The sequence below is a fragment of the Anthonomus grandis genome, chromosome 8, assembly GCF_022605725.1.
Source record: "Anthonomus grandis grandis chromosome 8, icAntGran1.3, whole genome shotgun sequence".
NCBI classification, from domain to species: Eukaryota; Metazoa; Arthropoda; class Insecta; order Coleoptera; family Curculionidae; genus Anthonomus; species Anthonomus grandis.
In genome coordinates this window covers 24,959,115-25,031,203 of record NC_065553.1, presented here as the reverse complement: position 1 = coordinate 25,031,203, position 72,089 = coordinate 24,959,115, and the positions used below count along the sequence as shown (strand labels likewise).

Sequence of the window (72,089 nt, the reverse complement as noted above, 5' to 3'; positions counted from 1 at the left end):
GCTATATTTCGCTGGCTTTTTCTAGTTTTTGTTCACAGTCGATTTGATTTAGGATTAAATATACACATAGTGTTACTGGAAATATATTTAAAGCCATCAGACTTAACACCAGAATCACTGGAGTCACTACTAGGACTTGAAGGAAGTTAAAAGCCATCTTTGTCAGAAATATAGCCATCGTACTTTAATATTTTTTCTAATAAATTAAAAGTAAACAGTAAATTAAGCTATTGGAAAAAATTAAATAAATAATGTAAGTAGCACATACCGCTAAGCAATAAAAAAATGTTGTTTTGCTAGTATACAACTTTATAATACTAATTATTTACATTGAAAATATTTAGATAGAGTCCACACACTGGTCTATTAAAATGAAATAATTAGTCTATTAAGCTATCAGATAATAAAAATATAAAATAAAGAAATTTCGAAATTCAATATATCCAAACTATTTATACAAAATTCAGGTTTTAAAATAATTTCAGATAAAAGGTCTGGAATATTAATATGTTCACCGTAGTCAACTAAGTTATGCACTTAAATATTAATAATTCTTTAAAGGCTCTATACATTATTACGTCCCTTACACCCATATAAAGATAAAAATTATTCCTTTGTCAGTACCATATGAAGCAAGTATAATAAATTAAACTTTTGGGAAAATATTTGCATCCTTCGTCCCTCCTTTTTCTAATATTTTGCATAACCCCAAACTTTTAATTCAAATGTCTAGGCCAGTACACCGAGATATTTCATTAAAGGGTCTCGCGGTTTTATTGTAGATGCCTTCTACAGACTTTGGACATTAGAGAGAGAAAGAGGGTTTTAGTATATTTATTAGTAGAATTATATCATATTTAAAAAACTTAATAATAGCAGATGTCTGATGGCCATTTCCAATGCAAAAGGCATAAAAAAAAGGAAAACAACCAATAGAGAGGACAATAATGGGAGCTAGCAGTACACGATGTCGAACACCGGTATACCACGGTCGGGAAATTGATGTGTGACCGAAAATTCGTGTTCTCTAACTCTCTTGTGCCGTTCTGCTAAATTTCGGGTCTTGTCCGTTATGGTATTGCCCGGCTCCCTGTAGTTTTGCCTTTCCAATTTACAACCAGGTTTATGTTTTGCCAATGATATACGACCGATATGGGTCAATGAAAGCAATGCTTTAATTGCGTTCGATGCATGGGTTAAAAGTGGAGATATTTCATATGTTTTTGTCTTTTTGCGGTTACATTATAGAAATTTAATATTAATATATTTTAAAAACAAAATATAATAAAAAACACTTTAAAATGTTAAAAAATAAATGAAAATCAATAAAAAAAATTAGAAGAGCTTTTTCAGTATTAAAATTACTTTTGCAGATTTATAAATGCATAACCTAATTGGCTAGGGTATACACTTTAATGTTAATATTCTAGAAGGCAATAGTTTTATTAAAATATTGGTGAATATATATAGGATTTTTATTTAAAAATAAAGAATCTATATTTTCTAAAGAATATAATTAACATTTTAATTTATATAAAAAGAAAAATCTATAAAGAAATCCAGGTTCTCTTGAGAAAATTTGCATTATTATTTTAGAAGAAAAAATGTTAATTATCAAAATAAAAGCTCTTAGTACTATTTCATTTTATTAAAATATTTTAAAAAATAACTAAAATTCTCGATAAATGACAATAAATTCGCACGAACAAAGAAACACACAAAGAAGAACCCTCGACAGGTAGAGCACGAGGACGTCATGAGAGACCCATATGGGTCTCTCTTTCTGTCTCGGGTCCGAATATTTACAACCGATTGTTTTCGCTAATTTGATAAGAAAATTAATTGCTTGTCCTCGCCACTACTTACAACAATGCCCACGGTACCTCCGGTGCATGCCTAATATATCAAAGAGTTTTCGCGTTTTATGGAACACATTTGGAGGAGAGGAAAACTTGATATGGTTTATTCTTATCTTTATAATGGTATTCCATTCTATATATTTTAGGTTTTACAAAGTTAGGAAGTCCTTTTTTAGGTCTATTTCTACTGAATTTTTTAAAGCTATTTTATTAGTCGAATTATTATTAAAATTCTTGTCCACTATTCTCTTTAAAATATTATTTTCTTCAAATTCGGCGATTAAGAGATTAATGATTTTTCCAAAAAATTAAAATATGTTCGTATAGGAAAAATGTAGGAAAATTAGTCAATTTTTGAACAATTATTAATTAATATATAAAAATAATATTATGGTAAAAACTCAAAAAAAAACTCATATACATAATATATTAAGTTGTCAAATTGTAGAATTAATTCAAAAACAATTTAAGTTTATTAGAGAAAAAATGGTTCTTATAATAAAAAGGCACGTTTTTAATTTTTGGTGCCTTCACATGAAAAGTGAACCAAAAATTAAAAAGTGCCTTTTTCCATACTAGTATTTTTCTTTTGATCTTTACGTGAAGAAGAAAAACAACTTGAAAATAAATTCACAAAATCTTCTAGTTTTAGGATATATGATAGTAAGCACAGGGAAAAATCTGCGTTTTAATGAAGATATTTTGATAGAAACTTACTAGCTGAAACCTCTTGAAGAAGACTTTAGGTAAACTTATCAACTAAAGATTTGTCAAAAATTATGGAACGAAGGATCACAAAACATACAATATGATCACAAGCATACTTTAGGCCTATGTAGAGGAAGGTTCTATGAACTGCCCAAAGCACTTTAGTCACCATATGATAATATTTTAATAAACTAAAAGAATTGGTCGAAAAACGAAGTAGAAGAATTAATTAAGAATATTTTATAAAAAAATGCATAACTTAAATGGCTATGGTAAATTTTTTATTGCTAAAGTAGTCAAATGGAGGTGAAATTGTTTTATTTTGTATGGCCTTTGTATATTTGTATGGATTTTAAGTTGTATGGCCATAAGCAGATAATACAATTTTTATGTTACCAATGGTATAATGGAGACACTTCTCCATTGGTGAATTCGATTAAAAAATTAAACAAGACAATGAAAATAAATTTGGACAATTAATATACATACGTATGTATTTATTAGAAAAATAATTCTGCGCATAATTTAAAATGACTTGTAAAACAAAAACTTTCAATTCAGATAAGGAGTAAATATTGATTTAATTTAAAATAGCAAAAAAATAAATAAAAATTATTATATATATATAAATATATATATATATATTTATATATATATTATATATTTATATATATATATATATATATATATATATATATATATATATATATATAGAAAACAAATAACACACTTAGCAAAATAGAGATATATGAATAAAAAATGCTTTTAATTTAGGGCCAATATTTATAAGCAACCATTTATTCATTATGCTATAGTATTTATTGATTATTTAATACCAATTATAAAAAGTATTTTCTGGTGTAAACATTGCCTATACGAATCTACTTATTCATGATTTAAATAGCTATGATACACAATTTATTATAAACATATTATTCATTAAGCATAAAATATTCCAAATACGTGTGCAAGTGCTGGGGCATTTTTGTTTCATTAAATAAGGGACAAAATAACATTTTAAAACAGTGTTTAATTAAAACTCTAGCAAACTTATAATCTGCAAGTAGTTATTGACAGCAAATAGTGGTACCCCTAAATTTATTTACAAATTTTTTTTTAATTAACAAAGCTATTTTTTGGTAATATTTTTATAAACATCAATAGAAGTAGACAAACTTATAGCAAAATTCTTTTAGTCTTAAGCATATTTATATTGATATTACTTGCCTATGTTTGCCCCCTATGCCCTAAAGTGGAAGCTATACTATACCAAAACTCTTCGACTATAAGAACATGCCATAAAACCAGAGTCTCCCAGATTATCTTCGACATATTTTCACACCAAATTTGCCTGGAATTTTTTTGGGGCTTTTGTCTTATGTTAATATTTTGCCATTCTCTTCTAACAGATTCGGCTTTAAGATAAAAAAGAAGCGACGTTAGAGTCTAATTCTTTTAATTCTGGTTTGTTTTTTTTTCTGGTTTGTTGAATTTACACATAGTTAAGTCAAACATTGTTGGATTAATGTTAAGTGTGTGGTTTTAAGAAATGCAAGGAATACTTCAATGGCCATGATTCACGTTGCATGACTATGGCTGGAGTTGTAGATCTACGAAGACAAAAATATTTCATTGAATAAGGGACAATAATGTAAACTTAAATATACCACATTTAAAAATGCATAAATTCTTAAACACAAAAACAATTAAATATTTTTGACGTTTTTCTAATCCTTAGATTTTTTTTTGGCGCATCCATACAAGATATAATAATTTTTGTATTATCCATTCCGACTTTTATAATGTTACTTTTTTATATATTTTTTTGCTTCAATCTGCATAGTCTATGTGCATTCTTTGACTAAAATTTAATGTGCTTAAGTGTTTATTTTTTTTTTGTTTCCTTTGCTAAACATAAAGGACAGGATCACTCTTTTCACGCTCCTGCGGTCTATTAGGGCGACTTTTAAATTGACAAAAAAACAACGTTGACCATGGATTAGACATATAGAGATGGTTGAGGAATACTTTAATAAAAAATTAAAATTTTAAATGTTTTTTTAGTATTAAAAACTAACTTTGAGTCCTGATTGATTTAGAAAGATAATTAGAGCAGTAAATAATTTTACATTTTAAAGCGCTAGTAAGTGCAAAACATTAAAGGGACATGCAACTATACATTTTGTTCTGTTTTAATATTAATGCTTTCATTTCTTAAATATATTTTTTCCAGTTCAGGAATAATAATAGTCATTTAAGTCACGTGTAGTATTGCAGATTATATATCTGAATCCTATAAAAGCTAAAAGGGAAGTTAAAAGCTCAATATCTTTTTAAGTTTCTTTATATACATAGAGCATGTCATCAAGCATCTAATTTTGAACAATTCAATCTGGAAAACCATCTTAGTGTAAAGTTATTTGAAATTAATATTTTTTTTGTCGGGTTTTGAAATTAACAAACGCATTTGTCGGTTTTTGAAACTAACCATAGTGAATTTGTCGTATTTTGTAAAAAAAAACTTTTGTTTTTGAAATACGTATTTAATTACGGAAAAATTTAACAAACATAGATAGTTATACCGACATTATTTAAAAAATAGTTTATACTAATAAGTCACTTAAATAAGGCATGTTTTCACACAAATTCTCTTCATTTTCTGGAATTGATATGTTCTCCAGATTTTCCAATTCGTATTTTTCAAGAATATTCTTATAGTATTCCAGTTCATTCAGTTCTTTCGATTTATTTCCATAATGTTTAATGAGGAGTGTTTGGACATCCTTTAGCTTTTTAGGGTTTGGCTGTTTACCCTTTTGAACTAATACTGGTGTTATGTTGGTTGGTGGCTTGCCCTTTTTTAAGACTGATTTGAAAACACCCAGTATGTACCTCTTACATGCATTAAATGAGAAGTGCCATTGTCCAGTAGGTTTTACTGTTTTCTTACAAGCTTTCTTCAAATGTGCACTTCAAAATCAGATCCAAATCGATAAACTTTACCATGATCAGCAAAAATATTTAGGTACTGTTCTACGGAGACTAAGACTTCTTTTTTTTATATTTTTTTCAATTCGAGCGAACACACGATCTGAAGGGAGAAAAGAATGCCCAACAACTGGAAAGATAATTTCTAATTTTGAGACTGACTGAGGAGCCTTCTGACTAAGCCACATGGTACACATTGTAATTAAAGTAGAGTTTTTATTTTGACCTGCACATCCGTTAGCAACAAGTCTTACTTTATTTTTATTCCTAAGGTCTAATTGACAAAGTTTGTAAAATACAGCACTTGCTATTTCATTTGATCCCTTATGGTATTCGTCTTCAGTCCAAGCATAAATTGACACATTATTTTTAGTGAGGGGTGAGTGTGAACTGCCAGTAACAATGGTAAAATTGTCAGTATAAAGCTGGCGGCTATAATAAACTGATTGGTCAGGAATCTTTGGTAGGACTTAATACTTCTGGCAATCAAATGATATTGTAATTAGTTCAGGTTTTTCTTCTTTTAAATGGTCAAAGAGAGCCTTGGCGCGTAATTTCTGTACATGTCTTTCCGTCATTAGTTTATTTTTTTTATTTTCGTCTTTCTCATTTTTTATTTTTTCTGTTAATTGGAGACACACGGAACACACATCAGTGCGGGGTGAACCAAAGCCAATGTTGTAATTGGTATTAAATATAATTGCCAAATAACTTTTTTTAAGAAGGAGGGTTGGTATTTCGTTCATTTTTTGACAGTATAGTCTCCACATCTTTGAAATACTAAGTGTTCAGGGTAAATATTTGCGGTTAGTTCTGTTTCGGAAATAATGATACTCGATTACCTTAAAACTTTCAATGAATTTTATTACTGACTCTTTTTTCGTACTATATTTTCCAGAAATTCTGTCGCCACCCCTTGTTTCAAACGCCATTTTTCCGGATTCTTTAAACTTCTTTAAAACCCCATTAATCCGATCTTTACCAACTGCCAAAATTTTAGTAAATGCATTCCTGCAAACTGGAACCAGTATTGGCCTTGGGAATATTATAAACAACTGAAAAACTTCTTTTAGACGAGCCCTTTTCATTTTGGGTCCTTTTGCGTTTAATATCTCTAATCACGCAGTGCTTTAAAATTAGGTTGTCTTGCTCAATTTTAGTTTTGTGAAGATAAAAAGTTTTATGAAAATTTAAAACATCGTACATTGACAATGAACTGCAACGATACGATTTTGTCGCGTGTTTTCATTTTGGATACTCCGGCAAACTTTTATTCTTGTATCTAGAATATTAAATATTATGCAAAACACTGTCAATAAGTTTAAAAAAAAAACTTACCTCTCATTTTGCTCTCGTTTTCTCTTCCAAGTTTCTGGTTTAGCCACTCTTTTCTTTGCTAGGAGAGGCGTCGTAGGTTTTATTGACTCTGTCAATTCCATTTCATAGAGTTTTAGACACTTAAAACTTATTATTTAATAAAAAATTGGCAATGATTAAATAAAAGTACAAAATACTACTGTAACATCGTAAAAAATTTGCGCGTCAAATTATTATTGTTATGTGAACACCGGGAGCGCCGTGATTGGTCGAAATGGATTTGTCGGTTTTTGTTACGACGCGTTGGATTTGACATTAGGATTTGGCGGATTTTGAAACTATAGCCAATATTCTACTTTAAATTTCAACATATTTTGACAGTTTTTGATACCACAAACCTATTTAAATCTGCAGATTTTTATTATGTACTCGTAAACAGTTCAAAACAATAACCTCGTTTTTGACCAAAAGTGGATTTGTCGAGTTTTGCTTCTCTAGAATTCATCTATCGGATGATAGGTAAACTTGAATTTTATTAAGATGGACTGAAGAACTAGCACGTCCAAATTTTATTCCGATAATTGTTGTAAGAAAATGTCTGGACTGGATTAAGATTTTCATGCCAGTATTTGAATGAGAGGTATTTCTGTAATTAAGTTACAGTATTTTGTTGGCGATTCCTTTCACGTTTTTCTTAAGATATATTCCGTTTAATAACTATAGTGTTTTTTAATAATACCGTAATATCATTGACAACAAGGAGAGCTTAATAAGGGTTCTCCTTGACTTACTCGATTTTTGGCTAGCGTATCTACAATTTAGGACCATTTTTTCAAAACTCGCTTTGTCCAAATTTCTAATTTTACAGGAAACATTATTTTTTTATTATTAAGCCTTTTTGATTATGTTTGATTATGAAACATACAATTTTTTTTTTAAATAATTAAACATGCCAAGACTTACTTTATCCAATTTTATTCAAACAAATAATCATATTTTAATCCTTAATTCATAACTGAAAATATTTATTATTAAAAAAATTTTTCTTATTCATTCTGGATTTCGTCTTGATTTTCACACTCTAGTAAGTGGTCATCCTCCGTAAGGTTTTCATTAGTTGTCCCGGGAAGCTCCTTGTAAAAATCGTCTTCAGTATTTTCAACATACTTTATTATTTTACGTATATCTGCTATCTTTACCTCTTTAACATGATTTATCTTTAGACTCCCCAATGCTTTGTCTAATAACTTTAAGGTCCTTACCCCTTTTTTAAATATTTCTACTTCTGTAGCACATCCAGTATATGTGGATTTAACGTTCACATTTACCTTTCCTCCTTCTTGCAGTATTCTATTATTCTACAATGTGTCATATTAAATGGAAGTTTGAGTTTTATTAGCTTTTTAGACTCAGTTTTATAATCATAAGTTTTCCAATGCTACCCCCACTTCTTTACGTGTCCATATTTACTTAGTACGTCATAATATTGAGCAGGTGTTTCTATGCTTTCGAGCTTACGAAATTCTCTTTCTATTCTCCCAAAAACCTTATCTGGGGGCATGTAGCTGTGACCGCGAATGGGATAAATTTGCTGTATTTTGAAAAAAACTTTCGATTTTTCAAGAAATCTATATAAAGCTGCTATCAGTATGGAGTTCTTATTTTGCGCCGCACAAGAATCAGAGAAAAGACGAAGTGCCTTAGGCTCCCATTCTCTTTCCTCTTTAATTATTTTTTGTTCCAAAATTTGCAGATAATTTAAAAACGCAGAAGCTACTTCGTTAGCTCCTTTTCCAGCTTGTGTCTCTAGCCATATGTGTACAGCGATACTTTATTTTTATCTATTGGAGTGTTATTAGTCATAATGCAGAGATTATAAAGCCACACTTGCCTTAAGTAAAAAACCTCTCCTATGGATTGTTTTGTTATGGGTTGGTTTTGCTGCATATCAAAAGTGATGTCAATTTCATTTTCATTTTTTTTGTTTCATTTACTCAAAGAATCTTTTTGCACGCAGTTTGTGGATTCTTAACTTGGTTCTAATATTATTTCTCTTTTCCAAATCTTTTTCCACTTTCACTTTAATCAATAGTTCCTTGCAAGTTGAACAAGTGTCACTGGGACGAAAGCCAAATCCAAGATTAAATTGCCCATAGAAAACTTTTTTAAATTTACTCATGGAGCAAATTTTTTTTTTAGTATATTGCACCTTACAGAAACGTTCGTATATTTTGGACAAATTTAACTCAGGTGGCAGGTAAACTCGGGTGCACTATAATGACTATCCCTACACTTATATTTTTTTATGTGATTAATCACATCTGCAGTCACCTTCCTATCATCTTCTTTAGTTGTGTTACCCCCTCTTTGTTCTTTGGGTGTTTGGCCAGTTTCCAAAAACAGACGAGCTATTCGTGCAAGCCGGTCCCCCGATACACCTAAATGAAATAAAACGTTAATAAATACAGTTATTATTGCATGGATAGAAAGGATAGTACCTGTAATCGACTGAAACGATTTTGCATAAATCTGCAGGGGTTCATTACTACTCGTTTTTCTGATTTCGTAGCTAACGGATACATTTTTGGGACATCGTACGGTATCAGGATCAACACGGTGCCGCTTTGGTGCACTAACCTTCAAATAGTTGAGCAAAAATGCATCCTGCGATTCTTTGGTACTATTTAGATACAAAAGCTTTCGAAAATATATAGAATAAAAACAAAGTACCTTCCAAATCTTCGAGTGTCAGCATTGCTACTGAACTGTAGTGCTTCTTATTTAACTGCTCAGCATGTGAGCACACAATATCCAATACTCCTGCGTTCGCTTCCATGTATCAAGTTGATTTTCTCCGCGGAATTTTTTGTTTGCGTCCTCCGGGCACTTCTACGACATTCGTTAAATATTCAGACATTTTTAAACTGCGAAACACATGTGCATCGACTTGCTACTTATACCAAACTAAGCTCAAAATAAACGATTATTAAACGAACTACGAAATGTAAATATACATAATGCATCAAGTTCTATTTATGTATATATTTACCAATATGTACCGGATAAAGCGAGTTTTGATATATCCTATGGTTGGGATTAAGCGAGTTTTGCAAAACTTATAAAAATCTAACGTTGTTCTGCATGAAACAAAGCGAGTTTTGAAAAAACGGTCCTGAATTTTGTTGCTTCTTAGTCCTTATATATTCCTTAACCCATATAAATGTTAAATTTTTATTCTGATAAGTAATATGTCTAATCAATTTTTTTAATTTCTCATATTATTTTATGTAACCGTGTGTATCTATTTTCAATTGCTTGAAGTACAGACATGGAATCTGGCAAAATAACGAAATTAGTGGATTTGTATTTTAAACATTAAGTGCTTCCGTAATAGCAATAGCTACAAATATAAATATATTGTTTATTGATATGAAATTAGTATCTAATATCTCAGGGAGATAGCCTGCTCTATTAGCTCCAGCATTTATTGAAGCATTAGTATATATTTGTATGCTATCAGAGTGATTTCTTGATTCTGGTTTAAGCAGGTTTTTATTAATCATAGTATTGTCACTAAATCGATAACATTTAATCATCGTAGTTTGTAGTAACAGTCAAAAAATATGTTTAGAAAAATATAATATCTTCATATTTGCGTACGATCATCTAGAAAAGCCTGACATCAAAGTTTCAATTTAAGTCCATTACCCCAAGCTGCCGAGTTGATGTTTTATGGGACATTATTTCTTTTATTTTATTTATAAATTAGGAAATGTATAACTTAAATGACTCTCATACATGATATGTGTCTTAGTCTAAGGTTGTGTTTCCATGAATTGGAAAAATATTTCATTGAATATTGGATAATCTGCCTAAGATATAAAAAAAGAAGCCAAGAAATATCGGGTGACTCGGCAAACAGGAAACACTTAATATCTTTTTTAGTTTTTAAGATAAACAAATAAATTTGAGAATGTTAATAGAAAAATTATGAGAGCATTTTCTGATATATTCATTTAATTTCTGTCATTTTTGGTTTAACCGGAAGTGACACTAGCTCTCTTATTTAAATAGGACTTACTATATTATTTGACATTTTGGTAGAAAATAATATTCTGACAATAGTGTTGCATTTGCTACCTTTTATTTTATAATTAGGCTTATTAGGAACAAATACTTTTTAAATGCTGATATAATAATTTTTCAAATTGGTTGTACAATAGGCCCATAAAAAGGAAAAAAATTAAGCCACGTAACCAAATGCATTTTATTAACAAATTAAAGTAAAATGAAATAGTATAAAAAGCTTTGATTAATTTAATAGCAGGAGATTTTGTAATAACATAACTTTTTAATTGATCTCATACATCATATTTTGTCAAACAACATACTTCTATTTAAGAATAAAACAACTAAAAAAATTTATAGTATTTACCCGGTAGCAAATGTAGATTAAATATGGTTTTAAAATCGTAATTATTTTTTAAGCCTCACCCTTATTTAGGCTAAGAAATTACCATTTTCAAATTCTTTCTGATGTTTTGGCACCGTGTTGAAATACATTTTATAAATTAACGTATGCATAACTTAAATAAATGTGTTACATATTTAACTATTTAAGTGTTATTTAAAATACCACTTGAAAGAATATAAAAATATCATAGTCTAGATTTGTATGGCCATGAACGGAAGAATAATTCATTAAATATTGGACAATTAGAATGGAACATAGAAAAAAAAGACATGGAACCGTTAATTCCAGATTAAGAATAGGTTTAAAATTGCACATTTTTATTGTCATCAGTGTTATTTAAATAATTTCAATTAACTTCATAACTAAAGAAATGTAACTTAAATGAATGTAAAATATATTTTAATATTTAGGCCCTAAATAATCTTAAAACTACTCAAAAGGTTATAGACGTTTCTTAGTCTGAAGCTGTATGACCATAAACCAAAAATTATTTCAATAAATAAAAAATAATTTAGATAAGATCTGACAAAAGAAACCAGCAAATATAAAATCCACAAAAAAAAAATTTGGTTCTAAAATTTTTCTTCTCGTTTACCCTTATTTAGACTAAAAATTTAATTGAATTTGTCACTTGTTTGCTGTAATTGACTATCGGGAAAGTTAAAATAAAACAAACCACGTCAGAAAGTTTTTTACTTTTAACCCAGTTACCTTTCAAACGAGTTAGAGTGAAAAACTATTATGAATAGCAGCAGCTTTGACACACTTAAATATTTTTTTTTACGCTGCATCCCTGATTTGTTTTAGTTTAATTTTTTTGATAAAAAATTACGAATTCCTATTTATTTTTTAGGTTTTGACACTGTGTTAAAATTAAGATATTGTAATAATAAATCTTAAGTTAACAAATGCATAACCTAAATGGATCCTATGTATTATCTAATAAAAGATTTTTTGTTTTCTGACATTCTTACTGTAAGCGGAAAAATTTTGCATTTTTTTACATTAAGATAGTAAAGTGAACTAAGGATTAGGTTGGTAGTACTACTGGGAATCTGTAAGTTTTTTTCAACATTAAACCTGGTAGAGTAAGAGTAACTAACATCAGATCGAATCGCAACTATTAGTTCACTATAAAACTAACATGTTGCAAACACTTTATCCTTTCTATAATTTATTTTTAAAATGTAATTTTAAATCGTTTATAAAGGTTTTAATGCATAAAGAGCTTTGTAAACACATGTCAAAAGTTGTTCATTCAGAAATTACTTAATCATAATTTTCGAATACATTTTTGTATAATATTAGTTAATCTTAATACATATTGTTTCCATTTTAGGTTCTGATCAATGATTACTCCTAAATACTTCTTAATAAATCCATTTATCTAAATACTATTAAATATAGAACAAATCAACACATTTGTTAGAGAGAATGTTATGTAGTGTGTTATGTCAATATTAGTTTAAAAGAGTCTAGTCAGTTTTTGATTTGAAGCTTTCAGCTTAAGCCTAAATTGTTTGCTGATACACCTCTTATCAATTTTCATAAAAAAAAACTACCAGATTATCCTCAACATAGAAAACTTTTTAGGCATGTCTGAAAATTTGGGCAAAATTTGTAATCACACTGGTTAGACGAAAATTTATAATTTTTAATTTTTTACCAGCCTTAGAGATAAGAGCAACAACATTAAAACCTCTGTTTAGAGACAGCTCTTGATTAAAATATAAAATTGACTATATACATATATTAACGAATCAATCCTGTACTATTGATAAAAAATTATGAATTCCTATTTATTTTTTAGGTTTTGCCACTGTGTTAAAATTAAGATATTGTAATAATAAATCTTAAGTTAACAAATGCATAACCTAAATGAATCCTATATATTCTCTAATAAAAGATTTTTTGTTTTCCGACATTCTTACTGTAAGCGGAAAAATTTTGCATTTTTTTACATTAAGATAGTGAAATGAACTAAGGATTAGGTTGGTAGTACTACTGGAAATCTGTAAGTTTCTTTCAACATTAAACCTGGTAGAGTAAGAGTAACTAACATCAGATCGAATCGCAACTATTAGTTCACTATAAAATTAACATGTTGCAAACACTTTATCCTTTCTATAATTTATTTTTAAAATGTAATTTTAAATAGTTTTTAAAGGTTTTAATGCATAAAGAGCTTTGTAAACACATATTTCAAGTTGTTCATTTAGAAATTCTCTAATCATAATTTTCGGATTAATTTTTGTATGTTAATCTTAATATATAATGTTTCCATTTAAGGTTCTGATCAATGATTACTCCTAATTACTTCCTATTAAATCCATTTATCTAAATACTATTAAATATAGAACGAATCAACATATTTGTTAGAGAGAATGTTATGTAGTGTGTTATGTAAATATTAATTGTAAATTTAAAAGATTTTAGCCAGCTTTTGATTTCAAGCTTTAAGCTTAAGCCTAAAATTATTTGCTCATACACCTCATCAATTTTCATCAAAAAAAAACTACCAAAGTATCCTCGGCATAAAAAACTTCTTTTAGGCATTTCTGAAAATTTGGGCAAAATTTGTAATCACACTGGTTAGACGAAAATTTATAATTTTTAATTTTTTACCAGCTTTAGAGATGAGAGCAACAACATTAAAACCTCTGTTTAGAGACAGCTCTTGATTAAAATATAAAATTGACTATATACATATATTAACGAATCAATCCTGTACTAGGTAATTTTTTTGCGTACAAATTCACATGCAATAAACATTTAGTTATTAAAGCTTTAAATAAATATAAAACCAGCAAAAGGATGTGGAAATTTTGTCTAGAGTTGTATGATTACGAATAGCAAAATATTTCATTGAAGTTCATATCAACATTGAATAATTTGGATAAGATATGAAAAAAGAAACCAGAACATATTAGATCTACTGTAAAAATGGTTTCAAAATCGTAATATTATCTTTTCTTTTACCCTTATTCAGGCTAAAAAATAATAACTGTTTAATTATTTTTTGGGTTCTTTTACTGTACTGAAATTAATTTTATAAATTAACAAATCCATTACTTAAATTAGAAAGCTCATAAATATCATCATTCACAATCATATTTGCGAAATAGGGAGGAGCAAAACTACTAATGCAGAGCTATTTGTTTATTAGAAATAAAATTGTAACGTAAACGGAGTACAAAGCGATAGTCATATAGTTACTTTTGGGATCTTCTTCTTAATAAGAAATATCTCTAAAAGTCTAACGTTGTATAGCCACATGGAAAAAAGCTTATTTGATTTAAAAGTGTTTTTTTCGTCACCCTTATTTTGGCTACAATTTTAGAACTTTTCAGTTACTTAAAGTTGGATCGTTGTATTGAATTGAAGTTTATTTAAAAATGCATAATCTAAGATAACATGATACATACTTTATTATTAAAGTACGTTCATTAATTTATAAGTAATCCTAATTCTTGAGAGTTAAAGTTAGGACAACTAAGATCTATCCAAGTGCCTAAAAATTTCTATGTAATATTAAAATGCAGAAATTTTGTAAGTTTATAAATAAGGAATATGCAAGGTCCAGAAGAGTTTTGGTCTATTCGAAAATTTTATATCTTTTTCAAGATTCCTCTAATGTCTTACCTAAGTTACATTCAATATTGTAAAGTCTAGCATTTTGAATACTTACTATCATCAACAACGAGCAATTAAATCAAAATTTTTTAACATTATTTCAGATAAAATATGCAAGATAGACAAAGTTTTGACTTTCGAAACAATGCAATGAGAATTAAACAGCAGTTTTTTCATTGTATAAGAAATTTTCGGCAGTTTCGTATGTCCAATTCAATTATACAATTGATTACCCGTCTTAATTGTATGCTAATTAGCCAAAAAAATTTGTTAACATCCTGGCATAAAGAAACAACGAAATTAGGTAGGACCCCGGTGTTACCGTATTGTTATACATGAATACCATTAGAATAATCTACTTTTTAGTTGTAATCATTAGATTAAATATATGTTTTATATTTAGTCACTTTTATTTTCCAAATATCGAAGTATATACGGATATAAAATTGAAAATTCATCTCGTGTACTGCGAGTATGCCTACTCCTAAAATAATTCGTGGATTGCGTCGAATTGGGTTTTGCCTTCGCCCCGATGGAATTTATATTATTTCAGATATTCGTGAGATTAAATTTCTCGGAGCCAACCGGGGAGAGATGATTAATATTGGACATCACGTATACTTAAATTTTCCTTCGCACCTTTTCATTGTCTGGACAAAATTGCGGCCGGATCGCACAAAAGAAGACCGAGCCAACGAGAATTTAATATTGCAGTATGATATTTAATAAAAACAAAAAAGAAATTGAAAATAAGTTGATTATTTTAAGCGTAATGAGTGTATTAACTTAGTGTTAGTTTTTGACTTGAGTCTTTTGTTTATTGGGGCCTGAAATACATACCATAGCCATAATTAGTTTGTTGGATATAGCTCAAATCTTAAATAATTGTTTACTAGATTCCCTTTAAGGTAGCTTGATTATATGAATATTCAACTTTATTAATTTTTTATTAGGTATTCCTTTTTTGGATGTAAGTTACTTTTTCCTGCAAGATACAGGATTGACTAATTTTGATAGATTAAAAAAAGGCCAAAGAAATAAAATTCAGAATAAAAAAAAATTAATCAATATATTTCTCTTGTCTGTAGGTTTTTCCAGAGACTAAAGTATTAAACATCTAAGTTTTTTGAATTTTGCTAAATCGTAGTAAGAAAAGCGGTTGAAAAAAAAACAGATTTTTGTGATTCTTATAGTATAGTTAATTAAAAAAATATGGAATAATTGATTAACCTGAGAATTTTATTTTTATCAAAAGTGTCACTTTCCTTAAGACAAGAGCCTTGGAGAGCACAAATCCATCTAATAGATATCCAAAGTTTTTTTTTGGAATGTGGATCATTGTCCAGTGGACATCCATTAAACTTTCCAATAAAACTAATGAATGTTTATAACTATACAAATATCAAAACTTTACCTACTGAAAAATTTGTCTACTGGACAGATAGTTTGTTGATGTAAAGGGATTTATAAACTAGAAAGTGCAATTGGTAGTAACTTTTCCTCATCCCCAATATATCCAAACAAGTACGAAACAAAAAATGAATACAGGTAAAATAATATTTAAATTTTGGTGGAAATAGTCTATTGGACGTCCATACAGTTGCAAAATAGGTTTATTAAACAGCACTACCTCGGTTCTCATTTTAAACACATCTTTTTTTTATTTTTTTTTTATGGTAAACACAAGCACAAGAGGAAAGTCCTATGTCACTCTTGGAGTAATGCTTGCGCGAAGATAATTGTGGGCATTTGTCTTGAATTGCTGTATGTTGTATGCGTCGGGAAGTATGTGAGGTGGAAGCCCGTTCCATAAAGAAGATGTTCTCCAGATGAATGAGTCCCGATACAGCGACGTCCTTGGGGTACGCAGGTGGAATCGATGTTGATGAGCCGCAACTGCTAGACGCGTCTTTCTTGCCGGAACAGCCCTGGGTGGAATCAGGCCTGCCAGCTCAGAGGAGCACTTACCGTGATAATAGCGGTAGAATAAACAGAGATCAGCCACCTTTCTCCTGTGCTCCAGACTATTCAGATTTCTTGTCAGTTCTGGTTTGTCGATAAGACGAATAGCTCTCTTCTGTATAGAATCCAGCAGGTTTAAATTATGCTTGTTTATACAAAATGAAAAAATTATACAGTTTTTTCGTTTTGAAAAGCACTCCGAGTTTTTTGGAAGCCGCCCTGGCGACCTCGGCAACATGGTCATGCCAGGACACACTGTTGGTGACCTCGACTCCTAGAAGATGTAAAGATGATTTCATTGGAATGTTTTCCCTGCCATAACCAGCTCCGGGCCACCAAGGTTAGTCTTCATCGTAAATATTACAGCCTGCGTTTTTTTAGCGTTAAAATTGACCAGATTGTTACCGCCCCACTCCAAGATTGCTCTAATATCGTTGTTGGTTGAAGCTACTTGTTGCTGCCTAAGATTCTGAGAACTTGCGACTGTCGTTGGTTTGGCGGACTTAAATGTGGAAATAAGTGTGCTATCGTCCGCAAAACTGTAGATTGGATTGACAGTGGTTCTTAGCAAATCATTGATATATATCAAGAAAAGGGTGGGGGATAGAATGCACCCTTGAGAGACTCCAGTGTTAATGTTAAATTTGCCGGAAAGGTATCCATTGACGGCTTAGATTGTTCGTTGTTCAAGAATACTTTTGATCCAATTCAATAATGAGTTTTGTATGCCGATTGAGGAGAACTTGGTTAGTAGTCCCTCATGCCACACTCTGTCAAATGCCTTGGAAATGTCAAGAGCGACTGAGTGGGACTCGCCGTGCTTCTCCATGGCCTCTGTCCATAAGTGTGTGACGTAAGATCGCCGGTGGATCTAAGCTTTCGGAAGCCGTATTGATGATCGCTGATTAGTCCAGATGATTCCAGATATCTTAACAGTTGTTGGTTGACTGCTTTCTCCATAATCTTCAATATTACTGGAACTAGTGCAATAGGGCGGTAATTGGAGGGCATCGTCTTCTTACCCTTTTTGGGTACAGCTTGCACTCGAGCAGTTTTCCATCTTGTTGGAAATTGCTCTGCTTATACGATGCCGTGAACAGTCTACATAAGGGAGGAGTCAATTCATCTGCACAACGTTTTAGTATTAGGGCTGGAATTCCATCGGGTCCAGAAGCTTTGTTGGTGTCTACGCTTTTAAGAATTTTATTTATTCGTATAATTCGTTGGGAAAACAAAATTTCTCCCATCAATAAATTCACCCTTGGCAAATATGGCGGTGTTTTGCCTTGCGAATCTATTGGAATTGTCCAATGTCCAGTGGCTTTTTATTGCAGTTTGACCAATGACTTCTTATTTTATTAAAGCAATAATATTAAGAATTTCATAAATCCCTATAACGTCCAATATAGTCATCAAAATGAAGATATAGTTTTTGGAGAGAGGTGGACGTCTAATGTATCTAAAAAAATAGGAGTCCAGTGCCCTTTGATTTCTGTTCATTGAATGGCTTTTAATTTTTTTTCAAATTAGGGGCTTAAGTTCATAGCATGTCCTAAACGTTTTTTAAGAAAAGTTAAACCTATGAAATATGACTTTTATGGCTTCTTAAAAAAATCTATCTAGTGAACTGAGGTAATCATCTTACTATACTTTAAAAATAAGTATAGTAGAGAAAAAAAAAACCCAATGAAACTCCATTAAATAAAGGTAATAGAAAGTCAATTGCCTCGTATAAAGTTATTATTCAGAGGATATTTAGATCTGGTTGGACCAATACGGTACTGTTTAGGCTGATACATATCTATTGTCTTTTACTAAATCTTAAAATACCCTTTTAACGACATCCTTTTCATTACAATCAAGTTTCTTAAGAGTAGTCTTGACGACAGTCAAAAAATCTAATCAAGAATTCATTAATTCTACTCTCAATAATCAATCAAATTAATAAAATATTGATGATAAGGATAAAAGAAACCCTATTAAGTAATATTGTTCCATTATAACCAATTCTGAATGAAAACACTTTTGATTCCATTTGGATCCTGACATCATTCATTTTTGTTCCTAAGCTGTGAATAAATGGCAAACAAGAATAACATACCCCAAATGAAAACATAAAAACAGAACACATAAGCATAAATCGAAAATATGTCCAAGGTGATTTCCTTTCTCCTCTTCTGTACAAGCCTAATACCGCTCATTCAACTGCTCAATAACACGAAAACAGAATACGAATCTATGTCTTGAAAATGCTCAAGTAGTAATGCTCTGATTTTTGCAATATAAAACGGATATCCATTTTCTATTACTACCTACTAATAAATTGCAAGTAAGAGTTCAAAATACATATGGCTTAAAGTACATCTAGGCTTATTAAGACTAATATTGTTAATATTTCAGTTATTGATACCAATACTAAGACTAAAATACTTCTACATCCTTATACTTCTCATGAAATCATTAGTAGTTTATTAGAGATAATTTTCCCTGGAATTATCGTCTATTATCACGGATTCTGTAAATTTGTCTTGTTGATGGTCAACTACTCTTGGTTTTGGTATCAATATTAAACATTAATCTACTAATCAATAACAATTATTAAACTAATAATAATACTTGGATTCTTGATCGTTTCAAAAAAAAACTTTTATTAAATCTAAATATTCCAGTAATTAATACCAAATTGAAGACTATTAATTATACATATATTTTATTCTTTTTTAGTAGTGATGGATTACTAAACATAATCAATAGCAAGCCATAACTATTTGGTAACCAACTCTAAGGAATTCTGCCTCATTATAACTAAGTTTGATAAGAATAGTCTTGATTTTAGTTTAGTCGTTCATAGTAAGACCTCTTCGACTAGTGAAATTAAAAAAAATATTGATAATGATAGGAATAGAATCTTTTATTATCAATTAATAGCAGCTAATACCCGTTAATAAATTAATAAATTGATTACTAAATAAATAACGCATTGATTTTTACTTCTTCAAGGGGCAGCATAATAGATTCGACAAATACATTACAAAATGATATAGTGCATCGCCTAGTTTTTCTTTAGAATATTTATATACATTATATACATTATATTATTATTATACATATTTTTCCTGAGGTGTATAATATAATAGAGTTTATAGAATCAAATAGCAAGTACTATTTTGTTGAACATAAAGCTTCAAGATATTCTTTGAAAGAAACCTCTCCATCTATAACTATCCCTTGTAATATTGTATGATGATTAACTAGTTAACTAGTACTGGCCTATGAATTGCTGATATATTTGCTGTCTTCTATTAGTCTATCAATAGCAACTATGAGTCCCTAGTATTACTATTTCTTTTTTATTGGCATCAAGTAAAAAAAAATGTTATAATATTGATAGTAATAATAATAATAATTAGATTAACTTATGGTGAAAGAAGCTATGAAATATAAGATCCATGATAAAAATGGCATTAAAGTCGTAAAATTCTCTTTTTCTTTTATTTTACTTATGCTAAAAAACATTTTTTTATTATTATTAAGGTTTTGTCTTGTGTTAAAATTAATTTTATAAATTTATGAATGCATAACTTAAATGGGTGTGATATAGATTTTAATATATAAGTGTTAATTAGTTATAAAAATACTCAAAAGTAGGTGGAACTACCTTAGTCTAAAGTTGTATGGCCACACATAGGAAAATCCCTAATAAGTCACTATTTATGATGACAATATTTACAATAAAGAATAAAAAAATAAAAACTTGATATTGATTTATTATTTATATTCAATTAGTAAAAATAATAATAATAGTAATAAAAAGAATAATATTACTAATAAATTTTAAAAAGAAGTTTAGGAAACTAAAACTACTCGACGAAGAATTTACCTGCAACCCAAAGTGCTCTCTCTCAACATTGAAACTAAAATGGAAAGAGAAAGAATTCCATAGCCGATATCTAATTATTCTAAATAGTGCTCACCTGGATAAACCTACCCCCAGTAGATGGATAAATCGGAGAAACACCTTCCCAGACACCTAGAGATTCTAATGAGAATCCAGGATTTATTCGTTGCTACTCGATCATATTTAAAATATATTGTAAAAAATCAAAGCACAACATCCCCACAATGTAGAATGTGTCGAAAAAATACGAAAATAATTAACACTTAACAAGCGGCTACAAAATACTCATTTTTCCAGAAAACATAAACAGAAACAATAATTTACTACCTAAAATATTACATAGTGAGCTATGTCATACAGAAGAATGATTTTTTTTAATTGAAAAAGTTCATTTTGGAAGTGTAGTGAAAGATTAAGAAAGATAGTTTCTTAGCAGGAAGTCTTTTCTCCGCAAAATAAAATATTTTATAATGATGCAGCAGTGGCGGCTCCCTGCACATGAAAAAGAAACACACAAAAAAAAAATTAAAAAAACTTACCTGTTACCAAAGATCTAAGAAACACCTGGCGGGCCACTAAAATCCATACTATCCCAATGTAAATTGGAGGCATTAGATAGGTGCTAAAAGAGCTGAAGAAAAATCTGGAAAGCCATGGACTTCAGAAGAGCCTCTTCTTTGCATTGCAAAAACTCGTCGCCTTGAGTACCTGCAGCATAATGAGAAAAGTGTTGGACATAAGGAAGATATTATAAACGCTGATAACCTTGAATGAACTTACGTTACCGGCTGCAGCATTTACTAACTGGCGTAAACCTTTTCCTTAAGACTGCAAGTCGACCTTATCTCGAACTTCTTGAATATGTCATTTATAAACTTGGGAGCTTAATATAAAAAAGGAAGTTTGAAACAGAACAGTGCATAAGTGCATTTTCTATATTGCCTTTAAGACATTATATGACAAGCTTTTTTCTGATCTTCGCTGACGTACCACTTACACAAACAACTTTTGAAAGAAACAAGCAAAACAGTGTTCATACCTGAATTCAACCTTTAACAAGAAGTTTTTTTAATAAAATAGCAAGATAATTTTAAATAAAAAAACTACCTTATACAACAGTTTTAAGCTTTTAGCAGTTTATACTACGTGGACTAGCTTTAGCCTTAATACCGCTTACTGGAGAATTAACGAGACTAGTTTTATTTAGTTATTTGAAATGTGTGATAATTCTTTGAAAGGACTTTTTGGATCATTCAGGTTTGTAATGAAGTTACACAGAACCCAATACCAAAAAGTATTTTGCTTAGGATAAAATTCTATTTCTTTTCAATTGTAACTAACTTTTCTATGACTTTATAACTGTTAACTAGTCCTGTCCTACTAAATTTTCTACTAATTTTTCTACTATCTTCTATTAGTATACTCAATAGTAATGTTATGCTAAGTGTTACATGCAAATACAAAGGCTGGAACCAAAAAATACATGTAAATACTTAGAAATAGTAGAAAAGGGTCAAATAGAATGTACAAAAGAGTTTTTTGCAAGAAAATAGTTCAGAAAAAATAGGAAAATTCTCCAAATTAAACTAACAGGTAAAAACAAATTAAGTGCATTTTGAATACTTGCGGTTACTCTTTTAAAGTACAACTTCGGAAGTCAGTAGACGAAATCTAGAAGAAAGACACCAAAACACCAAAAATATTAACAGCAAATTAGTTACTATATCGTAGAACTGATTTTGGTCGAATATATGTACATAAGTCAGGAAGAGGAAGAGGAATAATACGAATAGAATCTAATTACAATATGGCTTATAAAGGGTGTTTTTTTTAGAGTTTTGGAAGTTGTCAAAACTATTTCTGGTGATTGTTAATTTGACAGTTGGTGGTGTATTCATGGTCAGTACAGTTTCCCATTTTACAATGAATAGACTTACTCCAGAACAACGCTTTTAAATTGCGCAAATATATTTGAAAATCAATTCGCGAAACTTACCGTGCGCTGCGTCCATTTTACGGTCGACATAATCGGCCATCCGAGCAACTTATTCCAAAAAACCATGGATCGTTTTCATACCACGCATACTCTATTTGATAATACGCATCCACAAAGTCGCCATACAGTGCGCACAGAAGAAGTTATTGCTGCTGTGGAGCATAGTGTTGAAGAGGACCCGAATGAGTCGATTCGCCATCTTGCACAACAATTGGGGCTGTGCCCATCCACTTTGTGGAAGATTTTGCGGCAAGATCTTGGCTTGCGAGCTTACAAGATCCAACTTGTGCAAGAACTGAAACCGTGTGACCATTATGCGCGCCGAACCTTCGGTGAATGGGCGGAAAACAGTATTCAGCTTGACCCATTTTTTCAATCCAAAATTTTGTTCAGCGATAAGGCTTATTTTTGGTTGAACGGCTTTGTCAATAAGCAAAATTGCCGAATTTGGAGTGGAGAAAATCCAGAAGCTTTTGTTGAGACGCCCTTACATCCATTAAAAGTCACAGTTTGGTGCGCTTTATGGTCAGGAGGAATCATTGGCCCATATTTTTTTAAAGATGATAACGACCAGAATGTTACAGTCAATGGAGAACGTTATAGAGCCATGATTGCTGACTTTTTTGTTCCTCAGTTGAACCGACTTGATGTGGCAGAGCTTTGGTTTCAACAAGATGGTGCAACATGCCACACAGCGCGTGACACTATCAATTTATTGCGGGAAACATTTCATGATCGCATCATTTCACGCAATGGACCTGTGAACTGGCCTTCACGATCGTGTGATCACACCCCTGGATTACTTTCTTTGGGGATATGTAAAGTCACATATCTTCAAAGATAAACCACAGACGTTGGATCACTTGGAAGCAAACATTCGCCGCATTATTGCCGAGATACGGCCCCAGATGCTTGAAAAAGTGGTCGAAAATTGGACTTCCCGATTACGCTACATTCGAACCAGGCGTGACGCTCATATGCCCGAAATCATTTTTAAGCACTAATGGCATAACAATATCTTTTAAATAAAACCAATACCATGTCAATAATTTTTTTTTATAGTTTTATTTTACCTCAAATTTGTATACCTCTCAAAAAAACACCCTTTATTATAACAGTGCAATCATATATTTCCCAGGGAACCAACAAACTCGCTACAATGACCCATACAAAAACAATTGCAATAGACGAAAGTGCTACAAGAAAATTTCAAAAACAAAATCTAATAAGCTGCTGAAGATAACTGGACTAACAAACCATTAGATGGACAATATTCAAATCCCTTAAAAAGCCAAATGAAGATAACCAATATACTCTATCATAGTCTATAGAAGACCAAACTGAAGCACTTATTACAGACGCTCAGGATCTAGTGGACACCAAATACCGACTCTCTAATGAAGAAAAGGAGCACATATGCCATATTAAATTATGATGCACTGAGTTAGCAAAACATGAATATTTGGAACGACATATTAAAGTATTAATATAGTACTATAGTACTATATTAATACTTTGTATAGTGCTAAGTATAATAAAGTATAACATTAAGAGTCTGAAGTAAAAACTGTAATAAACTAAGAAATATATGAGAGAAAAATTGGTAAAGGCACTAACCACCAGACATGACCACAACCAACAACATCACTATCTTATACGACCAACAGATACAGACTGATGGGATAATACCGGCCAACAAACCTAACATAATAACAAGAACAAGAACAAAACATGCAGCATAATTGCTGTAACCATACCATGCGATAACAATATTAAAAAATAAAGAAGCAGAAGAGATGCTAGTTGGCTGTAGAAATAGCAAGGATGTGGTATGTTAAAGTAGATGCGGTACCAATAGTGTCGCGGCGTAAATAATAACGCGGTAATAGAGGCCCTGACAACAGCATCTAGAAACCATATTAAAAAAGTTCCTAAAACCCTGAATCCAGATATTCTCCAACAAATTGCATTAAATGGTATAGCACACATTATACGGAAGGTATTGTAATGAACGAAATGACCCTAGGTAAGCTCTCAGTCAGTCTTCTAGTGCAGTGTTCAGTAATCGCATTAGCATTACTTGCAGTAATTGTTTAAATACTTGTATTAATCTCACTTCTCTAAGTAAATTTTAAATGACTCCTATATCTAAAAATATGTCTGCTCGCTAACACCAAAATTCTAGTTTTGGATTACGAAAATGGGCCAGTAACCATCCCGATCTTCTCTCGCACTTACCTTCCTGTTCCAGGCTATTCGATCCTCTTTCATTAAACTCAAGTGATGATTCTACTTTAAAAATTTTGGGACTCTCATGGAATTTCAACTTTGATTGTTTTACATTTAAAATTGCTCAAAGGGATATAGCTTGCACTAAGAGACATTTACTATCAGAACTTGCAAGAATATTTGATCCTCTAGGTTTTTTGTCCCCAGTGACAATATCTCTAAAGATTTTAATTCAAAGGCTTTGAGAGCAAGTAAGGCAAAGGCGGGTGTGATTGGGATTCCCAGCCTCCAAGAAATATTATCGATACCTGGACTAAAATAAGAATGCAACTTAATAATTTAGCTCAATTAAAAATTCCTCGGCGAATCATTGAAAATGATTTAGTCTCATCTCAATTGCATGGATTTTGCGATTCTAGTCAGGACGTATATTGTGCAGTAGTATACTTACGAAATTTACATAAAGATGGCTCAATACAAACCAATTTTTTCATTTCAAAATCAAAGGTATGCCCTTTAAGAAGGATTTCTATTCCCCGCTTAGAATTATGCGCGGCCGTATTACTCTCAAAATTGGTAACTTATGTTTTGGGAGTTTTCTCTAATAAAATTAAAATTAATGAGATTTTTGCTTGGACAGAATCAACAATTGTTTTGTGTTGGATAAAAAATGAGCCACGAAAATGGACAACCTTTGTCGCAAATAGAGTTGCTCATATCCAAAAATTAATTTTTCCCTCTAAATGGCATCGTGTTATTTCAGAGGATAACCCGGCTGACCCAGGTTTCAGAGGTCTTTTTCCCTTAGATTTACTTACCTATAACTTATAGCGGGCGGGGCCCTCTTGGCTTACTCAACCTCATTCTAATTGGCCAACAAGCAATTTTGAACTTTTCGAACCCTCCGAAGAATGTCGCATTCAATTCTTATCGGCATTTGAGACTTCTTCTTTCTTTGCACTAATAATTAATCGATTTTCTTTACTGACAAAGATTCAAAACACTGTTTGTTACTTAAAGAGATTTATTGATAATTGTAAAACTCAACCCTCAAATCGCAAATATGGAATGTTTTCAATTTTTGAATTGGAAGAATCCTTGCTCCTCCTCATAAAGTTTGTTTAACATGAATGTTTTTTAGTCGAAATAATCTTATAAATCACGCTCTTAAATCTAATAAATTTTTAACAAAAGTATTTCGCAAACTCACCCCATTTCTCGATAAAAGAGATATTTTACGCGTTGGCGGCCGTATTAAATGTAGCCAAATTGATTTTGATGAAAAAGATCCAATTCTCTTACCTTCCAATAATCGTTTAACGGATTTAATTATAGAATATACTCATAAAATTATGTAGCACCCTGGCTTACAAACTCTTGCAAAAATACTGGATTATGGCTCCAAAACGTACCATTCGTCGAATAATTTCTAAATGTCATAATTGTTTTCGCTCTAACCCTACGCCAGTTCAACCACTCAGGGGTGACTTACCCCCTAGTCGTCTAACAGCAGTATAGGCCTTTGCTCATGTTGGTGTTGATTAAGCCGGATCCTTCTCTATAACCTCAAGCCGTGTTAGAGGTACTAAGATTTTAAAAGCATATGTCTGTCTTTTTATATGTATGGCAACTAAGGCTCTGCACATAGAACTTGCTTCAGACATGTCAAGTGCTGTATTTTTGGCGGCCTCGCACCGTTTTTTTGCTCGGAGAGGTAGGGTGAACCACATTTATAGCGATCAGGGAAGAAACTTTACCGGTGCATGGAAAGAAGTTAGTTCTTTTATGCATCTCGCTTCACAAGAAAAAAAAATTGAATTGCATTTTAATGGCTGGTGTCAAATCAGTAAAAACACACCTTGTTCGTGTAATTGGTTTGCAAACACTCACATTTGAAGAACTTAATACCGTCCTCATTCAAATAGAAAGTGTTCTTAACTCTCGCCCCTTATGCCCTCAAAGCGCGGACCCAAATGATTTTAAGGTTTTAACTTCAGGACATTTCCTAACACTCGCCCCTTGGAATTCTTTTCCCGAACCTGACTTGGGTGCTATCAATATTGGTCGTCTTTCATGCTGGCAATTATGGCAACAACTTCAACAAAGTTTTTGTGCCAGATGGCACACAGAATATTTACATACTCTAATTCAACGCAGTAAATGGACAAAAAATACAGTACATATAATACCAAACACTTTAGTCTTAATTAAAAAAGATTATTTACCTCCCTATCAATGGTCTTTGGGTCGAGTTACTCACGCATATCCCGGTCGCGATGGCATCACAAGAGTTGTCACATTAAAAACTAATAAGGGAACTTTTATTCGCCCAGTGAATAAACTATGTCCTGTACCAGTCAATTAATTTTTCTTATTACACTCTTATTAAATTTTTATTATTATTTTTATGATATTTTAATTAATGTTTTTATTTCGAAATAAGTGATAAATTTATTTTTGTTTTGTTTTGGGGTTTGTATATTGATTGTAAAATGCGTATGTTCAGTAATGGCATTAGCATTACTTGCAGTAATTGTTTAAATACTTATATTAATCTCACTTCTCTAAGTAAATTTTAAATGACCTCTATATCTAAAAATATGACTGCTCGCTAACACCAAAATTCATTATTCCCCTCCTAAAAATGAACGAGGAACCAGACGTGAGAGGAGTGAACAAGCACTTAAAAGGGAACCATTTTCATACATTCGAAGCACTTTTGAATTCATACTTCACTAGTACTCAAATTAAGTAACTAATCCCGTAAAACCTTGCCGATTATCGAAAATACCGGCCGGTAGCGGGAGTGACGGGCAGCTTAAGTATATAGAAGAAAGGAATCAACAGTCTATGGTAAGTTCATTTTTATTATCCTTTTTCTCTCATAAATTTATTGCTCTCACCCCCACATGCACATAATACAATAAATAATTATGGCCACGACAGTGACCAATGCGAAAAAAATATATCAAGTTTTAAATTGAAAATTTAAAGAGAAAATAAAAAAGGGAGGACGAGATGGCAAGAAAGAGAGAAGAGAAAAAAACAGAAAAGAGATCAAAAAGAAATGATATAACGTAGTAAGATAATGTGCAATTTAATAGATTGAAACTAACTTGAGGAAAAGTCCATTTATATGTGTTTAATAATTACACGGACGATTAACAAAAAATAAAAAGCCTAAAATGGAATTTATTAAAATCTAAACATATATTAAACATTAATAGTTCCTAGTAATCAAGAACATGACATATGATATAATTTGTATTATTAAAAATATCAAATTATATTAAAAATATAAAAGCCTTATTATTGTAGATATTACAGATATTATAAATGAGTGAAAATTTCAGTAAGCTTGGGGTAGAAAGATTAAAAAAAAGATGATAACTATCTTATGAACTGGCTTCAAATTGTAATTGTGAATATCATTGCCTGGCTAATCTTTTGTATACATATGAAAAGTACAATGTTTTCATAGCTTCTATATTCTGAAAAACTTTAGCGTTTCTTATAATAAAACCGTATGACTTTGAATATTGAGATATTATAGTATTTTTACGTATGTAGAGTAAAGGAAAGTCTTTAATCGAAGGATTGCTTAAAGAACTCACTCCTATTAGGATTTCGATTTGTATTAAAATTGAAAGCCATTGGTTTACTTTATTAATGAAAGTCATAACGATTACATTTTTCTAAATTTAGCTATAAACTATTATCAATACACTTATTTCTAATAAAATTAAAATTCAAAGTCAACCTCATCGCTAATATAATTAATAAAATAATTATTACAATAATGGCCCAGTTTGGGAATGACCCTTTGGGAACTCCGGAAACAACTAGTTATTTTGTTGGGTATAACGTCACTATTTCAGTAAATATAAATTTAGAAAATGCTATTTCATATGCTCAATTATTGAAAAGAAGAAGAAAATAGATTTATTCACGTATACAAAAGTAATATAAACTTAAATCTTTAACGATATATTTATTATTAATATAATATTAAATTAAATTTCTTAAGTAGTTAGTTAAAGGGGGTAATCCTAACTCTTTAGCAAGGAAATCCATGCATCATTGAAATCAGCCAAACAAGTAGCTATTCATTTATCTTCATTTATTTATATAAATACATTTGCCTTTAAATTGTATAATTTTCAAATTGTCCCTTTAATTTTTGATTTTTGAAAATCAGGTGTACAGATTTCACCCATGTAAAGTTTGCAAGGAACAATTGCAAGGAATTTTATATATTGACTTTTTATTCAATTTATTTTCATGGTGTAACGTTTTTTGTTATTTAAAAACAGTTTTCATCTTTAACCCATTAATACCTAGCGTCCCTTATAAGGGACCAGCAAATTCCTTGCGATAAAGTGGGGATACATCGAGCACTTAGAGTTGCAAAGCGTATTTAGCAGACTTGATTCGACGTGTCAGGTGTTTTTGTTTTCTATTTCTCGCGAAATTATTTATGTGTTATTGAAAATGGATTCCTTCATGTACTCTACTAGGGGTCAAGGGTAAGCTTTATTTTATGTATGTGTAAATAAACATTTTCCGGGTTTAATACTAATTGAATCTTTATAAATAATGTTTAAAGAAAATAGTAAAAGTCATCGAACCCCTGATTTTGTAACCGCGTGTAAAATACGTTACTACATATGTTGTGTCCCTTATAAGGAACTTTATCTGTCCTTCAGAAAAACCTAAAAGGCAAACCAAGCAACAAACAGAGTACGCGTACCAAAAATCAAGATGGCGGGAGCCTGATCCTGATACTGGCCGAGTAAATAATAGTGACCTTGTGATTGTCTGTAGCTCTAGTGAACCCTCACAGGATGCAAAAAATGCAACTACCCCGGTTGATTTTTCCAATGAAGAACTTTTGACGTTGATTATTACGGAAAGTAATAGGTATGCACGGCAGAAAAATGTAGAACTAAATTTTACTCTGGACGAACTACATGTGGTACTAGGAACGTTTCTTTTATGGGAATATGGAAAATATTCAAACAGAAGATTCTATTGGTCGAATGAATAAGATATCCCAAAAATATAACAAAACAGCATGCGTCGAAATCGGTTTGAGACTCTACTAAAGTATATTCACTTTAATGACAATTCAAAATTACCCCAAGACGACAGGCTTTATAAATTGAGACCCTTGATAGATCATCTAAACCTGAATTTTAGAACACACAATAGCTTTGATGAGCATTTATCCATTGACGAGAGCATGGTGCCATATTATGGAAAACAATATGCCAAGCAATGCATTCGGGGTAAGCCCATAAGATTTGGCTACAAAAATTGGGCTATTTGTTCGAGTAGCACATACATGTATGGTTTTGAGATTTATACCGGAAAAAATCAAAACAAAGAAAGAGAAAAGAAATTTGGTTTGGGTGAAGATGTAATACTATCTTTACTAGAGCAAGTCGAATAACCTTCAGGTAAGGGTTATAAAATTTTTATGGATAATTACTTTACAAGCCTTGCTCTCTTTGACTATTTATCGAAAAACAATTATTGTGCCACAGGCACAAGAAGAGATAATCGTTTAGAGAAATGTCCGGTACAAACTAAGAAGGAATGGAATAATCAACAAAGGAGAAGCTATGGGTATTATCGAAATGACACCAGCATGCTCGTACAATGGAAAGATTATAAAGTTGTTTCTGTTGGATCCAATTTTGAAACCACTGAAGTAACTAACACACTTCGTTGGGACAGGGTCACCCGATCTAAGAAGACCGTTCCTCAGCCGAAGATAGTAGCCAACTATAATAAATATATGGGTGGTGTGGACAAATTAGATGGTGTTGTTGCGGCTTATAGATCAAGAGTTTGACAAAGGAAATGGTATTGGCCACTAGTCTTATATTTATTAGATGTATCTGTTGTGAATGCTTGGTTACTTATTGTTGTTGTTACTTATTACTGTTGCGAAAATTGAAAACAAATCATCCTGACTCTGTTAGTTTATTGGCGTTTCGATGATACATATCGCTAAGTTTTTTGAAAAGTTTTGGTACTAAACCCTTGCAAGGAAAAACCAGAGTGCCTCGACCATTACATGACGTACGATTCGATAATATTGGGCATCTGATAGTCTACAATGAAACCGACCGCCGATGTGCCCTAAGTGGAAAAAAAAGTCAATTCATCTGCGAAAAGTGTAACATTTGTTTTAAACTTTACCATGATAACTTAAATATAATGTAATTATATACAAAACATAATAAACATGTTATCTTACTTTAATTTTTTTTTCCTTTTGCCCAGCGTCCCTCTAAAGGGACGCCCTAAAACAAAGGCTCTAGTGAATTAAAACTTTTATGTTAATTAAAATTTTTATTTTTATTAGACCCATAATAAGGTATTTTTTCTAATTATAATTTAAAATAAAACAAAAACTAACTTTGGGCACTAATGGGTTAATTTTATTGCCAATCTTTTAATTTTATCATAAAAATCAGGAATAAATGGTATAACAAGATTTGTGGTAAAAAATTATTAGTTAAATACATAAGTCTAGAAACTTGACGACTAAATGTTAGTCTTTAAAGTTTAAATGGCCAACAATTGTATAGAGGTCAATTGCTGTGCAGTTTACTCTACAAGGGATTTAAATAGAATCCCTAAAAAGATCTAAACGATGATTTAAGTCCATTTACAATTTGTAGTCATATAGCGAATACATTAATATTATGTTCTTGGCAGTAGAAATATATCATATCTTTTTGATAAATATTTAATTGTTAAAACTTAATATTGAGTTAAATGTCTTTTTTTTATTACGTGCTTACGTTAGTTTTAAAAATATATTTTTAAGCATAATCAACTAATATTTCAATGTTAACAAACTTCTAAGTAATTAAATCATTAACAAGCCGTAATAACATAAACCCACTTTAAATGTGGTCAGCAGACAGTTATGCAGAGGTTTTTTTTTGGTCTGTATAGCCATTAACATACAATGAACCATCTAAATTCGAAGTGTAATGGCTTGGGCCACCGAATTGCTAGTTAGGATATAGATATGTGACTTCCTGCCTTGTTAAAGTTCAAAGTTGTAGTCAGATAAATACACGAAAAATCCCCTAAATTTTATTTTCACATCTAATTAGCTTGCTTTAATGATATTCTTCAGACTATGTTTTGTATTATGTTATTAAATATTAACATATCGTAAAAGGTGTTTTATAAATAAAGATGAGATCTTAGATACACGTTTTTATGTTAATGGGACGTTTGTAGTTTGTTATGTAAACGTGCAAAATTGCTCATAAATATTTTTATTAAAGAAAAACAGTAAAATAATTTTTTTTTATAATCCCATCTTAGTCTTTACGTGACAGAAAATTTAAAAAATTACAAAATTTTAACGTTCAGACACAAGACGTCCAGGATAGGATTACTAAGAAATTATCTCCTAAATTAATGTAATGTTTTGACTAAATCAACCCTGAATTAATAAAATAAAAGATTTGACCTAACCTTAATGTCATACCGTTAATAATACACCCCAGATTACCCATATATCCCGACAACTCACAACAGAAATAATCAGATTTTTCACAATGTAAGCCCCTCGTCACAATCGTACCTTATTTACCGAGTCTTTGTAAAAGTACCGAAAAATGTCGATCAACCCCGTATTGAAAGTGTTTAAGTCCTGTTTACATAAGTGCGCGTATAACAAAAAGGCCACAGCTGCGTACACGTATCCCCGCATAAGAGACAGACTGAAAATCTGCGGTGTGAACTAAACTGCACGTTATATAAACACTGCCCTAAATGGTCTGTGAAATTTTGCGGTTTTTCTGTCTTTTTTGTTAAACACGCCAATGATGTTTGTAATGGGATTTAAGTGCGGTATTGATTATTCGAGGGAGAGACACTATTTTTTTTTGTAAGGTGTATTTGCTCAGGGATGCATTACTGACAGTCGTCACTTTCAAACCGCTTTAAGTATAGACTAGCTTTTATGATTTTGACGAAATGATCCATATAAAATGTCTTTAATGTCTCCACCACGAATTTAAATATTACACTAATGTTTTTAACATTATAATAGAAAAATAATATCTTTTAACACTAGTATGCATCGCGTAAAAATTGTGGCTTAATCTTTGGACTACGTGATCTACCAAGGAGCAGGGTTTGGACTTGGACTTGCTAGCTTAATGGCTCTGCTACGAGGCAATCTGCCAGCACGATTTGCAAAAACGGTCGGGCCTGTACCTGTACCTGTTGCCCGAATCAGTAATTTTCACAATTGTTAATACTAAAATGCACGGTGACGCTTCCCCCACGATACATCTGGCATGATTGATTCTATTCTCGGCAGTCGTACGAGTTGGTTGTGTTAGCTCGATATTGTGTTTGTGCTTTATATTCGATTGTTTTTGATCTGATTTGTTTTGACCTTGTATCGGCACGTAGTTGATACTTGAACTTGAACTGCTGTACGTGTGCGTCCTGTATACTACGAGTAAGTAGTTTCCGCTAGTGTTTCTATATCAAAATAGTTCTGTTTATAAAAACATTATTTTTTCAACAATCGCCGCGCGTGTGTTTCTTACAAAAAAATGTTCCGGATTCCTCTTTACAAATAGTTTCCATGTATTAGAGACGGTCTTATTTTTAATATCATAGACTTTTTAAACCTTTTTCCAAAATTAATCTAAATATGGTCGAGTCTAAGTGCTATGGATGTCAAAGGACTTTTTTGGAAAAAGATAAATCCAAAATTCGTTGCAGTGGCGAGTGTCGCCATTATTTTTGTATGTCCTGTACGGGACTAGATAAAACCACTACAAAGGTACTCCATCAACAAAAGTACAACAACTTAAGTTTCTTCTGCAAGGTCTGTGACTCTCCAACGATGAAATACCTCCACGACAAAGTGTCACAGTTACAGAAATCACAGATCCCTTTGGAAATAGTTGAAGCTCTAGGAACATGTCTAAAGGGGAACAACGATCTTTTTCCGGTCATAAATGAGATATATGAGATCTTGACTCACCATGACTCTAAGTGGAAGACACTGCATGAGGAAATTGATGTCATACATACTGTCATTAACAGCAAATAGCTCTATTTCTACTTAAACGGAAGACACCGAACCCACTTCAACTCCCAAAGAAAATACTGCCAAAAAAACTCCATCGCAAAACTTCATGGCCAGAGCAGAATGGAACTACTTTGTAGTATCCAATGTTCCTGAAAATTGTACAGCAAATAAGCTTGCCTACTATATAAAAGAGAGACTCGGGACTACTGAATACATTCGTTGCTCTTACATGCAAAAAAATGGGGTCAGCTCGAGTTTTAAGATTGGGGTACAAAATAATGATCACCTTGCACAACTAAAGGAGATTGGCATGTGGCCTCCAGGCACCGTAACAGATGGTGACAAAGCGAATCCCTTACAGCCTTTACCTTTGGTGCAGCCAATAACATTGACCACAGGCTGCTTCTGCTAATGTTTCCAGGCAGAAAAAATTATTAAAGATCGGTTCGGATAAGGAAGCCATAGCTGTATGCAAGTTCCTTACTCAAGATGACGTCAGCATTGCAGTGGTGGATAATGTTAAAAACAAATATATGCCGCTGCCGAATTTGGACCCGATGACTCCACCTATAGTGCGGCTCTCCCAAAATTCTGATTTTGAAAGTGGTCGCTACCTCTTGTCGAGACTAAGGGATCCCTCCATCCTGAGAGCCCTTAGGCTGTACCTGTCATACCTTCACGACCAACCCTCCAATGTGTGGTCTATTGTTAACGAATTGAGAAATAAATCTTCCTCGCCTAGCACTATCACTACTTCACCGGAGGACCTTAACAATTACTTTGTAAATGTGGCTAAGAACCTAATGACCACCATATCACCTTCTCACGATCCACTTTCGTATCTTTTTAATGGTAATCTGCACAGTTTCATTTTCACCCCTGTATCATTCACTGACCTTCAAAGTACAATTAACGAAATAAGAAATAAATCATTGTCTGGTACAGATGGCCTAACTCTCAAAATGTTTGCAAACCTACCTGATTGCACCTTAAGTCACTTGGTGAACCTAATTAACATGTCATTTCAGAGGGGAATCTTTCCAAGCTGCCTTAAGACTGCAATTATTATTCCACTGCATAAAGGAGGGGATAAAGATCAAGCCTCAAATTATCGCCTAATAGCACTTCTCCCAACTTTATCTAAGATTGTTGAAAGACTGGTTAAAGAAAAGGTTTTATTATTTTTGCTTAAATATAGAATTCTAACACCGAATCAATTTGGATTTTTGAGTAATAAATGCACCAGTGATGCTATGTTTTTGCTCCTAAATAGTGTTTATTCTAGCCTAAACAATCAACACTCCACAGCTACAGTTTTCTGCGATTTCTCAAAGGCATTTGATTGTGTTAATCATAATATTTTAAATAACAAACTGCAACACTATGGGTTTAGAGGATCTTTTATCACATGGTTTAAGTCATAAGTATCTTAGTTTCAGAAGTCAACTCGTGAAGGTTGATACGACAACATCTTCATGCCAACCAATTGAATGTGGTGTGCCGCAAGGTTCAGTTTTGGGCCCTATTTTGTTTCTCCTATTTACTAATTACATGGCCAATCTGGATATCAGCGGCAAAATTTGTCTGTTCGCCGACGATACCAGCTTTACTTGGAGCACTCCAGATAACACGTCTCTGCATGCAACTATATCTAACGACTTAGTTACTATTAAGTCCTGGTGCGATTCCAATCTTCTATGCCTTAATATCTCTAAAACCACTGTTGTATCATATAAAAGTACCATTCAACCTTTTACTCTACAAAATACCAGTTTGGATATTGTTGAATCTGTCAAGTTCTTGGGACTAATTTTAGACATTCTCTAAAATGGGAATCCCATATCGACACCTTATCCACAAAGTTAATCTCAGCATGTTTTGCCATAAGATCTATTTCCAAAGAATTAGGCTTTTTAACATCTAACTCAGTTTATTTTGCCCTTTTTGAGTCACATCTTCGATACGCCATTCCATTCTGGGGCTCATGCTGTTCCACTCAATTTGAGCGCGTATTCAAGTTGCAAAAGAGAGCGATACGCTATTTACTGGGACTTGACAGTACAGCTCCCTGCCAAGAATACTTTAAAAAACATAGAATATTAACTCTTCCTTCACTATTTATATTTGAATCTGTTTGCTTAATCCGAAAGCATGTGTCAGAATTTCCAAAGAGGCCTTTTCATAACTATCCACTTAGAAAAGTAGAGCATGATATTTATTTGCGAACCCCACGGTCGGATTTAGTAAAAACTTCTATACTCTATAGAGCAAAAAAAATGCACTTCATCTTCTTCAAAAAATCATCTTCCTTTTACGATTAAATCTATGACGTTTTCCCGTTTTCGCCATGCCTTAAAAGCTTTACTATTGGAAAAGGCTTTATACACAGTAGAAGACTTTTTGAATCTTTCCTTTTAAATACCACATACACACTGGCCCTATTTACTTTATAGTCTCCATCCCTAGAATTAGTTATACCTATATTGTGATAATAGTCGTAATTTACATTTAACTTATTTTGTATACTTCTTTTACCTAATTTACATTTTTGTATTGTTTTATATTCTTTTTAATATTAGGTTCTGACTTTATAAACATTTAGTTGTATAAATAATTTGACCATGTACAATAGGTTACCTATTTTGTATAAAATCTAAATGTCTTGTATTTTTGTTTTTTGTGTTCTCATGTGTTTACTTGTATGTGTTTATTTATTTATTTATATTAGCTTTGTCTACAAAATTCATAATTTTTTGACAATAAAGCGATTGTATTATCCGGCCTGGCTACCTGCGTGAAGAGGTTCAGCTACCGGCAACTGGCAAAAGGTAGGAAAGGGTCTAGGAAGGGTTCCAAAGGATAGGAAAAGAAAGAACGACCACGTGTTAACTGAGTGAAGGATGTCGTGGAAGTGGGCCCAATTAGCAATTTTTCGACGCGATAACGTTGCAAATCGCAACACAACGTTGCACTGTTACGATGTCTTAATCGCAGAGACAACCCCGTTTTACACCAATTTGAAAGAGATTTTTTTGGTTGTCTCAACGTTACCCGTTAACTTTTTTAACGCTTTTGGATGGACGCCATACGACAGAAAAATTAATTACTTTTTTAACAATAAACTAATAGATCAAGCAGCTACTCCAAAAATACAACCTTTTTAATCCATCTTTTGAACAGTCCTTATTATTATTTGTTTGGTATGTAGTTTAATATAGTGAATTATACGGGTAAAATACCCGTTTTGAAAGGTTTACAAGCACTTAATTTATAAATGGAACATAGTTTACTGTAAAAAGATGTTATTTGAGTCCTAAATAACACGCGCTCCCTGAATTTATAGCGGATTTAAAAATAAGTAATTTTTTTTATTGGTAGGAACCCGTTGTCGTTGTCCCTAATTGGCCTGAAGCAAGAAAGAACGGATGGACCTAACCTAATATTTTAATATTTCAATTATTGTTTGCAGTTTGTTGCGCATAGCACGTTTTTTTACAAACTTTAACTTTTACAGAAAAACTCTTAAGCTTTTCGAAAAATATAAACTCCGAGAGAATGAAAGGAAATTTTAAAGTAGTCCGCATGTAAAATTAATACAAACCTTTTCACTGCTATCTTCCTCCACTTGATTCTACATAATCCATGAGAAGTGTCTTTTCAAATGGGGATATCTGCATCTTATCTTTTTTTCAAGGAAATTAAAAAAACTGTTAGAACAAATACGAAAATATTTACGGATAAGTGGTTTTACTGTTTAGAAAGTACATAAACCCAATATTAAAATATAATGTTTAGAAAAGAATCATGCCTTTTAATTTTTTTATACTACTGTAGTTCTTCCAAATGAAATCACTCATTACCAAACTGTTTGTTCAGCAAGTTTCTTATGTCCTTTTTTTTGTTCTCGCTTAATGAACGTAACCCCAAATTCAAATTATCCCATGACAAAGGGTGCCTCTTTCCCTTTTTAAGAATTGGTACAGGTTTTTTCAACGGATTCTCAAATCTATAGTTTTCATATCATTTTAAATCAACGGTGTAATGACCTCGAACCTTTTTTTTTAATAAAAATCTCTCGTTTAAATTTCTGGATACCATCCACTTTTTTATAATATTCCTCCAAGCTTTTTACATTTTTTAGAATCCAATCGTGCCCCAATAATCTTAGTGTGCCAAATTTTTTAAAAATGTCATTATATTCCTCTTTGGTGGTTATTACAACATGCTTTCTAATTTCTTTCTCCAGTCGACCGAAAACCCGGTCTGTTGGTAGAAAACTGTGGCCCCGTACTGGAAAAAATAATGTTATGTCCTTAAGATGTCTCGGGGAGTCATTCAAAAAGTAGAACAGGAGCATGTGTGTTCTTGTTTTGCCTTCCGCAACCATCGCAAAACAGTCTTAGGTGAAATACATCAGCTTCTAGTGTTAATTTCTTTAAATAGTCATACACAGCAGATCCCACTTCGGTAGAACCTCTTGCTGATTGTGACTCATCCCATGAGTAAAAAACAGGATCTTTTGAATCTAAAAGGTACAAAACAAAAATTGTATAAACTGAACTGTCTGGCATAAAAGGCATCTTGTATGGGGGTCCTAGGCAAACATTGAATCTGTTGTAGGTCAAAACATGCAGAATGACTGTTGTCCTCTTTTTTCTCAGATAGTCGTAAAACGCATTTGCACGGAGTTTATGTATCCTCTGTTCTGTTATTAACTATTGTTTTTTGGCCTTATCTTTCTCATTTTTTATTTTATTACGCCATAAGACGCAGACATTGCAAGCATCCGTAGCTGGAGATGCAAATCCGATATTGAATTCTCCTATAAAAATTTTATAAAACATTGTTTTTTTAACTTTCAAATCATCCGTCACAGAAATATTATGAAGTTGCCATAATTTTTTTGCATTTAATTGTAATGACAAGTAAATCCTTTTTGACTTTTGTTGGCCATAATGACTTTCTTGTGCAGGCATTTTATTTAAAAATAAACGAAGGCTTTGTTTTTTGTTTTCGTTGCGATTACCATACCTATTTCCACCTCGGTTTTCTGCCGGCGTTTTTCCTTTATGTAATGTTTTACACAGGTTTCTCTAATCTTCTTTTTGTAATTCCAAAAGCAATAATAAAAAATTGTTTACACACTACAATCACACGTTTTTTATTTGAAATTAAGTGATACTGGCAGCTCATATCCCTATTCTTGACATTGGATTTTGCCGCATAGTTTCCCTTTCTTTGTGCATCATAAGGCGTTATTAATCAGGATAAAAATATATCTTGCTCTACCTTCGTTTCCCGTTCGTAAAGCTTTTTTTTATTTTTCATCACCAATGAGAAAGGAATAATAGCACACTTAAATTTAGTTTTACCAAAACGATGTAAACAAGTTTTCTTGAAATCCGTACACAGAGGATCTTTATCAACATATCTACAAAAAAAAATATCTCTAGTACTATAAACAAAACAGACAAAAAAACAAATCAAAACGCGAACTATTTTATACACTTACAATTTCCTTTTTCGAAGTTTCTTTATACTCCTCTGCTTTCTACCACCACTATTTAAAGCCTCTACCGTTCTATCTCCCATTTTCTATCAATATTTTGTCTTCAATATTATTGATTTTATAAGCAACCTAACCAAAAAATAATGAAAACATTATCACATTAACTATAACTTCACATTCTCACTTTATTATTAATTTACAGAGTGGCTAAGAGCACAGTATCGTACCTCTGACTGCAACATTATAGATACGTAAATGACAGTTGGAATGCAAGACCGCACTGCCTAGAACGTAGGACAAATTCAGCTAGTTGTAGGCATTTTTGCTTCCATTGCAAGTCTTTTTTTGTGTCTGTAGTAAGTTGCAGAATATTTAAAGTCCCTATATCTCATTTTTTAAAGCAAAATGAAAATCATAAATCCCAATTGTTCCAAGCAACAAATGAATTATAACAATAAAAATTTACATTAAGTAGGTTATGTTGAATTGAATATTTTTTCTTCCTCTTATTCTCTCCACCATTGTTTTTTATCTTCATCCTAAAACTTTTAACATGTCAAAAAGCGCCCTCTACAGCGAAAAATGCTCAACACAGACGATCAGGCAATGTAATACCCATTCGCTAACGATGAGGTAATGTTGTTCTTACTGAGTTTTTGATTCGAAAAATTGTACACGACTGCACATCGTTGTTTTAAATGTAAAATACTGCTGCTACCATCTATAGTAAAAAAATAAAAACAGCAGAGTTTTACAACAGTTACGATACAGGTGCAGTACGTCGAAAATAAACGTCGTTGCAAAACCAACTAAATTTTGCACTAAAAACAACGTTGCAACTAGTGAAAATAAGAGTAATCTCAACTCAGGTGAATGCAATTTGCTACTTGGGGGCTTGATACTTTCACTAAATTTAATTCTTAAAGGCACGTTATATCCAACGGCAAGGGGTAAGAAAGGGCTTAGGAAAGGAATCCGAAGGATAGGAAAGGAAAAGAACGACCACGTGTTGACTGGGTGAAGAATGACGCGGAAATGAGGAGCAAGGTTTAATCAGACGATTAGATAAATTTCTAACCCAACTTTGTTTTGTTTGATAGGTGTTGAAGGTCAAGCAGGTGTTTGGTGTTCTGCATAAAAAGCTTATTTTTTAAGTAATTTTAAAGAAAAAATAAGTGTGATCTATTAAATGTGGCTGATTCCTGTTTCTTGAGCATCATCCATTGAAGACTTCATTGAAATCGAGGTATTTAACCCATTAGCGCCGGAGTTTTTTCTTATGCTACTTTTTTATGCTCTTTTAAGATTACTAAAAATACGTTCAGGAAGCTGTAAAAATGTAGTTTTTTAATTTTAGCAACTTACATTTTGAGATATTAGCCGTTACCATATGGCAACGCTAGGACTTTAAGACTACCTAAAATTGAAACAATCTTTTTAATTAGAAAATATTAAAATTTTATTATAGAACGTTATACTAAGTAATATAAAATAAGTAAACAGGTTTAAGTTAACGGGAATGATAAGGTGCAAAGGAAGAAATACATAAAACTACATCACATTTTGAATACATGGTTCTTACTGTGGAGTTGCATGTTTTAAGTGCACATCGTCTTCGTTTGTTTTGTGTTGTTTGTTGAACTAAATGGTCAAAACAATCAAACCGGATATTATCCGAAACACGCGAATCTGAAGATTCCAATGCAGAAGCTCGTTGCCCAGATCCTTTCGGCAAAACTTGAAATTTTTTCAAGTATACGGTCGCCACTTCTCTTTTACACTCTAACTGTGAAACCTTTTGTTTTCAAGATTGATTGTATAGTATTGAGAGCAACATCGAGTTTTGAAGAGCAACATCGAAAATCCAGGTTAGCAAAGGCCAATATCATTTCTTACCTCGAATACCGATGCGATAGCAGCCAAGGTTCTGGTCCATTTGATCAGTTCCTCCCATGTGGGCATTATATTTTGCAATAACTTTTGGTCGTGTAACCATTATATATTTCTTTTGTTGTTGTGAGTACCTTTTAACTTGTCCAATTTCTTGAGCTCCATGCGAAGTAGACATCATAGTTACCACTGAATTATCCATCCATCTCACATACAAATAGCCATCGGATTTCTCCATGGCTGTTTCGAAATATTCACGGTCTTTTTTGACAAACATTTTTTATTCGTGAGGGGGCATTGTTTGGGCATTCGGTTTTCACGAATTGTTCCAGTTGCAGAATAACCACGAAATTGCAAATATGAGTAAAGCGCTGGGTTTGAAAACAAATTATCCATGTAAAGTTTATATCGCAAATCCCTTTTTTCTGGCGGCAATTTATCTAACATTACTATTAAAGGGCTTGCAGCTTTGCCAAACAACAAATCGTAGTACGCATTAGATTTGAGACTTTTACCTTAATAAACATCAAAATTTACCAAATAGCCATCTGTAGTATTTAGACTCCAAATTTTATACCCAAATCTAATGGGTTTTCCACGAATAAATTGCTTGCAGCTATGTCGCCCGAAATATCGAACCATACTCTTATCATAAGCCAAATTTTGTTCCGGAACGAAATTTTTCAAATAGTTTTTTTTTAACATTTCTATGACAGGCCGAATCTTGTAGAACTTATCATTTTTGTCTAGTTTTGTATTATCAAAGCAATGAAGAAACCGAGTGATCTGTAAAAATCGATCACGGCGCATTGCTTGAGACACATCTAAATTTTTAAGATCTTCACCACTGCTCCAATATTGCCTTTTAATTGGCAAATTATTATAGCCGCTTACAAATAATATTGCTATAAAGCAACGAATTTCATCTGGTGTAATATTAGGGTCTGGACAGTTCAAAAATAATGCATACCTGCGAGTTTCTGCCACCAAATATTTTATAAATTCATCATCTATAAACTCTTCGAAAATTTGAATTACGGACATTTGCTCAAATCTGAAATAATGTGGTGGCGGAAAATATTTTGGCGGTACAACTGCATAGTCTGCTCCTTTTTCCCACTGAGGTATAAATGATTTAGACTGGTTTCGCCTCTCTTTTAGCCAAGTTGTGGATTCCTGCACAAGAACCGGAGTAGGCACAGTATTTGTTTCCTGATCTGCTATATTTGCATCACATTCAACCTCATATTGGGTGCCCAATCTCTCGTTATTGTATAATCTTATTTCGGCCGGGGCTCGCAACTGTCGAGCTGTCAAATTGTCAACTAGCCTACGAAAAAAAAATAATCAAAAAATAACAAATTACGATAAAAAGTTGGTTTATTACCCGCCATCGTCCTCGTTATTTGAAATCACTTAGTGCAAACGCCTAGTGTTGCCATATGGTAACATACAAGTTTACGCCCTTGTAACTCACTAACTTACCAATGGATTTTATTCCAAATTTGGCCAACGATAAGCCATAGTATTCTGAGCATCACAGTGTAATAAAATATCCCCCACTATTACATATAAAAAATAAATTATACTTAATCGAATTGTATATCCATATTTTCACGATGTTTCAATAACTATCAAATTTAACCGCACTAAACACACACAGTTCGGCGTTTTTACGAAAATTAAGCGAACGCGTAGTTTTTGCACACTGTGATTGGTGATATGACACGCTCGCAACAAATTTGCTAGCGCATGGCCAATGCCATCGCACTTTGAGTACTCACGTGTTTGCTGTAGCCATGTGGTAACGCTAGGTGTTAATGGGTTAATCCGAACATTGGGAACACACCTCACATTTGAATGTGAGGTTATAGAATTGTTTGTTTTTATCTGGACATGTCACATGTCAATTTTCAGTGGGAGTGTCTACAGTCAATGTGATGCCTATTGTAGAGCTGAGTTCGAATATCAGTTTTGACATTGGCGGAATTTTATGACGTCAACATGACTTCTGAACCCGAGGATGCCGAAGATATAAACTCTGACAAACCGTACATTAAATGTGAGAAAGGCATAACTAAGGAAGACCGGACTTATCAAGATGATGTCTGTAGAGTTATCACCTTCTGAGGTGAAATGTAAGCCATTACAAAAAAGGTTTCTATTATTTTTATGTGGCAGTTGCCTGGCTGTAGTTAGGAAGATACCCACTATGGTTAAGATGTTGGAGGCAATTAAGAAGAAATTAAATGATTTGAAAGGCAACCAAAAGCAAATTCTGCTGTCTCCTCTTCTACAAATATAGATGGCCTTAAATACGCAGATGTATTATTATACAAAACAAATCACAAGCGGTTATAATTGTAAAACCAAATAAGGAGCAAGCGACTTTAAAAACAAAACAGAAAATCAAGAAAAAAGTTTATCCAACATCCCTGAATCTTTTAAAATATTCAAAAAAAAAAACGCAGAAGCGCTGTTTTGCTAGGGTGTAATAATACAAATAATATAAAAACACTGCATTCACAGTTGAGGGTAAGTCTTGGTAGCAATTACTCAGTGGAAATACCGAAATTAAAAAGACCCAAATTATAAATGTAAATCCAAATGATATTGGTTTAAAAGACTCTGATGAATCAGTTGTAAATAAGATCACGCAAGGTAACAATATTTATGTCACTAATGGCATGAAGGTACTTAAAAAGTATACAAATCCAAACAAAAACACATGTATTATTTCAAAATTAGAACCTAAAACACACTGTATGTTTCTTAAACTAGAGAAAGTCGAAGTAAGATGGTCCATATGCTCTGTGTTCAATTATGTTAGTGTTCTTCAGTGCTTTAAATGTATGAGTTTCTCTCGAGGTGAGGACCAACTAATGCACAGTAAAGAAGCTTAATAGCCATTAGCACAAATGTTGTGACATGAAGAGAAAAATTTTAATGGAAGTTTAAAGTTATATCAAGGTCTTTTACGCTAGACAGAGGAGTACCATTAAAAGTATAAACATAATTATGCTGGCCAATACCTAGAGTGAAAAGTATAGAATGACATTTACTGGTATTCAAGACCATATTATTAATGGTGCACGAAGTCTATTTAAGGCAAATGGAGGTTTGAGGCAATCATCCAAGCTTGAGACTCTACGGTAAACCTTAAGGCCATCCGCAAATTTCGAAACAACCTCCGATATAATTAATAAAGATATTAAAAAGCAACGGCCCCAAGTGGGATCTTGGGAATACCAGATGGAGTCTGTCCATTTGATTTAAAATTGCACAGTTTAACAATCTGCCTACGGTTAGACAAGTAGCTTTTCAGACATATACAGTGCATTTTTTTTATCTCGGGTCATACGGTTTTACCTGTAATATTTTCAACCCTATGTCAGAACCTGTTCTATTTAATTGATAGGATTGAAACTTGGAACAAGTGAAGTTTAAGTTAACACTTTAAGACTTTAAAAAATCCCATTATTTTGCAAAAAAAATTGCGAGAAACCTATTTAAAATACGTTTTTCTGATGAAAAAGTTTGCTTTTTCTGCACCTCGTAACCTTTATTACCTTTACACTTCAAAGCAGGTAGACAAATATCTGACAGTGACACAAAATAATTTTCTCAAAAAATAGGTTTTTCGCAAATTTTTTTGCAAAATAATGGGATTTTTTAGTCTGTTAACTTAAACTTCACTTGTTCCAAGTTTCAATCCTATCGATTAAATAGAACAGGTTCTAACATGGGGTTGAAAATATTAGACGTAAAACCCTATGACCCGAGATAAAAAAAATGCACTGTATATAGGGGACCGGTAAGGCTGTACTTGCTTAATTTACTTAACAAAATCGCATGATTGACGTGGTCAAAAGCTTTACTGAAGTCCGTATATACTGAATGTACATGACCCCTCCTCAGAAGACTGGATAACAAAGTCAGTAAAAGTGAGAACATTCAGCTCAGTAGACCACCCTGAAAACCAATTTGTCTGTCATTAATTACAACACCAAGATGACGCACCAAAGAACCATAAACAATCCTCTCAAAAAGCTTTGGGATAGAGCTAAGGATAATTTACCAGACTTTAAAATGGGCGTCACAAAGCTTAATTTCCAAAAATTAGGGAAAACACCTGTCTTTAGAAATAAAATAAATAATATAAATAAAGATTTCGAGATAATAAAGCTGTAATGCTTTAAGAAGATAGGCGGCAACTCCTCGGGGTCAGGACCCTTGCAAGCATCCAATGTACTCAGCTTAGAATAAATTTTAGAGATTGTTATGCTAAACTTAGAAACCTTCAAATTATTTGTAATTTGATTTACAGATACTGAATCGTTACATTGCTATACATTTCAGAAAAATATTTAGTGTTGGAGGGGTTTGAATCACTGGGTTTCGAAGGACCACCTGTCCTCACACAACTTAAAAATGATGCTGATTGTTAAAATATAGATATTGATTTGTTTTGATAGTTTTATTAATGCTACTAAACGTAAACTTTAATCGATTATTTTACTACTTTGCTTGCTAACAGACATGTTCTAATGATAATAATGTACGTCTTCCTCTACCACTCACCGTCTTGGAGCTCTCCTCGCATCGGTACAATATTATCACGCGGTACAAAAAAAGTAAAATTTAAATGAATTTTTATACAGGGCTTAACACTTAGAGAATAGATTGACTATAGCAATACTAGAAGAGCATTTAACGTTTTCGTAAAATATCTCTTGAGGGACTGCACTGTTACCTTTTAGGATTTTCTTTAAAGGAACAAAGCAGTCAATACATAAATACATAATTTTATAGAAAGCATTGAACATCGCTTAAAGCTAAATTCGTTAACAGTGTATCTCAGTCAAACTGCGTTAGGAAATCCAAAATAGCATCCCAGTCGACCGAATGAAAGACCCTATAGGAACCACAGCCAGTCAGTTCACTTGAATTACTGCTAAAACCACACTTCACACAACAATACACTGGAGGGTGATGATTGTCTGTTGGAAGTAATGCAAAATATATCATGGAAACAGTTACATCTGAGGAAGGTGCCAATACCAAGTCCAGAATTGAGCCAGTATTATTGGAAACATGGTTGACCTAAAATAAAGTATGTAGGGAATAAAGGCCAGACACCATCTGAGACTCGACTTCACCAGGTGATGCTGTGGCCAGAGAAACAGAAGTTAATTCGAGCTTCTTATTCAACCGACGGCAGTGAGGTAGATTAAAATCGCCTAGAACCATTAATTTACAGTGAGCGAAACCGTCCACAAAAATAGTATACTTGTTAGTTTAATACGAAAGGGATTTTTTATAATTAATATCTATTTATACAATTCTATTCTAGCTTTTTGTCTTTCTTTAAGAATAGATTTTCTTCTTATAATTTGATTTTTCTAATTTTTTGCTTATATCCTTCTTGAGCAAAACTTTTGACCATCTCAATGGTATGCTCTAATTGTCGCTCTGCTAATACTAGCCTCTCATCCAATAATTTGTATTTTCTCCAATATCTGATGATATAAGACCACGCAACCCTCCAAATGGCCTTCGTCTGTCTGATGAAAGTTTTTTTTGCTGGTTTTTACCTCTTGGTGCGTTCCCAATAGTACTTATAGACAGTGATTCAATGTTATTCAGTTAACAGTTTTGGCATACAGTTTTTTTATAGGCTTTTATAGATTTGGTGGGCATTGGTCATTTACATTCTTGGACAAATGACAATTTTTGTAATGCGTTGATGTATTTTTAAGGTATTCCTGCTATTTGGGGTATTTCTAAATAAAATGACTTTTTTTTGTGAATAAAAATTCATTATAGCTACATGTCAGGAGAAATGTACTAACTTTTCACAATTTTAATGATGAACCTCATTTTTTTAAATAAATGTATATTTTTTTAAATTTTTAAACATATAAGAGAAACCTAGTTTTGGGCATTGTTTACATATTTAATTATCCATAATTTTAACACTACACATTAAAAAAAATATATTTACAATAGATGCTTGAGTATTTTTGAAGAATATTCTTGGTATGTATTTGGGGTATTATTTTTTATAGAAATACTGGTATATCTAGTTAAAATGCTTTTCAAATGATCCATTATTATTTTTACATACTAATAATATTTTTTTTTATAAATAAATGATTCGAGCTAAAAGTCAGGAAGAATATATATTTGTTTTTGCAATTTTCATCATTGTACAAAATTTAAAAAAATATTGTTGTAAATGAGTTTAGAAGTTGTTTGTTTTTAAACATTTAAGAGATCCTTTATTCAGAATGAATTCTTTAACTAAAAGTATTTTTCAGAAATACTTCTGATGTGTATTTAAGGGGAAAAATTTACCCTAAAGAGAATTTTATCGTTATGTTTAAGCTTCTTTCTATTTATTATTTTTACTTTTCTAGTTAATTTTTTAATTAATTTTAAATTTAAATATTCACAAATAATTTTTTTTTACATAAAATTACTTTATTTAATTTAAAAAAATACTTATTTATTTTTGTTGGAGGGTCCCATTGGGCCAGGGTGATCACGGCCAAATCGACGGCAGCTCTTTATAAAACAGGGATTGATTGTTTCCTTAATATTATTTTTAATTAAGAGAATCACCATCTTATTGGTCAAAAAATTTCCGTATTTTCAAACCAGTGCCATTATAAACATGGTCCAAAGATACTCAAAGATTTCGGTATCTTCAGCGTCTCCGTTTTATCAAGTAATTTCCCGATTTTATTGATATTAGTCACACATGTTGAGCAATTCAGCCAGTCGTTTCTAGCCAGGACCATTACCTCAGCGAGCGCATAAAAGAATCTTCTATCTCTTCGATCTCCATAAGTTTTAAGGTATACCTTAAGATTTTAATAAGCAAACAATTATTTAAGATAAAGATCTCGGCTACCAGTTGATAGTCGATACGAGAAACGAATCTTAAAGGCTTGAAAGGATGAGATTAAAATTACCATAATGTTTCAAAATCACGCCATGCGGAGGCACAACAGCTTGCATGGTCGGTTTGCTTGTTTGTTTTTTTTTTTTGTTTTTTAATTTACCTTGGAATCAAGATTTTATTTTGTTTTTATTTATTGTATTAAAAGAGGGAAAATTTTACCAAAAAAAGAGTAGAGCTCATTTTATATTTAAGTTTAGACATTAACTAAATGTAATAATTTGTTTCTTAATTAAGTGTTTAGGTTTACTTAGGGAAAAAATTGAACATTTTAATTAAATTTTTGGGATATTTATTACGATATTTTTTTAAATATTATATTTAATGTTATTTCACTAATTAAATTCGCTATTTTAGTTATTTATTATTAAAATTATTAATTGAGAATATGATGTAGCACTGATGATCGAATAAATTTAAATTAATAAAACATTTTTTTATTGTTATTAAATCATTTTTAAATATTTATTAGTTTTCTTCTAGATTTTAAAACCGCATTTATTTAAGAAGAATTTTTAAAATTTAATTCTAGAAAACAATTTTTAATTAAGAAAAAAAATGTTTAATTAAAAATAGTTACAAATACAAAGGAGAAAACTTACAGGTAATAATAGACTTTAATAAAAATAAAAAATAATATTTTTAAATGTAACAGTTTAATTATAGAAATGTAGTTTTAAAGCTATTTTATTTAACTTAAAGTGTCCTAATACATTGGTAACTAATTTAATTTATTTAATTACTTAACAATATAAAAACATTACAGAAGTAATATATAAAAAATTAAAAATAGCTGTTGGTTAATAATTCACTATGAATATTTTTATTTTTTTTAAATTAGGATTATTTATAAAATTATAATAAGGATAAAACAAAATGATCAATTTCTTAATAATTTACATATTTTTTTAAGATTTAAATTTTTTTAATTTTATTTAAGAAAATATTTCTTAACTAATAAAAGTCTACATCTCAGTATTTATAAATAAAAAAATAATTTAATAAAATAAGACTATTAAAGTTATAAAAAAAAAAATAAAAAATTTAAAATTATTGTACTTGTTATTTCACAAGTTTTTCGAGAGTCAAAAAAAAAGGCAAAATTAGATATAAATTGGGTTTATATGCCTAAATATAAGAAGGCAATAAATATGAGCTTTTTTGCATTTTCAATTATATTTGATTTCTGCTGTATTATGGCTTGTGTGTTATTTAAAAATTGTATTTATAATATTTAATTAAACCATTTTTTTTATTTATTTATTACTGACTGTATAAGGGTGTGTATTGTGCTGACTGTATTGCTGTATTGGGGTGTAAAAACTAACGTTTTTAGTTACTTAAAAAATATGAAATTCAACTTTTAATATTCTTATAAAACAAATAAAAATATTAGTACAATTAATTCCAATCATGACACTGCAATTCCCATTATGATTTTCAGGGTATTTACGATCCTTTTTTTATATTATATTTAGTGCTATTTTATTTTTCTTGTCTGTCACTATTTCTTACCACCAATTAGTTTTTCATTTTTATTGTATTGATAAACTGAGTAATTTATAATACCATGTAGCCCTGATGCTAAATTAAAAACATTTTTATTTTATATTTTTTTATTTCTTCAAATTATAAACCTGCATTTATTCAAAATGAGTTTTTTAATTTAATATAAGACAACAGTGTTAAACAAAGTAGATAATATTTTATTCTTTTAACAGAATAAGAGAAATTAAAATAAATATTTAAATAAGAGGTTGGTTCAAAACTTAATGATAATAATTATATGCATTGTTAATATAATAAACAGTAGGTCAAGCAAAGAAACTTGTATTTATTACTTTAAAAGCTCTTCAAAAAATTGTTAAATTAAAAAATGTATGTATAATAAATACGTATATACAAAATATAGTATACAAAAATTTATATATGCGAAAAATATGCTTAAAACTAAAAATAATTCTTCAAGTCTTATTTTAATTGTGTAATTTAAATTACTTATTTTACTTTAAAAAAATAAGAATTAACATAAATACATTATTCTCATAAAACAAATAAAAATTTTAGTATAATTTTTTTACATCATTCACTATTATTCTTGCATAATTTTTTTTAATTTGCTAATTGAATCTCTTTAGAGTTTCAGCCATCAAAATATTTTGGGGTATTTAATCAAACTTCCAAGTTCTAGACTAAGACTAGCAGATAACACAAATGCTGTTTCGTCAGCAAATTTATTTTATAGCGAAATATTTTAGTCAATATCAACTGTATCAAATGCTTTTTCAAGGTCAGTGAAGATTACAATGACATATTTATATTGATCTATTTTCGTCAGTGCATGTTTTAGGATATTCGATATTGCTTACAAAGAAGTTCTATGCACCTGGAAGCTATATTGTTGGTCAAAACTAATCATCGGTAATCAAAACCAAATCAGCTCTATATAAAATTTATAATCTTTTTTTTTATAGGCTTGTAATTTGTCTTTATCAGTTCCTTTTTTGTACAAAGGTATACAAGAATAACACATAACTGCCTTATATATTTAAATTCTTCTGGAAATATTGCACTTTTTTGAAAAATGTTATTTGTACAATTATAAATCTTGTTTACCGTTAAATTTTTATATTTTTACAATGTCTTCTATTTCCTATATATTATATATTAATAGGAATAAAGTAATCTGCTGATATTTTTATGCTTTCCTAATGCTTTGTGCCACTTTTTCTCCTATTTGTGACAAATATAGATTTAATTCCATGATGATCTTGCATCTAGTCCTTTATTTTTTCTCTATATATATTTATATATTTAATAGCATTTCCGTAGTTTGTTTTTATTTTTTTTGCCATTTTTGCAAATGTATAAAATACCATTACAATGATTTGTTATAGTTTTAAGTGTACTTATTGCCTTTATATTTCAATGTCAATTTCTTCGTTTTGATTACCCCTTTTTTATTAATTTTTAATTGTTTGCTTACTTCAATGTACATTATATTGTGAGGGTGGAATGCATTAAAAGTAGTATATGCTAATGCTTTAAGTATGTACTACATTTCTAAAGTTTATACTACACTATTAAAGCATTTACTACTCTCTGTAGCATATACTACTATGTACGCGATACATAGAAGAAGGTGCTATGCTTTGGAAGTACTTACTTATAGTAGTATTTACTACAGTTTAAATGAAGTTGGTGTTTGACAAACTTCGGCCCCAGCAATCAGAGTGTTTTAGTAAAAAATGGCAGTTTTTATGGATGTGCCTCGTCAAAAAGCATACAAACAAAGAAGAGAATACAATAATGACGATTTATATCGAAAATTATTTAGGTAATTACCATAAATTTGATAGATTTTTCTATCCCAATCATCTAATCACGCTTTGGTATTTTAGATTTAACAGAGAAAATGTAGAGTGGCTTGGACATTATTTTCTCCAAGATGATAATGAACCAGTGGAAACAAGGGCTGGAGCCCTGTCACCGACTCGGAAAATAGAGTTTTTTTTGAGAAGTTTAGGTGTTTCTAGTAAATTAACTTTGTAATTTGAAAAACCTAAATAACTTTTCTTACAGGAGATCCTAGATTTCAGCAAGGAGTTGGTGTTGATCTAGACGTCGATCAAAGCACTGTTTCCAGAACCTTAGCCACGGTATCTAAAGCAATTTATTTAAAAAGAAACAATTGGATAAAGTTCCCCAACACTAACGAATTGCTTAGAGTTGCTATTAATCAGGGAGCACGTGGTGAGCGAATGCCCAGGGTTATAATAGGTGTTATTGACGGTACCCATGTAAGAATAACAAAACCATCTATTCACGCTGATAAATACGTGAACAGAAAATGGGTATACTCAATAAATGTTCAAGCTACTTGTAATTCCCGAGAAATGTTTACAAGTGTAGATGCATCTTGGCCAGGCTCCGTACACGATAGTCGAATTTGGCGAAACTCCATAGTGCATGAAATTATGTATAATAATGTGCACGAAGCAGCTTTATTAGGTGATGAAGGATATGGTGTTGCCCCGTGGTTATTGACACCATATAAAAATCCAACTACACCAATGCAAGAAAATTATGATTTAATCCATGCAAAGGAACGATGAGTCATAGAGCGCTGCTTTGGTCAGTTAAAACGGCGTTTTCCAAGGCTCCAATAGGGAAAACTGTCCAACAGTGAACCATTCTTATTTTTTACTCGTTTTTTAAAGAGAATAGAGAAGGTAAAAATTTGCAAACTTCAGTTTATATTAGTTATTATAATGACGTATTAAATACAGGCACCATTTAACAAAAAATAATATAGAGTTAATCCTTATAATTTTTTTTTTAAACCTGTTTTGTGGTTTACTGTGTACCACCTTGTGGGTACAATGAACCATCTACACTGTTCACGGTGAACCAAAAACAAAAAAAAACGAATGAAGTATGATTATGTATTTTTCAATAATTACAACCAGTTTTAAAGTTTTAAATTCTAAAAATAAGTTAACAAAAATAAGAACTTCTTTTAAAAAACTAAGAACAAAAAACAAAACAAAAAAAACTTAACTTTTACAAAAAAATAGGAATTTTAACGAACATCTAATAAACCTAAATTAACATTAAATTTAAAATAGGAATTTTGCCTTGAGGTACTTCCATTAATATGAGGCTTTGGTAAAATAGTTTTTACATCCGCTAGATCTATATCTGCCATATCTGTAACAAGAGGCATATAAAACATATTACCTATAACTTTTCTACGCAAGTACGTTACAGAAAAACTATTTTTATTTTCTTTTAAAATTTTCCCCACATAATAAATAATATTTTTCTTTAATTGAAATTCTACAAGCACAAAGTCATCAGGAAGTGGGGCTCTCTCAAGAGCAAACTTAATACCTGGCAACGCTTCATCTTCTGATGTCTCATTATCACTGTCTAAAACCAACGATGTGTCTCAGCTTGACGATGAACTTTCCATTAGGACTCTCTTTGTCTTCTTCGGAACTATTCGTCTTTTACCTTGTTGCTCCATTTCCAAGAGGTTCTTTTCAGGAGTGTCAGTTGCAATTAGACTCCTTCCCGCTTTGCGTCTTTTCCTTGTATTTTTTCTGGCGGCTGCACGGAGTGGTGGTTGAAATTCTTTGGGAGATATAAAAATATTTTCGTTGTTTTGTTGATACAAAGTGGATGGAATAGGAGACTCGATATTTAGGTTTTTCTCGATACCATCTGGTTGATTGGAGATAGTAGCTTTTTCTTTTGACATGTCACGTTGTGAAGAGTTTGTGTTTTCTTCAATATCATCTCTGTCATCTGGGTTTCCATTTTCCACCTCTTGGTCCAAAATATATAGGTTTCGATCCCCAGGGTCAGGTCTATCGGTGACGGAGCTAGGCATAAAGTCAACTTCTGAAAAAATGTTACGATCAAACGGGAATATGCCTGTTTTCCTAAATGCATTTGTAATTGTAGATGGTGTCATAGCTTTCTGATAAGCTATTCCAATAAAAGATGCTAATTCATAAATAGTAACGGGAATCCCAGGCTTTCTCAGCATCCAAGAATCAATAGAGGCATTATAATATTCTTTAAACGGCTTCATTATACCAACATCTAATGGTTGGGTTTTCTGCGTTGTATGGGGTGGAAGGGTTAAAATATTAACACCGTTTTCCTTTGCAATTTCAATAGCTCTGATTGTCAGGTGCGATTCGTGGTTGTCCATAATCAATATGGATAGATTCTCTTTTGAAAATGAACTATGCTTGACAAAATGAAGCATCACCTCGCTAAAGAGATCTGAGTTCATCCAGCCACTGGAAGTTGCCAAGCCCAAAGAGCCTGGTGGAGCTCCATTAAGCATATGCGGTTTAAAATACACTCTGGGAAATATTAAAGCTGGCGGTAGACTTTGCCCACTTGCACTTACGATACAACATGTAGTAACTAATGTTCCCTTTTCTCCACTGGTTACTTTGGACAAGCATCTTATACTCTTGGGTGCCAAGACTCTTTGAGGTTTTTGCACAGTAGTAGTGGAAGTTTCGTCCAAATTAAAGATTCGCGTCCCATCGGCAAACCGTGGATCTCTTTGCAAAATATTATAAAGATTATCAAAAAATTGTCCCACATTTGATCGGATAAAAGAGGTTGCTCTGGCTAGACTACAACGCTCTGGGCATCTTAGCGTCAAGGGTGGATGTCTTTGGCGAAAAGAACGCAGCCATTCTATTCCAGCTAACTCCTGTTTTGACCATGAAGCAGGCATTTTTATATTATTTTTTTTTGCCATTTGGTAAGCAATCCTACGACAATCTTTATTTGTTACGCCGTAAAAAGCATAAGCACATTCATATATGTATTCCACTAACGACTTTTCTTGCTCTACTGTAAATACTTTGTTAACCTCATAGTTTTAAGTAAGTCGAACATCGTCTCCTAACTGTTGCTGCTTCATGAAGTATCTCCGAAGTGTTGGATAGCGAATAGATTTCCTTCTAGAGGCTTCTCGTAGGCTAATTCCCGTATTCTTGAGAGGAAGAGCGTCAGCCATTTGTGCCTCAGTGTGCTTTCCGATTTTACGTTCTCGTTTTTTGCGAGCCATGATGCTAAAAGTCAATTTTTTTATAAATATCATTTTATAGATAATACGGTCCATAGTGAACCGATTTACTGTGTACACAGTGAACCGATTCACTGTGTACCGGTTCACTGTGTAAATTTGCTACTATCCAATAAAAAAATTAATAACAAAATAGCAATAATGAAAAACAAAAGAATTATTATTTATTAGTTGGCTAAAAAGAATCAACAATAGATGACACTATCAAACATTTCAAAATATTTGAGCAAACACCCCAAAAACATTGGGTAAATGAACAAACGAAATTTAGTTTGCTTACCTGAAAACACACAATTGCACGTGGCGCATTTAAAATAATACTGATCGACGAGAATCGACTAGCATACGTTAGAGATGCTTTAAGCGGTCCCCACCACACACACTAACGACCGTTGGTAAATGTAAGTGCGCCAAATTTGAAAATGGTTCTCTGTGTACTGTGGTTCACTGTTGGACAGTTTACCCTATACTTTTCGCCTAAAAACTGAAAACATTCCAGAACATATTGTGAGTGCATTTGTACTTCACAATATAGCTTAATATCTACAAGATCCATACCATGATTTTGATCGAATTAAGATGGAAGTTCAGCATCCCAATGAACTAATGCCAGAGGGTAATCAAGCACAAATTCGAAATCAAGGTACACAGCGCAGAAATAAAGTTGCTGAGTTTTTATTTCGTAATGATAATTAACATACCTAATAATTTAAGTTATTATTATTATTATAATAATTATATACTAAATAGGTAATTTATGAAATGTTCAATAATAAACTAAGTATAAAAAAGTAACAACTAAATAAACTAATTATTTCAATTTTAAGTTTGTGACAAAATATCAAACTATAAAAGAAATAAACAGATACTACACCTCATATTATATTTAAATTATGGGCTCATACATAGATTTTATATTCCTGTTAATAATCCAACATGTCCCGCCTAATTAAATGGCGAACTAACTGCCCACCAGCTTTGGCAAAATTTACCAATTATCGCGGCCCGTTCCTGAGCTTCGGCTGAAGACTGTTGAGCTCGAGAAGCAGAAATTTGGACTTCGGCTGCTTCAATTTGTTTCCGTAGACAGGTCTTTTGTAGTTGAATAAGTGTCTCCTCCTTATCAGCTGTTTTAGAACCTTTAGGTGTCATGACTTTAACTTGTTTGGAGCCAGATTTAGAACTGAGGACGTCATCTTCACTGTTTTGGAAGGAAACATCAATCTCATTGCTTACACCGGCCGACATGCACCTGGTACTCTGTGTAGAACTGGGTTTTCTCCTAGATTCCATAAGTCGTAGAATTTTTTTTGCCATTCCGTCAGTACAATTCTTTTATTTCCAATTTTTTTCACGTCAACTATTTTCTTAACTTTTGTTTTCATGTTATTAAACTTTTTCAAAATATGTTTTGTGTCTAGGTTTTTTCCCATGATTTTATTAAAACCAGTTGTTAATTTTTTTAGTGCATCTTCTTTTTCGTTTTTAATTTTTGGTGTCATCTTTTTATCAAATAAAATTTGATAACTTTCAAGTAGAGTAACAAATAATACTTGTTCGTTTTTATCTTGTCCTAGCTCTTTTGTTGCATGGGAATCTGAAGAATCACTCATAGTTAAACCAGTATTATAATCACTGAACTTTTAAAAAGTTTGCATCCGAATCGCAATTATATAAACATACTCAATACTAATAGACGCACTGATAGAAAAACGAGTTTTGACGAGTGTCTTGTCAATTTTGAGAACTTTAACACGCGCTTACTGCGACACTAGTAGATACTTTTTTCTTAAGTAGTAGGTACTTCTATTGGGCCGTACAGTGTAGTATTTACTTCATAGGCGAAGTAGATACTTTTATGTAAAAGCAAATGCTACACAGTAAATACTTTTTAGCAAAGCATTAGCATCTACTACTTTTTATGCATTCCACCCATTGTGATTCATTATTGAATCTTTCAGCCTTATGTTATAAATTACATTGTTATTTCAGATTATATGGTCTATTATAGTAGATGTTGGTTTTTCCAAGAGTGCAAAAAACTCTTTTAGTCTATATTATTTTGTACTAAAAATCCTATCATTTTTAGGTTATGTTTATATTTTATTTGCTCTTTTATCCTCATTAGTAATATGTTCATGTTTATTCAAATATGTTCAGGTCTCCCAGAATAACTGGTTTTAGATAATATTACTTATTCCTTCCAAGAATAGCTTTATATCAGTTGTTGTTGGTCCATAAATACACATCACTGCACACTTCAATTTAGAAAGTTGGACGATTACTAAATTATTGCAATCTATATTCTTTACATTTTTGTACTATATTTTTCAATATCTTGATCTAAAAAAAACCTGGAACTTAAATCCCCCTCTCTTACATTATCTCTTTTACGTTAGGTCATCAGTCATACACATGACAGTTAGTAGGAGATTCAAAATTATATAAGTATATTAAGGAATTAGTATTACAACTCGACCATCCTAATTACTTAGGACGTCCTGGTTCTAACATAAATTGTAACAAACTTAGACATGAAAGTTAACCTAAAATAATTACATATTAGTTTTAAATACTAATCTGTTTACGTTATTAGTTTCAAATTGAGTTTCTTCTAATATATCTTACAAGCATCTGCTTAATGCTTCAACATGTTGCATACCTGTATAACTAAAAACTCGTATTGACCAAAAGGTGCTACGAAAGAAGTGTACTTAATTGATCTTAATGTCAATATGAGAGAATGCACTTTTAAGCAAGTAAAATACTTCTTATCTTTTATCTGACTAATTTGATATTCGATAACTGGTATGGGCCAATTATCTCTCAAAGTATACTTATTGAAAGTACGGAAACTTACACATCATAAAATCATCACTTTTTCTTAACAAGGACAATTGGTGAACTATATTCAGAATGAATCTCTCTAATAATTCCATCTTTCAAGATGTCAGGACTAATTTTTGATACAAGATCTTTTTCAGAAAAGAAAAATTTTCCAGGTTTAAAATAGAACGGAGTATGATTGGGGCCTAAATTATTTTTTATTTTAAGCTTGACCTCAAATTGAGAAAGTCTTACAGGGTTTACAGGGTTTTCAGAGGATAGGCTATCCATAAAAAGTTTGCTTAAAACATCTCGCAAAAGCAGAGATTTGAGGGATAATATTCAAATCCCGTTTATGTTGCTCAATATAATCAATATGCAAAATTTGATTAGCATTTTTTTCTCCAAAGACTGATTAGAACACATTTTAAAGATAAATTTATCTTTTTAGTTTAATGAAAATAGCATCATCAGATATGACATAAAACATAAAATTATACCAATATTATTGCGTAAAATGACACAAAAAGATAATAATCTTAAAATATTAAGCTTAGTTATATTTATAACTAACTGGCAATAACTTTTTATAAATTAAAATTAAAAGGTTTTATAATACTTTTCTTATTTAGCCAAATAAGATACAATACTACTAAGAACGAATTAAAATACCAGAATCTAAAGTACCATCAATAAATTCATATGTTCCCTCTCATACAATTCTTAATGAGACACAGTGGGAGGATACATCTGCTGCTCGACTAGTATCCTTTAACAATCAAAACTGGCTTTACTTCTGGTTTCTTCTTCTTTAGTTATCTATAGCCATGTTTGTTTAAATGCAATAATGTATATTTCATAATCACTACTTTCATGTTCAACAACAAAAGCTAACTTTACTCCTGGTTTCTTCTTCTTTAGGCAGTCAACATATTTGTCAGCAGTAGAGCCACACTCATAGCGGGATCCTCATAGTTCTAGCAGGTTTCTTGCAATAAGCAGCATATTAGCCAATCATGTTGCAGTTGAAACTACTAGTACCATCTTGCGGTTCGGTGAAGGAGCTGGTTGCCTTCTCTTCTATTTAGCTCAGTTAAGCTCGCAGGTTTTAGTTCAGACATTTTCCTCTCAATACAGGTTTTCCTAGACTAACAATTTTTTCATATCAGATCAAGTCCTGAAATAAATAATCTTTATTAATGTACACTTTAGACATCATAAAGTTACTCAAACCCCATAACAACTTGCTCTTAAATGACAAACATGAAATGACAAATAGTATTTCTGGTAAAAATTAAGTCGCTTCAGACCTCTTCTCACATACGGGGCTATCGTTTGGTGGCCATGTATGGAGAAAGCGAAAATTCGTGCTCAACTGGACAGAGTCCAACGTCTTGCATGTCTCAGCATAACGGGTTCCATGCGGACGGCGCCAACTAGAGCGCTTGAGACTCTGCTGAGCCTACCGCCTCTGGATCTCGTTGTGCAATTCGAGGTAATGAGACCTGCGTACAAGCTATACGTTCTCGGCGAACTACGAGCTGGCGAGACCGGTCACGCAAAAATTTGGTCACAGGCCATACAGGAATGTCCTCTCCTTCTGATGGGAAGTGACTGCATGGCTCCAGTGACTGTGGACTGCGAGGGATTCGTGATGCACATTGCAGGCAGAGAGGAGTGGCAGCATTCCAACAGACCTGCATTGCTAAATAGGGGGACCATCTGGTACACAGATGGCTCCAGAATGAATAACAGAGCTGGATCAGGGCTTATTGGTGGGATCCCACATACCAGTAGGGCATACTCGCTGGGGGAGCACGCCACTGTCTTCCAGGCCGAAGTATTCGCTGTATTAAAATGCGGACAGAAAATCCTAAGCTGCGGACACCGCAATACAGTCGTATCAATATGCTCGGACAGCAGAGCTGCCATTAAGGCTATCACGGCCGCAAAGGTAAGCTCCAAGCTTGTACTAGAGTGCATAAAAGTCCTGAAAAAACTGGTACAGGTTGGATGCAGGGTCCAGCTCGTCTGGATACCTGGCCATGCAGGCCATGCAGGTAATGAGGAAGCGGACTCTCTTGCCAGACTGGGATCCGCGAATGTGCCGATGGGGCCGGAACCCATAGTTGGTATCGCCAAATGCGTCCCGGTCGCGTCAATAAAGGGTTTGCTGGACAAGTGGACCCACCGAAGATGGACTGAGCCCCTGGTATGAGACAGGCCAAAGCGCACATAGGTGGGCCCTCTGCCTGTCTCACCAAAAATCTACTACGACTAAAAAGACGCGAAATTCGGCTAGTGACAGGTTTTTTAACCGGTCACTGGCATTTAAGAAGCCATCTCCATACTATCGGTATTACGGACAACCCGGAATGCCGATAGTGCTGTGAGGAGGATGAAACCGTTGACCATGTAGTCGGGGAGTGCCCAACACTCACGCGCGCCAGGTTCAAATACTTGGGTAACACTTTCAGTATACCGAGCGACTTTAAGTCCTTCAGACCAGAGAGCCTTATCGGTTTATCTAAGGCCGTTGGGCTCTGGTAACCCCCGGTGGGGCATGACGGGTCCATCAAGAGACCTATATGCACAACTGCCTTGGCAGTCCACTGTTTCGTCAATTCAATTCAATTTAAGTCGCTTCAAAAGCTACCTTAAATGTCTTCCAGTTTATAATTTTCTGACTCCTTCCCAAAAATTAATATTTTGCATTTCCACTAAGATTGCTCTTCATGGTTTTTAAAATGAAGGCTTCGGGCCAGCAGTCTACAGTTGATGCAGCCAAGCTTTTGGTCTACTAGAATTAAAAATTTAAAATTTTATTATTCTGCTAAATGCAAGATTATCTTGATCTGAACGCCTTAAGTAGCCTTGTATAATGTTTTCAAAATCTAATGCGTAAAAAATACGGCTTTTTACTGTAAAATCACCAATAATTTTATAAATAAAACATCATGGTCCTAACCCTACATAAGCATCATGTCAAAAAATCAGTGAAAATTAGGCACAACTATACACTATACACAACTATACACAAAATACACATAAATGGAAAATCATTTTAGGCCATAACCCCACATCTGAAACTGAAGGATCCTCCAGATTGATTTAAATAAAACATGATTCACTTTTCTTTCCTGTATTTTCTACCATCTTGATAAAAAAAAAACTCTCTTATATCATCTGTTTTACGTCGCATTATCTCTTGTAGGCACGATAGTTGGCGAGGGTGATTCAAAATTTTAAAAATATATACTACACATGAAATGCAATTCTATTCTTAATAAACATACAAGCATACTCTTTTTCTTATTTCTCGGCAATTATGTACATCACTGTTAAATTTTTCAACTGCATTTATGAAACTACAAATTCAGTTACACCTACAAATTCAATTACAGCTTTCAAAAAAATTTTTTTTTTATATTTCTACCTGAATGAGTTTTTTTACGTTAGAGCGCACATTTTTGAATATAGAAAGGCAGTTACAAACAAAAACACAAAAATCCCACATTTTTTAAGTAATAACCTGCAGAGAACCCTCTTACAAATTTGCTTAATATAAATAAGAACGTACTAAATTCCAATAGAAATGTACTACCAGACACCTTCCAAATAAAGCCAACCCCATAAAAGAAAAAATATCTGTCTACCTGTATGCAGGAACCCTAACTGTACATAAACATATGTAGCACATATAAACAATGTTAAACGACTCGATCATAAAATACATTAGTCAGGTAGCAGAGGCATATCCTTTTTGGCAAAGGAAGTAATAGACAAGAAGTATTTAATAATATTAATAACGATGATGACATTTTGGTACCGGAACTGCTAAGACGTGACACGAGAACACATTGTTGGGTCAACAATCGGTCATAGACCTAAAAAAAACGATTTATATGCCTTAATATATAAAAATGCCCCCCTAAGCTCGGCAAGCTTTAATATAGGTATAATAAACGATTTGCCATCTGTGCTTAATTTACATATTTTACTAGCAGTTAAGTGAATCCGCAATAACACTAGTGTTACTGTACAAGAGTGGCTTAGTCCCAGAAAGCCCCAGTGTGTGTCATATGGCCTTAAATTATGCATTAAATGGTGCCGAGGAAATTTGTCAGCTTTCGTAGGGAGGATCCGGGAACGCCCAGTAGTCGTTTAAATGCTGTTAATAAAATTGGTTTGTTTTTGTGAGGAATCCTGGGGGAAGATAGATGAATTGATTAGGTTTTCTACATATTGTGTTGCAGTATCAATTTACTAAATAGAGTAAGATAGCGATGTAGGTCCAAAAATTTCAGAAATTTTAAATTTTGCAGCTTTTATACATACCCCTCTACTCATTTTTGCAATTTGTCCAGAATCTTTTGGAAATTATATTATTCTTTCTTTCTATTTTTTGACATATCTATGTCTCATTTATCTATTGCTGTCTATCTGTCTAAGTCGATTACATACAAAATATATAAATATAATTTCACAACGTAAAGCCTAAATCTATTTGTAGCTTATATAAACCTAAACTACCTAATAGCTCACACTTTATTGATAAATACACGGGCCTGACAGCTCGTTATACCAAAAATAACTCTAATAGAGTTAATATAGGTCCCAAATTGGTCATATCTTTGACAGAAAGACGGTAAAGTTAATTACCTTAATCAATTACGGGGAAAAAAGATCCGTATTTGGTTTTATCTAAATAGGTTTGTCGACGGAGCTGAATCGAATTGAAGGCGGACCTGCTATGCTACGAAAAGGCCAGATTTAAACACGAAATATATATTAAAGGGTGAAATTTTATTTAGGCACTATTAAAGGCTTTGGATAAGTCATTCCAAGATAAATAGAATTCTGATTAATGTTAATAAATTTGCAACATATTATGAGTGGGTTTTAGAACTAAACAAAATAATCCAGAGAAACAACACATATATATGAGTATAACGTGGATTTCATTAAAATGTAGGTAAATTTAATTAAAAAAAAAGTTTTTTAAGACACTTTTATTTTAATGAAAAGTCGCGATCCTATAATTGTTATCTTGGATACCTCAACATAACTAATTTTTATTATGAGAAGAAACTTCTCTCTTTCTGCTCTAGAACAAAGACTCATAAACTTAATTAATCCAAAGATAAAAAAACATCACAGCAATTGTGACTCAAAAATGATTTTATGATGAAATAGTTAAATTGTTTTTATCTTAACTACAATAAAAAATATTGTGTGTGATTTTTTGCCTTCAGAAGGTCAAATTAAATGAAATTTAAATAGAATATTGACATATGTTTTAAGTATTTTTTAAATAAAAATATTCATGAATGTGATCCAAACTATCTTTACAGCTACTTTTTAATATAAAAGCCTGTTGGTTAAGTGCTTTTTAGTTGGATACATGCATTTAATATAGAACAATCTGAATTATCGATCTAAGAAATCGGAGATGTTGATAAAATGAAAAACCAGAAAATGGATAACAAGGAAAAAAATATTAATCTAATTATTGATTTTAATTGTTAGTAGATCCTAGTACTGGTAAATAATTATTTTATTTAATTTTGTTAATAATTAATTATATATTTTATTTCGTGCTTTAATGCCAAAAAAGATCAATCCATTTGATATGATAACATATTTACCTTGACCATAATATGAAAGTTTATTAACCAAAAGACTAGTGAAAAAATTAAGCCTGCAATGTAAAGAAGAAAATATAAAAAATTACCATGGATTATTTCCTGGTATTCTTGGCTACAGTACTAGTGCTACATATTTTCGTTCTGCTGAGGCAACACCTGATTTTTTTATGTTATAAAAGATAATAATATTTGGCTTACATGCATCTCCTGAATCTTCATCAATCGTATCGTGACAGTAAAAAGATGATAATACTATGACGACTTTATTTTTTCTCGGTACGTATGATACAAAAGTCATGAGTCTGGCAAAGGCAAACATAGATGACAACTCTGGCCTGTTAGGATTAAGAAGTTCTTTTGATATCTCACTTTGATTGTTCGAACAATTGTAATCTTGTGTTGCTCCAGCATACGTTTTACAATTTGATAACTCATAAACCATGGTTATATTCCGCGATGTACCAAATACAGGTTCACATATTCGCTCTACTAAATCAATTATTTTATTTCTAAGCTAATATGGTCTCAAAAGTTGAGTTTCAACATAAACTTCCATATTTAACGTATAAACATAACCGCCATCAATTAACGAAAAAACTTTAATGCCATACCTGGAAGGTTTATTGGGTATGTAGACACGAAATGTGCAACGACCATTGAACGAAAAAAGCATTTCATCTAAGGTCAAGCAACATCCAGGAATATAATTAAGTTTGCGGTTCTAAGCAAACTGATCAACTACATTTCTGATTGGTGTGAGTTTAGTTTAACGAAGCAAGAATACAAATTACCTGTAGGCCATAGTAGCTCGAAATACCTCTTTACTTGTTCCATCAGTTGACCAAAAAATTTTGCAAGCTGTCTTGAAAACTCCAGCTAGGTATAAGATAACGCCTTGATTTCTACAGTATTTGTAGACTGCGCTTCTCATTTTTGAAATATAGACAGTGTGTGTCAGTCAAATGGAATAAATTAGCTAATAAATAGATGGAAGCGTGTTGGAAAAAACATAACACTCTGTATGTTAATTAATTTCTAGATTCCGTAAATCATTTTGGACATATTTTGTATACAATGTCCTATACCTATCTTTGACTGTTTCGGAAATATTAAGTAAAATTCAAAAAATAACATTTAGAAAAGAAAATTATTTATTTTTCAAGATTCTCCACAACTTACTTAATACTTCTTTCCCATTTAGGTCTTGGTAATGATAAAGCAAGCAAAAACTATTTTAGCATGATATTGATATGAGAATAAAAAAAACTAGAAATTGTTGTTTACTTTGGTTTAAAATACCAGACAGAGGTAGTCGTCAGTGCTATAGTCGTTTGGATTTCATTAACTACAAGCCAGAAAAATGGTTCATTTAACAAAAATGCACAAAATAACAATTCTACAGATGATTGGCTATGGAGATGATACACGGACGTAAATGGAAGTAGCTCGCTTATTTCACGAAAAATTTTCAAATTTGCCGCCTTTAACCCAAGGGACAATTAGTAAAATAGAAAAGCAATTCCGCGAGCTGGGTCATGTTAGGCAGGTAAAAAAAGCAACTGCCAATGCAATAAGTGAGGATACCAAATTGGCTGTTATGCTTGAGTTTGAGGAACACTTACATACATCTTCTCGGAAAGCATCCCCAGTACTCGATATTAGCTATTCGTCAGTTATTAGAATATTAAAAGAAAACAAAATGCATCCCTAAAAAATTATTCCCACCCAGGAGCTCACGGAAGACGATTGCGACAGTAGAATGTATTTTTGTGAACAAATGATGGTAATGTTAGACAGCAATGTGATCTAATTAGAACATGTTATGTTTTCTGATGAGTGAACCTTTTCTCTTCACGGTCATGCCAATCGTCAAAATTGCCGTTATTGGTCCAGGGAAAATCCTCGATGGACGAGAGAAGACAATACCCAATACTCTGAAAAGGTTAACATGTGGGTAGGAATTATTAAAAATCAGATCATAGGTCCCTTTTTTGTTGAGGGCAATTTGAATGGCGATAATTATTTAGAATCGCTTCAAAAAAATCTAGTGCCAATATTAGCCAACTTGTATCCTGATACAGGAAACCCACAAGTTCCAGCGAATATGATATGGGTTCAACAAGATGAAGCACCACCCTACTACCAAATAAATGTCCGGCGGTACCTCAATCAAATATTTCCTGATCGGTGGATAGGGAGGCGAGCATGGTCTCCCGATCTGACGCCATTAGACTTTTTCTTATGGGGATATGTGAAAACTACTGTATACAAAACTAAACCCACTGACATAGCTGATTTACGAAGATGAATAACCCTGGCAATTAGATCGATCACACCTGAGATGTTGAGTAACGTTAGAAGAAATTTCTATTTACGGGTAGGGTGTTGCCAAGACGTTCGTGGCGAGCATTTTGTACATCCCCTACATTGACATTATTGTTTAGATTTGTATTATGTATAAGTTTTTGAATATATTGTAACAATTTGCGGCTGGTACAATGGAAATTATGTTTCAATATCTTGTTCAAACATTTTTGGGAGGGCATGTTTTGGAAGTTGATCCATCTTTTGCACAATAAAAGAGTGAGTGATTTTTTTCATTATTCTGAAAGTATTCTGGAGTTTTAGGCTCAGTCTTTAATTCTTCCTGTTGTTCTTCTTCAGTATCCGTATTGTGATCATTCGCAATAATTCGATTCTGGCTCACAATTCACGTAGAATCCTGTTATTATCTTTTTTATGCTCAATATTAACTCTATTTTGCTATTCATTGGGTCTAGTACTAAATCTAAATACTATTAGTTCTAAATCATTGGTGCATATTGGCAAACACTGAAGAATTTTGTACATTCTAGCTACTTCCGCCAAGTTTCGGTTTGCCACTTCATAACAAACTTTCAGTAAAATTTTTATTTTTGGAAAAACCAATGGCGTATCGTTTTTTTTTGTCTAAAAATATTTAGTCTCGATGCAGTAGGGATGCCACTGATAAAATTTAAAAAGAAATATGCTCCATTATATCCGAGGTTTCCTAGAAATATTTTAAGCAGTGTAAAAGTTATAAATAAAAAACTTTTTTTGTTTTGGATTTCTTGACACAAACTTTTAATATGACAAGCAAAGGCTTATTTTTGACATAGACTACGTGGTTAAGACATGAACCACTCTTTATATCCAATGCAGCACTGTTTCTAATATTTTTTATTACTGAGGGAACCTCCAAAGAATCAACAGACCTTAAAGACATAGTTCAGCTATTATTAATGTACTTTGAGGTTCTTATTAAAGCATCTAGACTTGATTGTTAGAAATACGCTGAGATAGATTTAGAAACATTTATAAAATATCATTAGCCAAATTTTTCCAACATTTTAACTCGACTGTTTACTTTATGAACTAGATGTTTTCCTAATTTTAAGCCTCAATTAAACCTCTTCTGGCTTACATAATAGAGCCCTAATTTAACCAAAAAAAAAACAAAATCCTATAAACCCAATTTCTACAAATGCTAATGCCCACCGCTTTTTCCATATTATTCCCAAAAACGGTCGGCGCGCGGTGACGTTTTACTGCACCCCCGGATTTGGTCGGATCGTTTCATTTCAATTTATTTGGATTTCGAAGCGGAATTAAGCGACCACACTTTCTCGAAGGGTGTATTAGGGAAATTAATTAAGTCAACGCGGGTACAGAAGAAGATAGCGCGGATCGTTTGTTGTTATTTTACATAATTCCGGCCTCGTTCGTCCTATAAACGGTCACAGAAAGGAAAAAAATCGACATATTGAGACCAAACAACCCTCTTTTTAAGGCATCTGACAGCGGAAGCATTTTAGACACTATCAGTGTCATTAGATAAAGTGATCGGGTACAGTCTAATGGCTAACACCCTTCCTATTTAACGGTCATTCTATTTTTCTATTGGTTACGCAATTAAGGACGGTGCTAATTAAATTTTTCGGCTATTTTATGGGTATGGGAGGAGCCAGATGGTTTATGTCCGGGAGCACTTTGATATTGATTAAAATCTCATTATTTTTTTTTTTTTTAAAGACAGTAATAATTTTTATGTGCACGACAAAAAAAGACCCATCTGCTAGAAGAATAAAAGGAAAAAGAAACGGCCATCTATTATCGAGATAAAAGTTAAACTAGCCATTCTTATGTAGAGCGGACGTCTTCCAGCAACGTGGTAGGTACAATTGAGACCTTATCGCGAGATAATACCGTACAGGTGTATTTAAAAAATTGTTAAAAATGGTCAATTTGCATTATAAAGGATTTTTCTGGGGAGATGTTTGTTAAGAGATATATTTCTCATGTTATGTCTTTTACAGGACAGTATTATAAAAAAAATAATTTGTATATTCAAAAAAGTTTCAAATCGGCCTAATGCAGATCATAAATTAAAAAAATAAAGTGCTAAGTATCATCGGTGATATCCAAGGAAAACCAAATACCATATTTCAAAACAAATGAACAGTTTTTTCTTAATATGTCATTGTGGAAAATCAAACTTTTTTTAATTTTTGCCTATTTGACTAAATGAAAGATAAAAGGAATTATGGTAACTGTTGGTTTGTCAGAGACAAAACTAGATCCTTTATGGAGCATACAAATATGTGACAGGTTGATGATACTGAATTAAAAATTCTGCACATTTGATATACGGGATCCTGAAACCTAATGTTAGTTCTGGCGCGATCTAAAGCAAAAGTGATATTTGCTCTAGAAGCAAATCGTGGTATATGAAATAGAATATCGTTCAAGAGAGGAGGAGAATTTATTTGATTATTGACCAACTTCCATAAGAATGTTACAAAATGAATTCTTCTCCTCATGGCCAGAGATTGCAGATTAAATCTACCTAACATCAGATCATGATCATGTCCCCTAACAGGATATATTCCATCCTCACGAAACATAAGAAACTTTACAACCCTTCTCTGAACACTCTCGATGTAGCCAACATGGCATTCATAGAAAGGACACCACACCAAGGAACCGTATTCCAGTCTTAATCTAACAAAGGAAAAGTACAATAGTTTTATTGAGTTTAAGTTGTTATAGAATCGGCTATTTCAAATGACAAAACCCAGAAGTTTCAACGAGGAGGTTACTGTCTCTTCAATATGTGGCACAAATGAGAGCCTATAGTCGAATACAACCCCTAGATCTTTAATAGAAGTACTTCTACAGAGGATTTGATTGTCTATATTGTAATTAAATAAAACAGGATCCTTGGTTCGGTGAAAAGAGATCACACAGCATTTCGAGATTTTAAGACATAACTGATTTTGACTGCACCACCCCCTAATTAGGTCCAAGTTACTTGGTAAGAACAAGCAGTCCAAGATACTATTGATACACCAGAATATTTTCAGATCATCAGCATAAGCTAGTCTAAGGCAGGAAATCAATTTTATAAGATCATTAATATAAAAGATAAAAAGAAGTGGGCCAAGATTGGATCCCTGAGGGACTCCAGAAGTTGAAACAAAGGTATTAGATCTGCAACCTTCCATATCAACAAACTGTAGACGGTCAATAAGGTATGACGAAAGCAATGAAATTAGCCTTTCTGAGAAGTTGAATTGCTTGTTCAATTTTTCCAGCAGAATGCTATGATTTATCTGATCAAAAGCTTTACTGAAATCAGTATACACCACATCAACCTGACTTTTTCTATCGAAGGCTGAAGAAATAAAATGAGTCACATTACATAGGTTAGTGATGCACGACCTTTTAGGAATAAAACCGTGCTAATCTATAGAGAGTAGTGATTGAACTTGGGGAAGAATTCTGTTATAAACAATAGTTTCAAAAGTTTTGGAAAAATTGCAAAGTATGGAGATAGGTCGGTAGTTGTCGATTTTTTTTATATCATCTTTTTTGTGAATTGGTATTACTTTAGCACATTTCCAGACGCCTGGAAATTTGCCAGCTTTCAAAATAAGGTTAAAAATATGACATAAAGGCTGACAAAGGACAAACATGCAGTCATTAGCCACAAAACTTGGAACACCATCTGGACCAACTTGTTTTTTAGCCTCCGACTAGCAGCAATAATTTCCTCAGTGGTAATTGATGGAAGAATGTCAATGAGGTCTGAGGAATTAAAAGGAGGATAGGTTTCTGCGAGATTGATTGGATCTTTATAGGCATTCTGAAAAAGTTTGGCAAAAGCTGGCACAATATTTTTTGTTCCTTAACAAGAATTACCATTCGCATCGCACATGATAGACGGAAGTGAAGAGTGACCTTTCTTAGCTCTAACAAAAGACCAAAACGATCAGTGACAATGTTCTCCTCGGCTTGGGTCACAAATGAGTTATAGGCCTCACGGGCTTGAGATTTTACTATCTGACGAAGCCTGTTGTATCTGGAAAGATTAAACTCAGTTCGAGAGGATCTATAATCACGATATGCTTTTTCCTTCTTAATGATATTAGAAATAATTTGTTTTGAAAACCATACTGGAAATGGCCCAGAAGTTTCAACCAGTCTGCATCAAGCAACAAATTATACATGAGTGGAAAGTCTGCTTTTCTGAAGTTAAACTGCTGTAGATTATTTGAACTTATAGAAGGATTATATTTATGACGGGAAGCCGATTTAAAAGAAATTGTCAAAGCAGGATGATGCAAATCTTCGTCAATAAGCGGTGATATACTTTTGATGACACTGACCTCGAAATTTGAAAAAACCAAGTCAAGAAGCCTATTATTAACATTTGGAATAATGTTAAACTGCTTAAGACCAAGGATCTCGCATAGGTTGGTCAAAAGCTTGCACTTGACACTGCTAGCTTCGATTGCCTGATAAGACGGAACATTAAAATCTCCAACAATCATAACGCGTTTTGTGTAGACCAGATCCAGTAACATAATTGTTTCACACAAGGTCTCAAAGTCTCTCTCGGTTGTGCAAGGAGGGACATAAATTACAAATAAATAAAATACAAAATATCCATAAGTGAGCTTACAACCTAAAGTATCTATAAGTGGTGTGGAGTTAAGGATGTCTTCCAAGTTAACCCTCTCTAGGTGGATGTTGTGAGAAGCTGCGACCACGCAGCCACCACCACGAGTAGCGGCCACTCTATCCAGCTGTCTGTCAGATCTAAGCACTTTAAATGTTTCTGGACACAATTCAGAGTCGAGAATCTCTGGTTAAAGCCACGTTTCGGTGAAGGCAATGATGTTAACATCGCACACGGAGATCCCTGTATAAAGCTTATCAGTCTTGGTGCGGAGGCCATGTATATTTTGATAACAAAGACGTAGGTGGTGTGAAGTGCTGGAAGGATTTAGTTTTTTGTGGCGATGACAGGCCTGCCATTGTCAAACTTGATGTACAGATTTGTTTCTCCATTGGATCGCCGATGCTCAAGTACGTCCTTGACCTTTTGCAGATCACTCCTCTGACTAGGAGTAAGGTCAGCCTCAACGTAAACCGCCTTAGCAGAGCTAAACCTCCTCCGGTTCTTTAGTACATTGGTTACATCAGAATTGTTGATAGAACTATCTTGAGATATTTACGACCTTTACTATTTGGTTTGCCCAACTTAATCACTTCTGAGACATGCACTTGCTTGCCAGTAACTGAGTTTAGAAGATTAGATATTTGGGTAATTTTTGAAGTGTGTGGTAAGATTTCCATATTAAACAGCATGATATTATTCATTCTTCTCTGTCGATTCGCGACCTCTTGCATTAAATCATTACTGTCGTTGACCTGGGATTGAGAAGTACTAGGTGGTATATTATTGACTTGCTGTTGGTTATTGTGCAGATCACTCACTTTATCAATAACCTCACTAAATTGGGTGGTCATGTTGGCTTCTAATGAGCTAAGTTTTCCCTCCAAAGATTCAATACGCCTCTGAAGAACCGGGACGAGCTTCAAACCCTCAAGGCAGAGAGTACAAAAATATTTTAAACTACGTTTATTCTTTAATTCTATGACTCTGATCATTGACCGTGACATTGCCTTTTGTTTGTTTGTTTACATTTTGTGTGGTCTCTTGGAAAAAATGGATGAGGATTTTATATTTATTTGACTAAAAATTTGCAATTTCATAAAATTCAGAATAAAAAATATATATAGTGAATATTTAGAGCTATATAGATAGATGAAGATAAATACAGGGTTTCCATCTATAACCTGACACATTTTAACTGCTTATAAGTCGAGAACGGAAAATGACAACACTGTGCGGTTTTCACAGAGCTTCATCAATATTTTTAGAGTTTTTTTTGACAGCGTTGCCAAGTTTCCAAATTTACCTGAAATATGAGGAAAAAAATTTATGATTTTCAAAGGCCGATTTCTCAAAAATTTTCAATGTTACACCCTGAATTTTTTAATTTCGCATGAAAGCCTGTTAAATCCCCTTTCCGAAAATGTATAAATTGTCTAAAATTCATTATTTTTTTTACAGAGCCAATTTTAGTAAATGACACCTTTTTAAAAATTTAAAAA

At 32.4% G+C, this 72,089-nt stretch overlaps 2 protein-coding genes across 2 annotated transcripts; one reads left to right on the top strand and one right to left on the bottom strand.

Annotated features, from left to right (window-relative positions):
* Nucleotides 1–43,552: 43,552 nt before the first annotated feature.
* Nucleotides 43,553–52,627, top strand: LOC126739821 (putative nuclease HARBI1). Its single transcript, XM_050445643.1, has 2 exons — nt 43,553–43,619; nt 52,095–52,627. Exons 1-2 carry the CDS (start codon nt 43,553–43,555, stop codon nt 52,625–52,627), a joined length of 600 nt encoding a protein of 199 aa, XP_050301600.1.
* An 836-nt stretch (nt 52,628–53,463) lies between these two features.
* Nucleotides 53,464–54,777, bottom strand: LOC126739820 (uncharacterized). The gene has a single exon (XM_050445642.1). It carries the CDS (start codon nt 54,775–54,777, stop codon nt 53,464–53,466), a length of 1,314 nt encoding a protein of 437 aa, XP_050301599.1.
* Between the last annotated feature and the right edge of the window lie 17,312 nt (nt 54,778–72,089).

Coding starts and splice junctions, on each gene's coding strand:
- LOC126739821 (XM_050445643.1), top strand. CDS start 43,553: ATGACTTCTGAACCCGAGGATGCCGAAGATATAAACTCTGACAAACCG. Junction 43,620..52,094: donor GTACATTAAATGTGAGAAAG/GCATAACTAAGG, acceptor CTTTTCTTACAG/GAGATCCTAGATTTCAGCAA.
- LOC126739820 (XM_050445642.1), bottom strand. CDS start 54,777: ATGCCTGCTTCATGGTCAAAACAGGAGTTAGCTGGAATAGAATGGCTG.